We start from the raw sequence: 60,948 nt of genomic DNA, 5'->3' as shown, positions 1-60,948 counted from the left end.
CTCAGGTCTGGAGGCACCAGCCTCGCTTTCACCAGGTGCAGATCTGAAAGACGGCCATGGAGGTCTTTGTGTACAGGCCAGTCAGTTCAGAGAAAGAGCAGACAGAACAAGTGCTTCCTAAAGAAGAGACTGAGGCTCCCACAAAGGGGTGGGATCTTTTCTCTGGTCTCCACTGAGGATTCAGCACAGTGGTTGGACTCTTTGATAAGAAGGCCTTCCAGAGCAGGGACATCATGACATCCACAGAGTGCCAGGCTCGCTGCAGCACCAACCCCTACGGCAATGTGGTGGAGGCCTGTGTCATCTACAGCCACATAGCACTGAAGGTCATCAGGTTCTTCCAGCTGGAGGCGCTCTACCCGCTCTTTGCGTCCACATCATCCACCTGGTCCATGAACCCCCGAGCCATCTATGCCTCTCGCCTCTCACCCAGCACCTATCTGGTCATATTCAAAGACTGCCACAGCCAGGACAGCATGTACGTGGCCGCAGTGCGCTGCCCACCTCCTGCCCTGTGTGACACTACCTCCTGACCTGCTATAATGACTTGGTCAGGGATCCACTGTGCCAGGTGGCCAAGTGGTACCACTACACTGGCCTGGCTTCCTCCCTCAGCTCAAGCCCTGGGTGCACAACATCACCCACTGGTCCAGGCCTCTCGACCTTGTGGCACTCCTGGTGTGGAGGGATTCCAGCAAGGTCTCCTGGCCCTGGAGGCACCAGCTAATCTTGCACCAGGTGCAGGAGATCTGGAATCTGGCAATGGAGATCTTTGTGTACAGGCCAGTCAGCTCAGAGGAGTGGTAGAGGGACCTAGCACTTCCTAGAAAAGAGATCAAGGCCTAGAGAAAGGGTGGGGTCTTTTCTCCAATCTCCCCTGAGGATTCAGAGCAATGGTTGGATGGTTGGATAAGGAGGAGCTGCCTCCCCAAGCAGAGAACCCACTAGGGAATATGTCACACACTTGTCCAGTGATTTTCCCACAAACCAGGGGGTGGATGCTGTCAGTGGATGCTGTGCGGATCAGTTAGGAAATGCAGACCCAGCTACCTGCACTTCTGTGGAGCCAGAGATAGAATCCCTTTCCTACAGCACTAAATACACAAGACCAGTTCACCTAGAAGCAATCTGTCCTGCTGCTAGATCCTTTATCCGCCCTGCAGAGACAGATAGTAGACAGGACTGGGAGTCAGGACTCCTGGGTTCTCTCCCCAGCTGTGGGAGGGGAGTGGGGAAGGTTTGGGAGTCAGGATTCTTGGCTTGTCTCCCAGCTGTGGAGGGGAGTGGGGTCTAATGAGTTAGAGCAGCATACTTGTCCTGGATGCTAAGACTGATCAGCCAGCTCTTATCCAGAGATCTAGAAATGCTATACTGCCATCCCATCTCCTGTGTCAGTCTTTTGTTAAAGACAGGAAACCACCAGTCACAGCCATCAATTGAACTAAAGCCCTTTCTTTCGCACTATGAGGGATTGTCTGACAAAAGAAAGGAATCTAATTGCTATCCTCTCTGAAAGGGGCTTTTGAAAAGTTTGGGTTACGTTCAGTTCTCAGAACAAGTCAATGGCGGATTGAAACTGATGAAATTCTTTTTCCTCTGGTGCATCTGATTCAATACATTTCCAGACTTTGGCATGAATTTTCTAGTGTTTCGCCCATGAGATTGAGCTGGCTGAGGTCTCTGTCCTCAGAATACTGAACCAGGTTTGACTGCTTAGTGTTGTATAAGTGACAGGATCATGCTAACACCTGTGATCTCTGGGCCCCCTTATTCCACTGGAAATGAACACAAAAGCTTTCCCGCTGCTCATGGGGCTCCCTCGAGTTTGGCTCCCTTTGGATTCACTTCAATTCCCTTCTTAATCTGAAGCAGAAAACTTTTAAATGGCCCCACAAGGGGACTCATCAGAGGCCATGTCACAAATAGCATGTTTTTAATAAGTCCCAATTGCTGGATCCCCCAGCTACAGCCAGGATCCAAGACTCTAACGATGCCCAGCACGTCGCATCCTGAAGCCTAATGAGGCCACTTACTCTGCCAGGGACAGTTGGCACCAAACCCACACTTTCCTCTGTCACAGACAGGGGCCGAATATCTTGGCACCAGATCCTTGGCCAGCCAGACTGATACTACATATCCTTCTGCATCAGGTCATTGTCCAGTTACTCCACTACCACATACCCTACTGTACCAGGTAACTGTCCAGTTATTCCAGTATCCCAGGCCCTTCTGAAAATGGTCGTTGTCAAGTTTCTGTAGTGTGTAGAACAAGCCCATTCATCAGGTGTAAATGCAGGTATCCGAAGGTTGAAAAGATTTGTTCTATGCTATTGGACACTGATGCAATTCTTTTTTCCAGGCTCTACGTATAAACCAGGGTTAAGCTGTTATTTACCAGCCCCCTGGCCTGACCTAACTTTCCTCACAAAACTGTTAACCCTGCTCCCTGGGGCTCCGCAAACATCACCAGCTGAGTGCCAGCCCCTTGGGGATGATGCAGGGAGGAAACTCTCCCCATACTCTCCAGCTCTGACAACCATAAAGGTTTGTCTCCCTCCCCGCACACGGCCCTTAGAAGTCTGGGACGGAGACCCTGAGCTGTGTGGGAGGAGACACCTGCAGTCTTATAGACACGGGGCCCTTCCTGTCCATGCTTTGGACCTCAGCCCACCCAGACACATAGAGATACCATCCCCGTAAGCTTGGAGACACAAGGACGGCTGCAGAGGAGTCTGGCTTGCCAGCCATCCTTCTAGCCATCCACTGTACAATTCTGCATCTATCCAGTTCTCTCTTCTTCTGTCCATCTCTCTCTTTCTTTATTGTCCTTTGCCTTTCTCTGTCCTTGTACCAATTCACTTCTGACTTCCTCTCTTTCTCCACATCCATCCTTCTCTCCATCTGACTCCCCCTTTCTATTTCCCTCCACCCATGCCTAGCCTCCGTCAGCCCCCACACACCCAGTAACTCTCTCTCTCTCTCATCTCTGGCTTTTCTAATGTTCCCAGAACTGCAGTCACTGGGTTCTCAGGAGCCCCTTCCCACTGAGACAGGCTTTGGGCATCCCCACCCGGCTCCAGTTTCCAGAGCCAGAGGTGTCTGTGCTGCCCAAAGGGCAGGTGGACAGAGTTAGCTGGTTTTCTTACCCCCCTCCTCCCAAACCCCGTAGACATTCAGCCTCTCGGCCTGGGGTGCCTCATCTCCGGGATCCGCAAGCACAGAGTCGGTTTCAGTGAATGGGAGCAGGGATTGCAGCTAATACTCTGCCCTGGTATCGGAGCATCTGAACAGCCCGGAGCTGTTCAGGCAGGAGAGGTCTGGGGAGAGCAAAGTCGGAGGTGAATGGAGGTGAGTCAGGGGCGGAGGGGGTTTGAAATAGGCAGAGCGAGAGAGTGGGGAAGGGGACAGCACAATGAATGGAGACAGACAGGCAGACAGACTGACCAGGGGTTTATGATGATTAGGATGGATGGATGTTTCCTGCCACATCTCCAAAATCAGGGTTGTTACCAGCATAGGCTTATCAACAGCACAGATGCTGTAGCCCCAATCTGACGGGGAGAAAGTTGAAAATGTACAACCTGGGGGGAGAAGAGATTGAATGAGGATGTGATGAATGCTAGGTACGTGCAGTGTTTGGTATCATATTGACCACTGTCTTAGAAATGCAGAGAGACAAGGTGGGTGAGCTGATATCTTTTATTGGAGCAACTTCTGTTGGTGAGAGAGACAAGGTTTTGAGCTTACACGGAGCAGGGAAAGGTACTCGGAGTGTCACAGCTAAGTACAAAGAGGAACAGAAGCCTAAATAGTTAACACATATTTCAAGGGATCGTTCAAGGTAAAGTTGCCAGTGAACTTGTCTCCCGTCATAGAGGGGAATGGGCAGGCGGGAGAACCTGGAAGAGGAGGCTCAGTGGGTCACAGATTGTTATAATGAGCCATATATCCAGCCTCTGTGTTCAATTCGTGATTTTAGTGTCTATCAACATTATGAATTTACAACACAGACTTGATGGGGTCCACATCCTGAGCCCCTTCTTCTGGCATTCAAACAACCCCCCAAACTCACCATTCTCAGCATCGTAAGCAAGCTCCCCATAGTGCAGGACACACCAACTCAAAGTGGTACCAGACCCTGCCAGAACAACAGACAGAACCCGCAGCCATATTTCCATTTCTATGATAATCAACACTATTCACAAAACGGCTTTCAAGATCCATTACTCTAAAACACACCAGTTGCAACATGTGGTGTATCTCCTCCAGTGCACTAAGTGCCCCAACAACAAATATGTGGGTGAAACCAGACAATCACTATACTCTTGAATAAACTCAGACAAGAAAATGATAGAAGACAAAAATACCCTATTACTGATGTGTCAAAATTTGACACAAAGTGATCACTGTATTTATCACCTATCAATCCTCGTCCTCAAAGAAATCCTTCGCAAAACCTTCAAAAGACAAGCCTGGGAGCTTAAATTCATAACTTTGCTGGACACTAAAAATCATGGACTGAACAGAGACAAAATCTATATCCCACTAACCCCAGCCCCATCAGCTTATTTTCCCCCTCCTTTCCCCTCTGTGTGAACTCAAAAGCTTCTCTCTCTCACCAATGGAAGCTTGTCTGTTACCCTAGATTTGATGGATGTGTGTACCCCAGAAAGCAATCAAGGTAATTGCACCCATATTATGTACATTGAGACATCGTGAATTAATAAAATGGAACACCAGATAGTTAAGAGTTAATTGGAAAACAGGCTTTTAGAAGCAAGGTGAAAACTAGCTGGCAGTTTCTGCTAATCTGAATGGGAGGAGGGGAAAGAAAGGTCAACAGAGGAGATTGAAAACCTTGGTGGATGGAAGACCTGGAGTCTGGGCACCTCTGGTAGAAGTTTATTGAAAGTTAGGAAATGTGATGATTTTGTAAAGGTTATTGTGACCTATGTGTTTTGTAGAAGTTAGTTATAAAAGATCAGTGAATACAGTGGATTCTGGAGCAGTTCTCTGAAGCCATTTAGAGAGATGTTTTTCTTGACATCTTTTCTCCCCGGTAGGTGAGCAACTGGCCACTCACAACCTGCTGCTAATTACTCAATACCAATCCAATTTTTAAGTAAATATCTGGGATGCTCTAAATCTATTGCTTATGTCTGTGGGCTTGGCTACACTTGAAAGTTGCAGCGCTGGTGGAGGCACATCCTGCAAGGCACATCCAGTGCTGCAACTCCCTGGCTGCAGCGCTGGCTGTACACCTGGTCTGGTTGGGGTGTAGCGATTGCAGCGCTGGTGATCCAGCACTGCTCGTCAAGTGTGGACACACACCAGCGCTGTTATTGGCCTCCAGGGTATTAGCAGATATCCCAGAGTGCTTTTAACTACATTACTCTCTTTGTTTTGTTATGCAGCCTCTCTTTGTTTTGTGGCGAACTCGGAGCTCCTAGAGCTGCTTATCTAAAAAACAAACAAAGCTCCTGTTTGCTGTGAACAATCAAATGAGATAATGAGGCAGGCAGGGAGTGAGTGTTTGCTTGACAGAAACGGGGCAGAGGGGAGAGAGGGAGTCCGTTGGCTGCAGGCTGTTTGCAGTTAAGAGTTAAGGGTAAGGGATCAGGAACATTTTCTGATTTCTCAAGGCAGGAAGGTAACACACAGTGTTGGCTCCAAAAATCCACTCTCTCTCTCTCGCCCGCTCCCTGTCACAATACGCCCCACCCCACCCCACCCACCTCTTTTTGAAAAGCACGTTGCTGCCACTTGAATGCTGGGATAGCTGCCCATAATGCATTACTCCCAACAGCGCTGCAAATGCTGCAAATGTGGCCACACTGCAGCGCTGGTAGCTGTGAGTGTGGCCACACAGCAGCGCTGTTCCTACACAGCTACATGACCAGCGCTGTAACTCCCAGCGCTGCAACTCTCAAGTGTAGCCAAGCCTTGTGTGCACTTAAATCTAATAAACTACATGTTTAGATAGAGACTGCTTACTTGTATTAATATTTCATCAGACAGGAATGCTGTGTTCATATTGATTTATCCCAGACACCACCTGGAGTGAAACAGTTAAGTTGCCCCTCCTGTGGGTTCTGAAAGCCATTGGTTACAGGTCCAATAAAAGATATTACCTCATCTGCTTCATCTCTCCAATATCCTGGGACTGTCCTGACTACAACAACACTGCAGACAGACAGATGAGAGATTTCCCTGAGCTTTACATAAATGTATGTAGTGCTGCAGGTGGGTCATTCCCAAGTTATTAGAGATTCCAGCCTTTCCCTAATCCATTCACTTAACACTTACCTGTCTCCTAGGACTCAAGGCTACCACTCCGAAAATACCCACTGTCAATCACAGCAGTAGCACCTATGATCACAAATCTCCTTGCTGCAGGATATTTTTCACCCTTATTCTTTCTGGCCCCTACAGGTGATGTATGGCAAAGGGACACAGGAAGATGGAAACCAAAGCTCCTTGGGGGAATTCATCCTGCTAGGGGTGTCTGACCGGCCACGGTTGGAGCAGCTGCTCTTTGTGCTCATTTTAATCTCCTACACCATGACCTTGCTTGGAAACACCACCATCATTGTGGTCTCATGGCTAGACCCTCATCTCCAAAAACCCATGTATTTCTTCCTCAGGAACCTCTCTTTCCTGGACCTCTGCTACACCACCAGTGTTGGCCCCCAGATGCTGGTGAATTTCCGAGGCACCCACAAATCCATCTCTTGGGCTGGCTGCGTGGCCCAGCTCTACATCTCCCTCTCACTGGGTTGCACCGAGTGCCTCCTGCTGGCCATCATGGCCTATGACCGCTATGCCGCCATCTGCCAGCCACTGCGCTACATGGCCATCATGAGCCACCGCTTCTGCCTGCAGCTGGCAGCCACCGCCTGGTTGTGCGGCTTCGGCAACTCCACGCTGCAGACCATCCGGACCCTGAGGCTGCCCCGGTGTGGGCGGAACCAAATCGATAACCTCTTCTGCGAGGTGCCGGCCCTGCTCAAACTGGCATGTGTCGACACCTCTGCCAATGAGGCCGAGCTCCTCGCAGGCGCCGTGATTTACCTGCTGGTCCCACTGGGCTTCATCCTGATAACCTATGGCTACATAGGCGCCGCCGTGCTGAAGATTCGCTCAGTGAAAGGCAGGCTCAAGGCCTTCAACACCTGTGCCTCCCACCTGGCCGTAGTGTTGATCTTTTATTGCACGGGCATTTCCATGTATCTACAGCCTCCATCCACCTACTCTCAGCAGCGGGGCAAAATAGTCGCCCTCTTCTACACCATGGTGGCCCCCATGCTCAACCCCCTCATCTACACTCTGAGGAACAAGGAGGTGCACAGGGCGCTGCAGAGGGCACTGAGGAGAAACATGACCGCCCAGGGGGTCTGAGCTGGGAGACCAATGGGCACAAAACCATCTCTATCTCTCATGGCTACCGTAACCTCTTCTGTGCCCATGTGGAGCCTTCTGCTCTCTCCACAGCCCCGGCCCTCTCCACCCACACAAACCCTCTGGCCTCTCCCACTCTGCAGAACAAGTCTGACCTAATCTGCCCCACAACCCGCCTTCCCTTTTCCACCCCACACAAACCATCTCTCACCCACACAACACCCCTGCCCTCTGCTTTGCAATTCGACCAAGGACTATCTTTGGTGGACCTCCAGAAACAATCCCTGTTCTCCTGCCCAAAGAGATTATTCTTATTCCTTTCTGTTGTGGTAGCAAAGAGGCTGCAACTGAGATCAGGGTTGTGCCAAGAGCGACACAGACACTGAACAAGTTACAATTCCTTCCCCAGCTGATATCAGGGCCCCATTGTGCTGGGCATTGCACTGACACACAGCGGCAGGCAGTCCCTTCTCCAGCTGAGATCAGTGCCCCATTGTACTGGGCGCTGCACAGACACAAAGCAAGGGACAGCCCCTGCTCCAGCTGAGATCAGGGCCATCTTCTATGGGACCAGAAGATATCTCAGTTCAGTGGCTTCTCAATGAAACTAGCGCACATCTGGATAGAAGAATGGATTAAGTCAATGAAGGCAGCTCTATAGGTTTTGAGAGCACCTGAAGAAGACCATGTGGATTTTGTGGAAGAGCATCTCAAATTCCAGGCCAGATCCACAGTGAAGTTCATGGCAACAGCTAACAAGCCAGTCATAGAGAATACAATTTCAGCTGTATGCAGAAAAGTGAAATCAGACTAAAATAATTCTACGAGCTTACACAGTATCAAGGTGGGACCATTCGGGTCTACTCATATGAGTTCCAGGAGAGAATGAGCCAGGTGAAGCACTGGGACCCACAACAAGTTTGGGTCCTGGAAGCGTAGTTAGTGCTGGGGCTCCAGGATGACTCCCTCCATTGTGAAATGAAGAAGAGGTCTAAAGAAGAGTCCAGTAAGAATTTCCATGAACTCGTGCAAGCTGCCATTATATGGTCTGAATTAGAGCAAGTTCCTGTGGAAGAGATGGCCAAGCCCAACCCCCCTACACAAAGTGGAGGCCTAGGTAATGCATCTAACATGGGAAATGCTTTTCCCCAAACACAGTTAACACTGGAAAGTTTAAATGAAACTGGCCAGCAAACAGCAGGTGATGGTGCAAACAATGACTGAGGGAATGAAAGGTAAAATCTCCCTTAGTATGCCAAAGGATCCCAAAGATTCCCACTGAAGGATATCCAGGGAAGGTACATTTGCTACACTTGTGAAGGGTCAGGGCGTACTAGCTGAGAATGTCCACTGCGAAAGAGTCCAGAGCCCCAGGTACTCCAAACCAAAACGGCATCAGAAATGAGTGGCCCATCTACAGTAGAAGGCCAAGCAGTGGCAGAAGGATTCCTAGGCCTGTCTTTGGTGGAAAATCAGTCTGCATACAGCGCTGAGAGGCGCTCAGACACTGCCAGCATATCTATCAACTTGTATGAGCGAGCATTTGTAGACTAACTGCTGAAGTACTTATAGCCAAGGTGAAGATCAGTTGTTTGTTTGATACTGGCTCAGAAATCACAACTATTACTGAGCTGCATTTTCAAATATTTTTGAAAGATAAGGAGCCAATCATTCACCAAATACACAGTTTGCATATGTAACAGCAGCTGATGAAATGGCAACCCCAGAGGTGGGATGCCTTGAAACAGATATAGAGTCTATGGAGTGAATCTTTCTCTACCAGTAGGGTGGTAGGTGGCTTTGATCTTAGTCCATGTGGACCCTCCATTAAAGCTGGTTGGGAATTTTTAAACTCAAAATTCTCTTGTCAGAATATGCTGATTCATCCCACCTGGACATTTTGGTTTGGGGTGTCGGTGGGTGACAATATTTTTTGAGAAAAGTAAAAAAGCTTCAAAATTGTGGAAACCTCCCATTTGGACATTTAGTAAATGGAAATTTCCATCTTTATAGTTCAGCAGAAATTAAAACTAACTAGAGATTTTGAAATTGTCAAAAAAACCAAAACATTTCAATTGACCCTAACTAATTTATTTTTTTAATTTTTTGTTCAGTCAAATTTTCAGGATTTCAATCCTTCATGCTGATTCCAGATGGGAAATGGTTTAAAATCTAAAAACAATTTCACAAGATGTGAACAGCTTTTCCTACCCATCTTTGTTTTCCATCATTCGAGTGCCCTGCTCAAGATGGCATTAGTTTGTGAGTTATGTGAGCAGAGCAGAGAATGAATTCCTGCCCAAATATCCCTCACTTTAGCAAACTCTTGCTACATGATCTACCAGCCAACTTGGTAACTAGAGGGCCAGAGCTCTTCGAGTGTAATCGCTTATCTCCACACACCGTATTAATATTTATCATTTGTGTTAAGCTGACAGCGCCGAGGTGCCTAGTCATAGACCAGGTCCCCACTGTGCCAGGTGCTGAACAAACACAGAACAAAGAGACAATTGTTGCCCCAAAAAGTTGACAATCTAAGTATAAGAAAAGAGACAACAGATACATACAGACAGATGCGAGAGCACAAAGTAACAATGAGACAATATTGGTCATCAAGGTGAGCAGTGGTCTCGACACACGAGCAGCTGGTTCTCTGCATCATGGAAATACTTAGGAGACCAGACCCCCTTGTGCTAGGCGCTGTACAAACATTGAACAAAATGACAATCACAAGGTATCAGGCTGGATGCAGGAGGTCAGGCTGGATGGACCTTGTAGTCCTTACTGTCCTTAAAGGCTATGAATCTATTACTACAATTTTAAAGGAGTGGTGGGATTGGCTGGCCTAGGGTGGAGGGTTGGGAATGGAATATAGGGTCTTTCCCTTCTCTGGGGATGCTGACTCTAATCCAGCTCCAGCACAGATGGCTGAGGAAGGTGTTATGGGACCTTTCCTCACTGGGAGTGCCAGCTTCAATCAGGCCTTTGGGCAGGCATAGGGCTGTGTGTGGGAATGGAATATGGGGCTTTTTTATTTTTTATAACGAATAAAAGACAGGGGAGCTGACAGTAAAGAATATGAATCTGAAGTTAGGAATTGTAGAAAACTGATGAGGAAAGCAAAGGGACACAAGCAGACTTACAGACAATAAGGAAAAGGTATTTAAAATATGTTGAGGAGCAGGAAGAATCCTGACAATGGTATTGTTTCATTACAAGATGGAAATAGTAGGCTTACCAACAATAATGCAGAAAAGACAGAATTGTTCAATAAACATTTCTGCTCTGTATTTGGGGGAAAAACAGGAAATTTAGCCTCATCATATGGTGATAACATATATCTATCCATTCCCATCTACATGTACCTGCAGCCCCCATCCCTGGACAAGGGCAAAATGGTCTCTCTCTTCTATACTCAACCCCCTGATCAACATGCTGAGGAACAAAGAGGTGCACAGAGCTCTGCAGAAAGTGCTGGGGAGGAGCCCAACCACCCAGGGGGCCCAAGCTGGTGCAGTAGTTGGGCATGGAACCATCTGTGCCTCTTTTGGGTTCTGTAGCATCTTCCCTGCCCATATGGACTCTTCTACCCTCTGCCCGTTTCCACCCTTCACAACTGCCCTTGCCCTCTCCCACCTCAAAGAAAAACCTGCCCTCCCTGAGCCATACAAGTCCCCTGCCCTCTTTCAACCCATGCAACCCACCAGCTCCTGGGGCATGTCTACACCTAAAACTCTGCATCGGTGCAGCTGCGCTGCTGTAGAGCTTTCATGGGAGAAGCGCTCTACACTAATGCAAGAGAGGTCTCCATCAGCATAGTTAATCTACCTCCCTGAGAGGCAGTAGCTATGTTGACAGGAGAACCTGTCCTGCTGACACAGCACTGTCTACTCAGGGGGGTTAGGTTGATATAACTACTTTGCTCAGGGATTTGGATTTTTATACCAATATAGATCTGTAGTGTAGACCAGATGTTGGAGTTCTGAGAATGCACCAGGATGTCAGCTTTCATTAAAAAAAGTTTCTCTCTGTCCTACCCTCTATGGTTAGTTAGTACAGCTGGAAAGTTGACATCAGAATGACCTAAAGACTCAGAAAGCAGAAGGAAAAGGGGGAAAAATATCAAATTTATTATTTTTAAAAAAATTCTGTTTTAAATTCCAATCTCCTCATTTTTAAGGCCTGATACACTCTTTTGGAATGCTCTGGCCTGGCAAGACTGCACACTCCCTATCGAGAGAGGAAGACACGCATTATTTTTTTAATTGTGACCACAGTCTTCTAGGAGCTGCACCTTTCAGGAGAAGACCTAGGACTGTGAGACTTTCGTTGGCAACACTGTGGTACCCAAAATTGTGAGTCACTTTTATAAATCTTGCTCTGTGCATCTCTCTAGTGACCTGAACCTATAGTTACGACAGTCTGTTACTGAAGCACATCCAAGGGAGTTCCTCTTTTGGTTCAATCTTCACTTTACGCTCTCATGTTTCTTGGTTGAATTGGCATTTTCACTGACTTTGCTCTGTAGCTGTTGACTGCACCCCTCCAATTTGAAGGCTGAGTGACCTCTCCAGAGGTGAAATTAAGCCGGTCCAGTCTGGCATACTAGCAAAAGCTGGTACGCTGTGCCAGACTGGACTGGCTTTCCTGGCGGGTGATTTAAAGGGCCTGGAGCTCCAGCCACTGTGGGAAGCCCCGGGCCCTTTAAAGTGCCACTGCCAGAGCTCCGGCAGCGAGGCTTGGGCAGCGCTTTAAAGTGCCTGGGGCTTCCCACAATGGCCGGAGCCCCTGGCTCTTTAAATCCCCACCGGAGCCCAGCATCCGGGCTTGTGTGGGGATTTAAAAGGCCCGGGGCTCCTCCTGGAGCTGGTCTCCATCCTCCCCCTAACCCAGGGGTGGGCAAACTTTTTGGCCTGAGGGCCACATCAGGGTTACGCAACTGTATGGAGGGCCGGGTAGGGAAGGTTATGCCTCCCCAAAAAGCCTGGTCCCCACCCTCTGTCTGCCCCCTCCCACTTCCCACCCCCTGACTGTCCCCCTCTGAATCCCCAAGCCATCCAACCCCCTGCTCCCTGTCTCCTTACTGCCCCAACTCCTATCCACACCCCGGCCACCTGACAGCCCCCCGGGACTCCCATCCCCTATCCAACTGCCCTCTGCAACTCATCCCCTGACCACCCCCTCCCGGGACCTCCCCTGCTCCCTGTCCCCTGACTTCCCTCCCGACCCCTGTCCACATCCCCACCCCCGGACAAGCCCCTAGACAGGCCCCCTGGGACTCCCATTCCCAACCCTCCCTGTTCCCCATCCCCTGACTGCCCCTCAGAACCCTCCGTTCTCTTATGCACTCCCCCTCCACACCCCCTTACTAGCAGAAGGAGCTAGCAGCTGCAACACCTGGCCAGAGCCAGCTGTGCTCCCCATGCTGCCCTGCGGGAGCGGCAGGCCAGAGCACAACCCGTGCAGCGGCGTGGCTGTTGGGGAGGTGGAACAGCGGGGGAGGGGCCGGGGACTAGTGTCCCTGGCTGGGAGCTCAGAGGCCAGGCAGGACGGTCCCATGGGCTGGATGTGGCACACAGGCTGAAGTTTGCCCACGTCTGCAAACTTTGGTGGTGCCGCCTACCAGCTGTTTGATGGCATCCCCAATCAGCTGTTTGGAGGCAGCCCTGATTAGCTGATCTGGGGTGTGGCCAAACTGGTGGATTAGTTGCAGACCAAACAGTTGTGGTTTGTGGGTGCTGAATGTGGGTTTCCCATCCCCAGTGGGGGTCCACTTGAAACAGGGGTACCACTGAGCCAGTCTTTCCCACCAGCCTGGGTTCTCTGTACACTGTACTGCTGTGCAGCCTGCCAAGCCCTCCTTCAGGCTTCAGACTTCACTTTACCGGGACACATACAGGTAGGGACACACACAGCTGCAGAAATACACAGACGCTGAAATCAGCTCTGCATGGGAAGGCTCAGCTAAGGAACTGCCCAGTACTCAAGTGTCCCCCCCTCACCCCTCAGAGAGTAAACCCAAAATTATACCATCTTGCAATACACAGAGATCTGTACAGAGTAAATCCATGAAATTTGCCCCCACGCTCAATGTGGAGGAAGGTATGCAACAGCTTTTGTCCCCAAGTAATGTTTTCCACACACTGGTCTTAGACAAAACAAAAAAAGTTTATTAATTACAAAAGATAAATTTTAAGTGATTATAAGGAAAAGGAAACAGATCAAAGCAGATTACCTAGCAAATAAAACAAACACACAATCTTAGCTTAATATGCTAAAGAAATTGGATATGTGTAGCAAATTCACACCTAAATGTTGTTTAGGCAGATTGCAGAGATTCTTGAAGGCAAGCTACACTTGTTTTTAGCTTAAAACCCCACTTATTCCTTTCACAGGCTAGACAACCCTCTAGCCTGGGTGCAGCCTTACTCCCTTAGTTCAGTCTTTTTGTTTCTCCAGGTGTTTCCAGCAGTCTTCTTTCTTGGATGGGGAGTCAGTGAAGAATGAACTATGATGATGTCAGTCCCCTGCCTGAAATAGCTTTAACATATGGCGGGAACCCTTTGTCTCCCAGTTTGATTCCCACACCCGGTCAGTAGAAAAACACAAGTATTATCATGGATTGCAGTGACAGGTTACTTGGTCACATGTCCCCGTAGGGCCACCACATCCATGACTCAGGCCTGGTCTACACTACAAGTTTATCTCGAATTTAACAACGTTAAATCGCATTAACCCTGCACCCGTCCATACAACGAAGCCCTTTATATCGATATAAAGGGCTCTTAATACTGATATCTGTACTCCTCTCTGGCAAAGGGAGTAGCGCTGAAATCGGTATTGCCATTTCGGATTAGGGTTAGTGTGGCCGCAATTTGACGGTATTGGCCTCCTGGCGCTATCCCACAGTGCACCATTGCCACTGCTCTGGACAGCAATCTGAACTCGGATGGACTGGCCAGGTAGACAGGAAAAGCCCTGCAAACTTTTGAATTTCATTTCCTGTTTGCCCAGAGTGGAGTGCCGATCAGCACAGGTGACCATGCAGTCCCAGAATCAAAAAAGAGCTCCAGCATGGAGTGTACCACAGATACTGAAGCTGATCTCTGTATGGGGAGATGAATCTGTTCTATCAGAACTCAGTTCCAAAAGACGAAATGCCAAAGCATTTGAAAAAATCTCCAAGCCTATGATAGACGGAGGCCACAATAGGGACTCAACACAGTGCTGCGTGAAACGTAAGGAGTTGAGACAAGCATAACGGAAAGCCAAAGAATCAAATGGATGCTCATAGAGGGAGGGAGGGAGGGAGGGGCGACTGATGACTGCAGCTATCTCACAGTTCCCGCTCTCTCCAAAAACTATTTACATTCTTGGCTGAGCTCCCAAAGCCTGAAGGGTCAAAAACACTGTCGCGGGTGGTTCAGGGTATATGTCGTCAGCCTCCCCCATCCCCCACATGAAAGAAAAGGAGAAAAAAATCATTTCTCGCCTTTTTTCAATGTCACCGTATGTCTACTGGATGCTGCTGGCAGACGCACTGCTACAGCACTACACAGCAGCATTCCCTTCCCGATGGCAGATGGTACAATATACCTGGTGTCCGTCATCATCATCCCATGAGTGCTCCTGGCTGGCCTCGGTGAGGTCGGCTGGGGGCGCCTGGGCAAAAACGGGAATGACTCCAGTCATTTCCTTCTTTAAGCTTTGTCTACTGGAGATCAGTCCTGGCTGGAATATCATAGCAGCTGGAGGCTGCCTCCTCACCCCCTTTTATCTCTTCTTACAGAGGCAATAAAGTCAAAGTTGTTTCTTATTCATGCATTCTTGATTACTTCATCACACAAATGGGGGGATAACTGCCATGGTAGCCCAGGAGGGATGGAGTAGGAGGGAAGCAACGGGTGAGGTTGTTGCAGGGGCACCCCCTAGAATGGAATGCAGCTCATCATTTCTGCGGGATACCTGGGTCTCTGACCCGGAGCGACTGTTTGCCTCTCTGGTTCTTTAGTAGACTTGCCTGATATTCTAGGCAGGACTGACTCTCCGTTAGACAAAATTTAAAGAAGGGAATGACCTGGGGAGTCGTTTCCATTTTTGTTCATGCACCCCCAGCTGACCTCACCGAGGCCAACCAGGAGCACCCATGACAGCAGCAGATGGTACAATATGACTGGTTCTGTCATCTGCCACCACTGAGAACAGCCAAGCTCCATCCTCTTTGGAAGCCCCCTTCAGGTAGTTGAAGGCTGCTATCAAATCCCCCCTCTGGCTTCTCTTCTGCAGACTAAATAACCACAGTTCCCTCAGCCTCTCTTCGTAAGTCATGTGCCCCAGCCCCCTAATCATTTTTGTTGCCCTCCGCTGGAGTCTCTCCAATTTGTCCTGTAGAGGAAAATTTACAAAGAGCCTCAGGCTTTGATCAAATTAGTAGGCCTGAAGTATGAGCTGAGCTTGCTTCTGTGTGTAAGGGGCATGAGGAGGCCAAAGTGGGATGGAAAGTCCCCAAAACAGAACAATGGCCTTCTGTGAACAAGGGGCACAAGGAGGTGAAGTGGAAAGCCCCCAAATACAATTTGCCATAGCCAAGCTTGTTTTTCTATAACCACAGAAGAGCTAGATAAGGAATAACAAAAGGAAAAGCCAAATAAGGGAGATGATTGTTTCTTTCTGTTTTTGACCTTTATTAAATTTTGCAGCTATATTCCAAATAAGGTAATCAACAGGAAATGTATGTGTATTTTGTCTATGGTTTTAAGCTTTAAAAGGCTTGTGTGTTTCTTGAATCGGAGGGCAGCTACTGGGAGCTGTTACCCCCCTGCACTTGTAACAATAAAGGAGCCTCATACATAAGAACATAACATAAGAATGTAAGAATGGCCGTACCGGGTCAGACCAAAGGTCCATCTAGCCCAGTATCTGTCTACCGACAGTGGCCAATGCCAGGTGCCCCAAAGGCAGTGAACCTAACAGGCAATGATCAAGTGATCTCTCTCCTGCCGTCCATCTCCATCCTCTGACGAACAGAGGCTAGGGACACCATTCTTTACCCATCCTGGCTAATAGCCATTTATGGACTTAGCCACCATGAATTTATCCAGTTCCCTTTTAAACATTGTTATAGTCCTAGCCTTCACAACCTCCTCAGGTAAGGAGTTCCACAAGTTGACTGTGCGCTGCGTGAAGAAGAACACGCACTCATGGGTCAGCATGAGTGTCTGTTGTACCTGTGAGGCGATCAATATCCAACAGTTTGCTACGTTAAATAGAGTTACTCACACAATTCAGTTTCAACACAGCAATGGATCAGTTTGGATTAGAAAGTAAAAAATGCTTTTATTTCACTACAAAGAGAGAGATTTTAAGTGAGTAGAAGTATAAGGCATTAAAGGCAGAAATGGTTATAAGAGCAATAAAAATAAAGACATTTCTGTCATGTCTCGTTGCCCATCCCCTGGCATATATATCCTAGAACTGCGACCAACGGCCACAGCTGCAATTTTCCATGACAACTTGTTTGAAGTATTGCTGTAGTCAGGTTGGTCCCAGGATATGCGCAAGGCAAAGTAGGTGAGGTAATCTCTTTATTGGACTTACTTATGTTGGAGGCTTCAAAAGAAAGCTGCACAACACCTTCAAAAGATGAGCCTGAGACTTAAATTCATAAGTCTTCTTGTGACAGATTTGCCCTGGGTATCAGGTGATCAGGTTGAGGCCGCAGGATCTTAGGCGAGGAGATGGAGGATCAAGCGACTAAATTTTAAAGCTTTATTAATAAAATAATAAAATAGTAAAATAACAGCGGCGAGTGCTGGGAATGTTCCCATGTCACTCAGAGGAAGAAAGAAAGCACTAGTGCCCCAGCCCTAACCGACGTTCATACTCACACCCACGCTACCCGAGGATGGCCAAGCCTGGGTGTAAAATAAGAAGAAGACACGGAAGGATGGATGGGTTTTCTTCTACTGTGCACGGGTCATCCAGGGTGCGCTGTTGATCTCCAATTTGCTTCGGCTCTCAGGAGGGTTTTTAAGTCCTGGGTTCTTTTTCGGGCATTTCGTTCAGGGACCTGTGTTCCTCGTGCTCTTTTTACCAGTCCAAACTGGTCTTCCGTGGCTTTCTCAGCTTTCCCAAAACACACCAGCCACAGGGAAGTGAAAACGATTGTCTCCCTGCCCTCCCGCACTGGCCTTCACTGTCTCACTCATTTTTGCAGCTCCTGTGGTTCTGTTCAGCTGAATCTTCTTTTCTCATGGCTGGTTGGGGTGGAATAGGTCCCTGTCTTTCTTGGCCGGCAGCCGAGAGTCAGATGTCTGCTGTGGCTTTGGGCTGGAGTTGAGTTAACCTGTTCTCTGCTCTCTCCCTCCATCTTTGGCCTCTCGCAACATGCAAAAGAATCTTTCATTCCACTCTCACACCTTTGACCATTCCCGACATGCTTTGCAATGCCTGCACCAGCATTATCAACATACAAGGCTGATCTGCCTCCCCATGGGACCCCCTGAGTGAGGGGGTCCTTGCGGCTGTGACATTCTGGACACTCAAAAGCCTGGACTTAACTGAGACTCTGGTTTTATGACCTGTAGTGAGGCCGAGTTTCCTCGCGCCGAGCGGGAGAGGGAGGCACCATTACACTTCCCTTGGAGGGTGGATCCTAGATTTCCCTGCCCACCTCACTGGAAGCATCAGGGCATGGCTGGAAGTATAAAAGGCCAGCTCAGCAGCACATTTGGGAGAGAGCCGGTGGAGGAGAAGGATGCTCTGCCTATTTGGTAACATCCCTGAAAGGAACATTTGCCTGACTGTTCCTGAGCTTCAAATGCCGACAAGACTGGCCCAGCGTGCCTGCCGCTGTGTACCCTGACGAGCCGGAAGAGGCCTGGAAGCTAGAGGTAACAAACCGCGGGCTGGCAGGAAGTGGCCACGAGCAGCCATGGAGCAGCTGTCTGCTGAGACAAGGGTGGCTCAATCGGCATGTTGCAGCTGGATCCCCACCAACACAGGAGCAGACAATGCTGCCCCTGCCAGGGCCCTGCGCTGGGACATGGTGGAGTAGGGTGGGCCCACGTCCCCCTATGACCCCCCCCCCAGGGTGGCTGACTCCCTACACTGTTCAGAGAAGACCCAGCCCTGAAGAGGAGCCTCCCTGACCAGCTCCCTTATAGACTGTTTTTTTACTGGCTGCCTGAGCCCCACCCAGGCTGAAGCCAGCCCTGAGACTGCTTTGCTTACTGGCCACCTGAGCCTCCTCAAGCCAGGACAGCTCACCTAAGACTGTTTTTTTGCTGGCTGGCTGAGCTCTGCCAAGGCCAAAGCCAGCCCTGATAGACTCTGTTTAAGGGCTGACAGCTTGGGCCACCCAAAACCAGGCTAAAGCCTGACTAGAACTATTGATCGCATAACCCTATTGTGGGCTTGGGGCTGTCCTGCAGACTCTGGTCCTGGCCAGCGTGAGTGGCCTCCCTCTGAGCGGGAGAGGGAGGGACCATTACAGGCCCATTACAACAATTTGTAACACACCCTGCTGTCTACTTACCTTCCATTGTCTGACAACTGCAGAGGTGTTAATTTCCCACTTCATGTTTATTGCCACTTCATTTTAAATGAGCTCCTGCAACATGTTTAACCAAGGCCGGACATTGGAAGTGTGTTCCTGTTAAAGAGCCGGTGGGGAAGGGAACAGAAGGTGGAAGCTGTGAAGTTTAGCTCCAGCTCAGAAGGGTTGGGAGTGGTGGCTTTATGAAGTGGTGACTGGGACAGAAGAGGAGCCCTGGGTGTGGTAGAAGACCCCAAAGCTGAATATAAACTTTTGTGTTGCTGTGATGGACTTTCTTTTGGGACCTGGAGGATTGTTTTTAACTGTTTCTGTTATTGAATGAACCCCAGGGGCAGGGCTGCTGTTAGCCATAAGACAGACTCTGTGGATTTCTTAAGGAGTCCTGAAGAGGACAGAGAGAGGCTAGCCACCACAGACCTAACCTGGCCATGAGAGGGCTCTCGGGAGGCAGGCGGAGTGGGGGGCTGTTACAGTATCTTATTACTGCCATCGATTGCCACAGATCCACTGCTCTATGATTTAATTTTTCGGCATATTATTCTTATGGATGAGAATAAAACTGGAGTCATAGTTAGGAGACACAGTCACAGGACCTGCAGAAATAATAATAATAAAAAAAAGTCCCTGTTGGACAGAGCTTTCAATCTATGCATCAATTTTCAATGACAAATCCATTTCTTGGCATTTGGATCCTATTACTCCCACCAACTGTCACAGATCTAGTTTTCTAGGACACTTTGATTTCCTGGCATATGGAGCCTCCTTTGTCACTAAGTGCCACAAAACAACTTTTCTGCAACAATGTCATTCATGGCCTACGATCACTACATCGCCATCTGCCAGCCGCTGCACTACACAATCATCACGAGTCGCTGCCTCCATCCTGCAGACCATTCTGACCATGCAGCTGCCCCAGTGCGACCAGAACTTAGTCAACCACTTCTTCTATGAGGTGCTAGCCCTGCTCAAGCTGGCCTGTGTCGACACCTCTGTCAATGAGGCCCAGGCATTTGCTGTCAGTGGTCTCTTCCTGGTGGTGCCGCTGGGCCTCATCCAGGTCTCCTACAGCTACATTGTCACCACAGTGCTGAGGATTCGCTTAGCCCAGGGCAAGCTGAAGGCCTTCAACACCTGCGTCTCCCACCTGGCCGTGGTCTTGCTCTTCTACGGCGCGGCCATTTCCATGTATGCACAGCCTCCATCCAGCTCCTCGCAGGACCGGGGCAAGACGGTCTCCTTCTTCTATGGCGTCATCGCCACCATGCCCAACTCCCTGATTTATAGCTAAGGAGCAAGGATGTCCAGGGGCCTAAAAGGAGGGTGCTGGTGAGGCTATTGTGGAGAAAAAGGACATGAGCCAGAAAAAATGAGGGGACTGGCTGGCTTGGTTCTCTGTCGGGCAGCATTTCCCATCCAGACTCAGGTCAGGGAGACTGGCTGGCTCAGGGGGGCAGACAATGGGATATGGAGCCTTTTCCATCTAGGAGGTTTGCATTTTAATCTCTCTGATCATGTCCCCAAATGGTGTTGGGACTGGGAAACCAGAGGTCAGTCACCAGGAGTCCCAGAAGGCAGAAGAGTGTGAAAAGGTCCGGCAGATGGCTCCCACAAAGGGGTGGGGTCTTTTCTCCGATCTCCACTGAGGATTCAGTGCAATGGTTGGATTCTTTGATAAGAAGGCCTTCCAGAGCAGGGGCATAATGATGTCCACAGAGTGCCAGGCTCGCTGCAGCACCAGCCCCTTCGGGAATGTGGTGGGGGCCTGTGTCATCTACAGCCACATGGCACTGAAGGTTATCAGGTTCTTCCAGCTGGAGGCGCTCTACCCGCTCTTTGTGTCCACATCATCCATCTGGTCCAGGACCCCCGAGCCATCTATGCCTCTCGCCTCTCACCTCTCACCCAACACCTATCTGGTCATGTTTAAAGACTGCCACAGCCAGGACAGCATGTACATGGCCGCAGTGCACTGCCCACCTCCTGCCCTGTGTAACACTACCTCCTGACCTGCTATAATGACTTGGTCAGGGATCCACTGTGCCAGGTGGCCAAGTGGTACCACTACACTGGCCTGGCTTCCTTCCCCAGTTCAAGCCCTCGGTGCACAACATCACCCACTGATCCAGGCCTCTGGACCTTGTGGCACTCCTGGTGTGGAGGGATTCCAGCAAGGTCTCCTGGCCCTGGAGGCACCAGCTCATCTTCCACCAGGTGCAGGAGATCTGGAAGCTGGCCATGAAGGTCTTTGTATACAGGCCAGTCAGCTCAGAGGAGGAGGAGTAGAGGGACCTAGCACTTCCTAAAAAAGAGATCAAGGCCTAGAGAAAGGGGTGGGGTCTTTTCTCCAATCTCCCCTGAGGATTCAGAGCAATGGTTGGATGCTTGGATAAGGAGGAGCTGCCTCCCCAAGCAGAGAACCCACTAGGGAATAAGTCACACACTTGTCCAGTGATTTTCCCACAAACCAGGGGGTGGATGCTGTCAGTGGATGCTGTGCGCATCAGTCAGGAAATGCAGACCCAGCTACATGCACTTCTGTGGAGCCAGAGATAGAACCCCTTTCCTACAGCACTAAATACACAAGACCAGTTCACCTACAAGCAATCTGTCCTGCTGCTAGGTCCTGTATCCGCCCTGCAGAGACAGCTAGAAGACAAGATTGGGAGTCAGGACTCCTGGGTTCTCTCCCCAGCTGTGTCAGGGGAGTGGGGAAGGTCTGGGAGTCAGGATTCTTGGCTTTTCTCCCAGGGTAGTGCGGGTCTAATGAGTTAGAGCAGCATACTTGTCTTGGATGCTAAGACTGACCAGCCACCTCTGACCCAGACATCTAGAAAAGCTGTACTGCCATCCTATCTGCTGTGTCAGTTGTTTGTTAAAGACAAGAAACCACCAGTCACAGCTATCAACTAAATTAAAACCCTTTCTTTCCCACTATGAGGGATTGTCTGACAAAGGAAGAGAGTCTAATTGCTATCCTCTCTGAACTGGGCTTTTGAAAAGTTTGGGTTACATTCGGTTCTCAGAACAAGCCAATGGCAGATTTAAACTGATGTTTGTCTTGTGTTAAAATTCTTTTTCCGCTGGTGCATCTGATTCAATACATTTCCAGACTTTGGCATGAATTTTCTAGTGTTTTGCCCATGGGATTGAGCTGGCTGAGGTCTCTGTCCTCAAAACCCTGAACCAGGTTTGGCTGCTTAGTGTTGTATAAGTGACAGGATCATGCTAACACCTGTGATCTCTGGGCCCCCTTATTCCACTGGAAATTAACACAAAAGCTCTCCCGCTGCTCATGGGGCTCGCTCGAATTTGACTCCCTTTGGATTCACTTTGATTCCCTTCTTAATCTGAAGCAGAAAACTTTTTAATGGCCCCACAAGGGGACTCATCAGAGGCCATGTCACAAATAGCATGTTTTTAATAAGTCCCAATTGCTGGATCCCCCAGCTGCAGCCAGTAGCCAAGACTCTAACGATGCCCAGCACGTCGCATTCTGAAGCCATTGGAGGGCACTAACTCTAACAGAACAGTTGGCACCAGTCCCAGAGTTTCCTCTGTCACAGACAGGGGCTGAATATCTTGGCACCAGATCCTTGGCCAGCCAGACTGATACTACATATTCTTCTGCATCAGGTCATTGTCCAGTTACTTCAGTACCACATACCCTTCTGTACCAGGTAACTGTCCAGTTATTCCAGTACCCCATGCCCTTCTGCAAAAGGTCAGCGAACCAGCTGAGCAGCGAACAGCAGAGAGGCAAACAGAAGGAGTTTGCCTGGGAGTTCGCCTGGAGAGAGCTCTCAGAAGGAAGAGACAATGGATGCTGAGCGATCTGCCGTTGTGACCTGCACAGGATGCGCCATGTTTGTCTTCCTTCCACAGGATAGAAGCGACTTTGTCTATATAAAGTGCAAGCTGATCTCCATATTGGAGGAGAAGATTCAAGGTCTGGAGAAATGGATATCAACCCTGCGTTCCATAAAAGAAAATGAGGATTTCCTGGATAGACGTCAGGATCAGCTTCAGTGGGCACAATGTTCTGAAGATTAAGAGCAGGCTACGCAGCAGGGACAGAAGGCCAGTGAGTATAACTGGCGGCATGTGACATCCAGAAGAGGAAAGAGTACCAGAAACGTCCATGTACGAGAAACACAGATACAGGTGAGCAACCGTTTTCGTGTTCTTTCCGCAGGTACTAGTGCAGAGAGTGGAGTGGATGATACATGTGAGGGAACAGAGCAGAAGGAGACTCCACTGATTGGAAGGCATGAGATGCACCGTCCTAGGGATGGGGATTCCATGACCACCACTCCCAGGAGGAGGAGGAGGGTGGTGGTGGTCGGGGACTCTCTCCTCAGGGGGACTGAGTCATCTATCTGCCGCCCTGACCAGGAAAACCAAGAGGTGTGCTGCTTGCCAGGGGCTAGGATTCACGATGTGACGGAGAGACTGCCGAGACTCATCAAGCCCTCGGATCGCTACCCCTTCCTGCTTCTCCACTTGGGCACCGATGATACTGCCTTGAATGACCTTGAGCATATCACTGCAGGCTCTGGGAAGAAGGATAAAGGAGTTTGAGGCGCAAGTGGTGTTCTCGTCTATCCTCCCTGTGGCAGGAAAAGGCCAGGCTAGAGACCGTCGAATCGTGGAAATCAATGAATGGCTACGCAGATGGTGTCGGAGAGAAGGGTTTGGATTCTTTGACAATGGGATGGTCTTCCAAGAAGAAGGATTGCTAGGCAGAGACGGGCTCCACCTCACGAAGAGAGGGAAGAGCATCTTTGCAAGCAGGCTGGCTAACCTAGTGAGGAGGGCTTTAAACTAGGTTCACCGGGGGAAGGAGACCAAAGCCCCGAGGTAAGTGGGGCAGTGGGATACTGGGAGGAAGCACAAGCAGGAGACTGCAAGAGGGGAGGACTCCTGTCTCAGACCGAGAAAGCGGGACAATCAGTGAATTATCTTAAGTACCTATACACAAATGTAAGAAGCCTGGGGAACAAGCAGGGAGAACTAGAAGTCCTGGCACAGTAAGGGAATTATGATGTAATTGGAATAACAGAGACTTGGTGGGATAACTCACATGACTGGAGCACTGTCATGGATGAATATAAACTGTTCAGGAAGGACAGGCAGGGCAGAAAAGGTGGGGTGGTTGCGTTGTATGTAAGGGCAGGTCTACACTAAGGGTGGGGGTCGAACTAGGGTAGCAAGTTCAGCTACGTGAATAGCGTAGCTGAATTCGAAGTACCCTAGTTCGAACTACTCACCCTTCCAGACGCTGCAGAATCAAAGTCCGCGGCTCCAAGGTCGACTCCGCCACCGCCGTTTGCAGTGGTGGAGTACCGGAGTCGACCGTGGCGCTTCTGGAGTTCGAACTATCGCGTCCAGATTAGACGCGATAGTTTGAACTCCGAGAAGTCGAACTCACCGCGTCGACCCGGCTGGTAAGTGTAGACTAGCCCTAAGAGAGCAGTATGACTGCTCAGAGCTCCGGTATGAAACTGCAGAAAAACCTGAGAGTCTCTGGATTAAATTTAGAAGTATGAACAACAAGGGTAATGTCATGGTGGGAGTCCGCTACAGACCACCAGACCAGGGGGATGAGGTGGACGAGGCTTTCTTCCAGCAACTAACAGAAGTTGCTAGATCACAAGCCCTGGTTCTCATGGGTGACTTTAATCACCCCGATATCTGCTGGGAGAGCAATACAGCAGTGCACAGGCAATCCAGGAAGTTTCTGGAAAGTGTAGGGGACAATTTCCTGGTTCAAGTGCTGGAGGAACCAACTAGGGGAAAAGCTCTTCTTGACCTGTTGCTCACAAACAGGGAAGAAATAGTAGAGGAAGCAACAGTGGATGGGAACCTGGGAGGCAGTGACCATGAGATGGTCGAGTTCAGGATCCTGACACAAGGAAGAAAGGAGAGCAGTAGAACAGAGACCCTGAACTTCAGAAAAGCACTCTCTCTCACTCATGTTAATGTCTTTTAGACTCTTCCCATAGAATCATAGAAGATGAGTGTTGGAAGGAAGCTCGGAAGGTCATCTAGTCCAACCCCCTGCTCAAAGCAGGACGAAAACCCATCTCATCATTCCATTTGTACTCCCATCACCCCATGGTCATCACTACACTGTGTGGGACTGCCAGTAAATTGGGCAGAATGCAATTGCCAGAGTCACTTTTTTATACTGTTTTTCCATCAATCCCACAGCCCCTCCCCAGCTCATCCCAGCTTTTTGGAAACAATAGCCAACGACAGAGCAAGTTTAACTAACTCCTGTCAAATGTGCAACTGAGGAGTCTGTTTCCTTTCAACTTATCTCCACGCTTTTTCTTCATCTTTCTGGCCACAGGCCATTTTTGAAAGAATGGCCAAACAGCCTTGCTCTCTGACAACCATCACCAACTGTATCTTCCTCCCTGTCTTCTTTCTCACTCAGATTTCTCTCCCCCCACTTCTTCCTTCCAAGTCTCACATGCATGGATGTACTTATTCAGAGGTATAAAAGCCTCAGTAGGTGCCCATGTTCCTGTCAGGGAGTCCAAAGTATTTGTAACATTCTTAGCCCTTTTGGGTGATTCTGATAGAGTTAGAGGAGGGGAGGAGAGAGGTGGGAGATCAGGAATGAAGATGAAAGTGAGGATGGGGGGAAAGTTGAAAATGTACAACCTGGGGGGCGAAGAGATTGAATGAGGATGTGATGAATGCTAGATACGTACAGTGTTGGTATCATATTGACCACTGTCTTAGAAATGCAGAGAGACAAGGTGGGTGAGCAACTTCTGTTAGTGAGAGAGACAAGGTAATGAGCTTACATGGAGCAGGGAAAGGTACTCCGAGTGTCACAGCTAAGTAGAAAGAGGAACAGAAGCCTAAATAATTAACACATTTTCAAGGGATCTTTCAAGTTAAAGTTGCCAGTGAACTTGTCTCCCGTCATAGAGGGGAATGGGCAGGGGGGGAGAACCTGGAAGAGGAGGCTCAGTGGGTCAAAGATTGTTATAATAAGCCATATATCCAGCCTCTCTGTTCAATTTGTGATTTAGTGTCTAGCAACATTATGAATTTACAACACAGACTTGATGGGGTCCACATCCTGAGCCCCTTCTTCTGGCGTTCAAACAACCCCCCAAGCTCACCATGCTCAGCATCATAAGCAAGCTCCCCACAGAGCAGGACACACCAACTCAAAGTGGTACCAGACCTTGCCAGAACAACAGACACAAAACCGGTAGCCATATTTCCATTTCTATGATGACCAACACCATCCACAACACGGTTTTCAAGATCCATTACTTTTAAGCACACCAATCACAACATGTGGTGTATCTCCTCCATTGCACTAAGTGCCCCAACAACAAATTTTTGGGTGAAACCAGACAATCACTATACTCTTGAATGAACTCACACAAGAAAATATAGACAAAAATACCCTATGACTGGTGGGTGAAAACTTGACACAAAGTGATCACTGTATTTATGACCTATCAATCGTCATCCTCAAAGAAAACCTGCACAAAACCTTCAAAAGACCAGACTGGGAGCTTAAATTCATAACTTTGCTGGACACAGAGACAAAATCTATATCCCACTAACCCCACCCCCATCTGCTTATTTTTCCCCCTCCTTTCCCTCTATGACTGGAAGCATGTTGCAGACCATTTCACCGTGAATGGTCCATTGAAATATGTTTTAAGTACTTATACTGAAAAATCTGCTTAACTTTGCATTTAGCTGTGACACTCTGAGTCCATTTCCCAGACCTGCAGAAATGCTCTGTGTGAGCTCAAAAGCTTCTCTCTCTCACCAATGGAAGCTTCTCTGTTACCCTAGATTTGATGGATGTGTGTACACCATAATATAATCAAGGTAATTACAACCATATTCTGTGCATTGAGGCATCGTGAATTAATAAAATGGAACACCAGATAGTTAAGAGTTAATTGGAAAACAGCTTTTAAAGGTAAGGTGAAAACTAGCTGGGAGTTTCTGCTAATCAGAAATTGAGCACTTCTTCTGCGAGGTGCCGGCACTCCTCAAACTGGCATGTGTCGACACCTCTGCCAATGAGGCCGAACTCCTCGCCAGCTCAGTGATTTTCCTTCTAGTTCCACTGGGCTTCATCCTGATAACCTACGGCTACATTGGCGCCGCCGTGCTGAAGATTCGTTCAGCAAAAGGCAGGCTGAAGGCCTTCAACACCTGTGCCTCCCACCTGGCCGTGGTGTCGATCTTTTATGATACGGCCATTTCCACGTATCTACAGCCTCCATCCAGGTACTCCCAGCACCGGGACAAGATAGTAGCCCTCTTCTACACCATGGTGACCCCCATGCTCAACCCCCTCATCTACACGCTGAGGAACAAAGAGGTGCACAGGGCGCTGCAGAGGGCACTGAGGAGAAACATGACTGCCCAGGGGGTCTGACCTGGGAGAGCAGATGCACAAAACCATCTCTATCTCTCATGGCTACCGTAATGTCTTCTGTGCCCATGTGGAGAATTCTGCTCTCTCCACAGCCCCGGCTCTCTCCACCCACACAAACCCTCTGGCCTCTCCCACTCTGCAGAACAAGCCTGCCTTAATCTGCCCCTCAACCTGCCTTCACTTTCCCACTCCACACAAACCATCTCTCACTCACACAACACCCCTGCCCTCTTCTTTGCAATTCGACCAAGGACTATCTTTGGTGGACCTCCAGAAACAATCCCTGTTCTCCTGCCCAAAGAGATTATTCTTATTCCTTTCTGTTGTGGTAGCAAAGAGGCTGCAACTGAGATCAGGGCTGTGCCAAGCGCGGCACAGACACTGAACAGGTTACAGTTGCTTCCCCAGCTGATATCAGGGCCCCATTGTGCCGGGCACTGCACTGACACACAGCGGTAGGCAGGCCTTTCTCTAACTGAGATCAGGGCCCCATTGTGCTGGGCGCTGCACAGACACAAAGCAAGGGACAGCCCCTGCTCCAGCTGAGATCAGGGCCATCTTCTATGGGAACAGAAGATATCTGAGTTCAGTGGCTTCTCAATGAAACTAGCGCACATCTGGATAGAAGAATGGATTAAGTCAGTGAAGGCAGCTCTATAGGTTTTGAGAGTACCTGAAGAAGTCATAGAGAATACAATTTCAGCTGTATGCAGAAAAGTGAAGTCAGACTCAAAGAATTCTACGAGCTTACACAGTATCAAGGTGGGACCATTCGGGTCTACTCATATGAGATCCAGGAGAGAATGAGCCAGGTGAAACGCTGGGACCCACAACAAGTTTGGGACATGAATATGGTCCTGGAAGCGTAGTTAGCGCTGGGGCCCGGGGATGAGTCCCTCCATTGTGAAATGAAGAAGAGGTCTAAAGAAGAGTCCATCAAGAATGTCCATGAACTCGTGCAAGCTGCCACTACATGGTCTGAATTAGAGCAAGTTCCTGGGGAAGAGATGGCCAAGCCCAACCCCCCTACACAAAGTGGAGGCCTAGGTAATGCATCTAACATGGGAAAGGCTTTTTCCCAAACACAGTTAACACTGGAAAATTTAAATGAAACTAGCCAACAAACAGGAGGTGATGGTGGAAACAATGACTGAAGGAATGAAAGGTAAAATCTCCTTTAGTATGCCAAAGGATCCCAAAGATTCCCACTGAAGGATATCCTGGGCAGGTACATTTGCTACACTTGTGAAGGGTCAGGGCGTACTAGCTGAGAATGTCCACTGCGAAAGTGTCCAGAGCCCCAGGTACTCAAAACCAAAGCAGCATCAGGAATGAGTGGCCCATCTACAGTAGAAGGCCAAGCAGTGGCAGAAGGATTCCTAGGCCTGTCTTTGGTGGAAAATCAGTCTGCATACAGTGCTGAGAGGAGCTCAGATAGTGCCAGCATATCTATCGACTTGTGTGAGTGAGCATTTGTAGACTAACTGCTGAAGTACTTATAGCCAAGGTGAAGATCAGTTGTTTGTTTGATACTGGCTCAGAAATCACAACTATTACTGAGCTGCATTTTCAAATATTTTTGAAAGATAAGGAGACAATCATTCACCAAATACACAGTTTGCATATGTAACAGCAGCTGATGAAATGGCAACCCCAGAGGTGGGATGCCTTGAAACAGATATAGAGTCTATGGAGTGAGTCTTTCTCTACCAGTGGGGTGGTAGGTGACTTTGATCTTGGTCCATAAACACCCTCCATTACAGCTGGTTGGGAATTTTTTAACTCAAAATTCTCTTGCCAGAATATACGATTCATCCAACCTGAACATTTTGGGGTGGAGTGTTGGTGGGTGACAACATTTTTTGAGAAAAGTAAAAAAGTTTCAAAATTGTGGAAACCTCCCATTTGGACATTTAGTAAATGGAAATTTCCATCTTTATGGTTCAACACAAATTAAAGCTAACTAGAGATTTGTAAAAAATCAAAACATTTTGAAATTGTCAAAACAAAACTAAACATTTCAACTGACCCAATTTTTTTTTTTTTTTTAATTTTTGGTTCAGGCAAGTTTTCAAGATTTCAACCCTTCATGCTGAATCCAGATGGGAAATGGTTTAAAATCTCAAAACAATTTCACAAGATGTGAACAGCCTTTCCTACCCAGCTCTGTTTTCCATCATTTGAGTGCCCTGCTCAAGATGTCATTAGTCCTTGAGTTATGTGAGCAGAGCAGACAATGAATTCCTGCCCAAATATCCCTCACTTTAGTAAACTCTTGCTACATCATCTACCGGCCAACTTGGTTACTAGAGGGCCAGAGCTCTGCGAGTGTAATCACTTATCTCCACAGACAGTATTAGTATCTATTATTTGTATTAAGCTGACAGCGCCGAGGTGCCCAGTCTTAGACCATGTCCCCACTGTGCCAGTTGCTGAACAAACACAGAACAAAGAGACAGTCGCTGCCCCAAGGAGCTGGCGATCTAAGTATAAGTCAAGAGAAAACAGATAGATACAGACAGATGCGGGAGCACAAAGTAACAATGAGACGGTATTGGTCAGCAAGGTGAGCAGTGGTCTCAACACACCAGCAGCTGGTTCTCTGCATCGTGAAAATACTTAGGAGACCAGGCCCACTTGTGCTAGGCACTGTACAATCACCGAACAAAATGACAATCACAAGGTATCAGGCTGGATGCAGGAGGTCAGGCAGGATGGACCTTGTAGTCTTTTCAGTCCTTAAAGGCTATGAATCTATTACTACAATTTTAAAGGGTGGGTGTGGGGGGAGATTGGCTGGCCTAGGGTGGAGGGTTGAGGATGGAATATAGGGTCTTTCACTTCTCTAGGGATGTTGACTCTAATCCAGCTCCAGCACAGATGGACTGGGAATGTGTTATGAGACCTGTCCTTACTGGCAGTGCCGGCTCCACCCAGGCTCTTGGGCAGGCACAGGGCTGTGTGTGGGAATGGAATATGGGACTTTTTTATTTTTTATAACAAATAAAAGACAGGGCGAGCTGAATATAAATCTGAAGTTAGAAATTGTAGAACATTGATGAGGAAAGCAAAGGGACACAAGCAGACTTAAAGACCATAAGAAAAAGGTATTTAAAATATGTTGGGGATCAGGAAGAATCCTGAAAATGGTATTGGTTCATTAGTAGATGGAAATGGTAGGCTTATCAATAATAATGCAGAAAAGACAGAGTTGTTCAATAAATGTTTCTGCTCTGTATCTGGGGAAAAAAACAGGTGATATAACCTCTTCATATGGTGATAACATACATTTATTCATTTCCATCTATGTGTACCTGCAGCTCTCATCCCAGGACCAGGGCAAAATGGTCTCTCTCTTCTACACCCTGGTTACCCCCATACTCAACCCCCTGATCAACATGCTGAGGAACAAGGAGGTGCACAGGGCTCTGCAGAAAGTGCTGGGATAGAGCCCGACTACCCAGGAGGCCCAAGCTGGTGCTGTAGTTGGGCATGGAACCATCTGTGCCTCTTGAGTTGTGTAGCATCTTCCCTGCTCATATGGACTCTTCTACCCTCTGCCCGTTTCCACCCTTCACAACTGCCCTTGCCCTCTTCCACCTCAAAGAAAAACCTGCCCTCCCCGAGCCATACAAGTCCCCTGCCCTCTTTCAACCCATGCAACCCACCATGTCTACACCTAAAACTCTGCATCGGTGCAGCATAGTTAATCTACCTCCCTGAGAGGCAGTAGCTATGTTGGCAGGAGAACCTGTCCTGCTGACATTACGCGGTCCACTCAGGGGGGTTAGGTTGATATAACTACTTTGCTCAGGGGGTTGGATTTTTATACCAATATAGGTCTGTAGTGTAGACCAGATCTTGGAGTTCTGAGATTGCACCAGGATATCAGTTTTCATTAAAAAAAAATTCTCTCCGTCTCACCCCTTATGGTTGGTTAGTACAGCTGGAAAGTTGACACCAGAATGACGGAAAGACTCAGAAAGCAGAAGGAAAAGGGTGAAAATTAAATTTATTATTTAAAACAAACCTTCTGATTTTAAGCCAATCTCCTGATTTTTAGGGCCTGACACACCCTTCTGGAATGCTCTGGGCTCTGGCAAGACTGCACATTCCCTATCGAGGGAGGAAGACACGATAGCCTTTCCTCCACTCATGTCTCTGCTCCTCTGGTGGGTTGGAAACTCCATTTACTGGACCAGATGTCATGTGTTTGACTGGGGCCCAACAGCCTAGTTGTTGATTTTGAAACACTTTGGCTATGGGATTTCTCCAAGGTTAATGGAAAGAGGACTGTTGATTTCAGGGGGCATCAGACTGGCTCCCAAAGGGCATGTGACAATGGCTAAGGTTTGGGAAAGCGACAGATGATTTTGGATGATGAAAATGAGATACCGTAAAGGCATCAGATTTGCAGAAGGCAAGTGCCCAGGGCTTCCTCAAGAGCAAGCATTTAAAAATCATGAGGCATGCTCCAAAAATCATGAGATCATCTTTAGAAACATGAGATTTCATTAAATTATAACTGTTGGGTTCTTTTTCTTTGCCTTCAAATTTCTAATATTTAGATCGCCCTTGGGTGACATTACGTGGTTTTGCTCCATCTCAATGGGGGCTAGAAATGTTTCTTTTTTACATTATTTTTTAATTGTAATCACATTCTTCTACAAGCTGCAACTTTCAGGAGAAGACCTAGAGGTCCCTGCCCTCTATCCACCCCTCCTACTTCCTGCCCCCTGTCCCCCTCAGAATCTCCAATCCATCCAACCCCCCGGTCCCTGTCCCCTGACTGCCCTCCTGACTCCTAACCACTGCCCTCCTGACTCCTATCCACATCCCCGCCTTCTGACTGGCCCCCCGACAGGCCTGCTGGGACTCCCACTTCCAACCCTCCCTGTTCCCCATCCCCTTACCAGCAGAAGGAGCTCACAGCCGTAACACCCGACCAGAGCCAGATGTGCTCCCCATGCCGCCCAGGGGGAGCATTGGGCCAGAGTGCGGCCCACACGGCGGCGTGGCTGCGGGGGAGGGGGAACAGTGGGAGGTGTGTCAGGGACTAGTGTCCCCAGTTGGGAGCTCAGGGGCCCGTATGTGGCACAGAGGCCGTAGTTTGCTTAATATACTAAAGAAACTGGATATGTGTAGCAAATTCACACCTAACTGTTGTTTAGGCAGATTGCAGAGATTCTTGAAGGCAAGCTACACTTGTTTTTAGCTTCAAACCCCACTTATTCCTTTCACAGGCTAGACAACCCTCTAGCCTGGGTTCAGCCTTACTCCCTTAGTTCAGTCTTTTTATTTCTCCAGGTGTTTCCAGCAGTCTTCTTTCTTGGGCAGGGAGTCAGTGAAGAATGAACTATGATGATGTCACTCCCCTGCCATAAATAGCTTTAACATACGGCGCGAACCCTTTGTATCCCAGTTTGATTCCCACACCTGGTCAGTGGAAAAACAAGAGCATTATCATGGACTCCAGTGCCAGGTTACTTGGTCACATGTCCCTGTAGGGCCACTACATCCATGAGGCTGTTTTCAGCATCCCCAGAAAGGCTTCCTAGTGGGAGATTAGCATCTTCTCAAACCTATTGTTCTCTCTAATGACCCTTCCCCCAGCCACCCATCTAGACTTTTGCCCTTCTGTCTACTAAGCGTTCCCCATGTGGAAACACACTTGTAATAGATGCATAGAGAATATTCCTGACTTCAGATACCAAAATGATACATGCTTACAAGAAGGATAATCATATTCAGTAAATCGTAACCTTTCCAAAGATATCTCACATGCCTTATCCTGCACAAAATACATCATAGTTGTATTCATGTATTCATATCATAATAATATTACTATGAAGAATATGGAGAGTAATGCAACACCGAGCTCCCACTATTTTTATCCATGGCTGTTCCCCAACCCCAGAGTACCCATGGAGTCAGAGTGAGGAAATGGGTGAGGTAATATATTTTATTGGACCAACTTCTATTGGTGAGAGACACAAGCTGTTGATCTACATGGAGCAGTTGGTCCATTAACAGATAAATAGATAGATGATATATAAATAGATAGATAGATAGATAGATAGACAGATAGATAGATCGATAGATAGAATCTGGGGGTTCATAGAATCATAGAATATTAGGGTTGGAGGAGACCTCAGGAGGTCATCTAGTCCAACTCCCTGCTCAAAGCAGGACCAACCCCAACTAAATCACCACAGACAGAGCTTTGTCAAGCTGGGCCTTAAAAACTTCTAAGGATGGAGATTCCACCACCTCCCTAGGTAACCCATTCCAGTACTTTGCCACCCTTCTAGTGAAATAGTGTTTCCTAATATCCATCCTAGACCTCCCCCACTGCAACTTTAGACCAATTCTTCTTGTTCTGTCATCTGCTACCACTGAGAACAGCCAAGCTCCATCCTCTTTGGAACCCCCTGGGGCAGGAGGTAGTTGAAGGCTGCTATCAAATCCCCCCTCAGGCTTCTCTTCTGCAGACTAAATAACCACAGTTCCCTCAGCCTCTCTTCGTAAGTCATGTGCCTCAGACCCCTAATCATTTTTGTTGCCCTCTGCTGGACTCTCTCCAATTTGTCCTGTAGAGGAAAATTTACAAAGAGCCTCAGGCTTTGATCAAGTTAGTAGGCCAGAAGTATGAGCTGAGCTTGCTTCTGTGTGTAAGGGGCATGAGGAGGCAAAAGTGGGATGGAAAGTCCCCAAAACAGAACAATGGCCTTCTGTGTACAAGGGGCACGAGGAGGCAAAGTGAAAAGTCCCCAAACACAATTTGCCATAGCCAAGCTTGTTTTTCTATAATCACAACGGAAGCGTTAGAAAAGTCAAAACACAGAAGAGCTAGATAGGGAACAACAATAACAGGAAAAGCCAAATAGGGGAAATGATCGTTTCTTTTTGCTTTTGACCTTTATTAAATTTTGCAATTATATTCCAAATAAGGTAATCAACAGGAAAAGTGTGTGTAATTTGTCTGTTGTTTTAAGCTTTAAAAGGCTTGTGTGTTTCTGGAATCAGGGGGCAGCTACAGGGAGCTGTTACCCCTCTGCGCTTGTAACAATAAGGGAGACTCTGCCTTATCTGATCCAAACTCAACGTGTGGTTGATTTTCCACAACAATCCAGATCCCTTCTGTAGTGGTGGACCAAAACTGGATGCAATACTCCAGGTGTGGCCTCACCAGTGCTGAAAAGAGGGTAATAATAACTCGATCTGCTGGCAATGCTTCTACTAATACAGCCTGATATGCCATTTGAACTTCTTGGCAACAAGGGTACAATGCTGACTCATATCCAGCCTGTAGCTGTTCATGGGATTCTTCCTTCTGTGGCAAAGTTCCTCCTCTCCTCTAGTTCCTCCTCCTCTTGCCCTACTGGCGAAGTGGGGAATAAACCATCGGTAGTAGCCTACCACACCTAGGAATGCACGGACCTGCTTCTTTCAGGTCGGCCAGGGCCAGTTTTGAATCACTTCTAGTTTATTAGTTTGGGGCTTCACTATACCCCTTCCTACAATATATCCCAGATACCTAGCCTCTGCTAGTCCTATGGCACACTTAGCAGGATTAGCGATGAGGCCAGCCCGCCTTAAGGTGCGTAGCACTGCCTCAACCTTCTCCAAGTGGGTTCCCCAGTCTGGCGTATGGATGATGACATCATCTAGGTATGCAGCTGCATAACTAGTATGGGGGCACAGCAGCTTATCCATGAGGCGCTGGAATGTGGCTGGGGCCCCATGTCCCAAAAGGGAGAATAGTGTACTGGAATAGCCCGTCTGGAGTGGAGAACGCTGTCTTTTCTTTAGCTTCTTTGGTCAGGGGAATCTGCCAATACTCTTTTGTCAGATCCAGTGTAGTCAAGAAACGGGCACTACCCAGTCGGTCAACCAGTTCGTCGATGTGTGGTATAGGGTATGCATCAAATTGGGATACTTCATTCAGTCGGCGAAAGTCATTACAGAATCTTGTGGTACCATCAGGTTTGGGCACTAGAACAAATGGACTGCACCACTGACTGTAGGATTCTTCAATAACGGATAATTCTAACATTTTCTTTACTTCAGCCTTGATTTCTTCTCTTTTGGCTGCTGGGATTCGGTAGGGTCTCAGTGTTATTTTGGCTCCAGGGATCGTGTGGATATGGTGATAGGTCTCAGTTGTCCACCCCGGTTTTGTAGAGAAAACATCTCGATTACAATTAATCATATCGGTTGCCTCGAACTTTTGGATTGGCGTCAAGTCGGGTGATATCTTTACTTGCTCATGTATGTTATCCTCCTGGGGAAGAGTCTCCTGGGTGACTAAGCATGCCTCTCGATCATGCCAAGGTTTTAGAAGATTGATGTGGTAAATTTGCTCCGGTTTTCTGCGGCCTGGCTGCCGTACCTTATAGTTTACCTCTCCCATGGCTTCAATTACTTCATAGGGTCCCTGCCACTGGGCCAACAGCTTGCTTTCTGCTGTGGGCACAAGGACCATTACTCAATCCCCTGGTTGGAACCGTCGAAGCTTTGCTTGGTAGTTATAATGGGTCCGTTGGGTCTCCTGTGCTTTTTCCAAGTGTTCTCGTACAATGGGTGTAACCTGGGCTATCCAATCCCTCATCTGTAGTACATGCTCAACTATGTTCCTTCGGGGATTTGGCTCCTCTTCCCAGGCTTCTCTGGCTATATCCAATATGCCTCGGGGGTGGCACCCATATAGTAGTTCGAATAGAGAGAAACCTGTGGAGGCTTGTGGAACTTCCCGGATGGCAAACATGAGGTAAGGCAATAGGGTATCCCAGTCTTTCCCATCCCGGCTCACCACTTTCCTGATCATGGCCTTGAGGGTCCTATTGAACCTTTCCACAAGGCCGTCTGTTTGTGGGTGGTATACAGAGGTCCGTAGGGCTTGTACATGGAGCAATGAACAGAGATCTTTCATCAATTTAGACACGAAAGGTGTCCCTTGATCAGTCAGCATCTCCTTGGGAAGCCCAACCCGGGAAAAGATCTGTACTAACTCCTTAGCTATTGTCTTGGAAGCTGTGTTGCGTAGGGGGACAGCTTCCGGGTATCGGGTTGCATAGTCTAGTACAACCAGCACATGTTGGTGGCCCCGAGCTGTCTTCTCTAGGGGCCCAATCAGATCCATGGCTATGCGTTCAAATGGTACCTCTATTATTGGAAGAGGTATCAAAGGGGCCCGTAAGTGTGGGCAAGAGCTATGTAGCTGACACTCTGGACAAGAGGTGCAGTATCGCCTGACATCTTCATGTATTCCTGGCCAGAAGAACCTCCGCAGGATCCTGGTCTGGGTTTTCTCTACCCCTAAGTGTCCTCCAAACAAGTGACTGTGGGCGAGGCTCAATATGGCTTTTTGATGTTTTCGAGGCACCAGAAGTTGATGTATCTCCTGCTCCTGCATTTGCACCACACGGTACAGGAGATCTTTCTTCACTATATAGTAGGGTACTGGACCTCTTACCTTCCCTTCCACTGCTATCCCATCTATCTCAGCCACCTCTTTCCTGACGTTATCATATCTGGGGTCCTCTGCCTGGTCCCGTCCGAACGTCTCTCTCCCAGGACTAACCTGCCTGAGCTCCCAGGGGCCGGCTTCTGCTTCTTCCAATGGCCTGTCGCCCTCATGGCTGGGGCCAGCCTCCGGCTCACCTTCCGTGTTGGTAGTTTCTCTGTTGGCTGCTCGTGCCCGTCTGCCTACTAGCGCAGTCTTCTGGCCCTGGGTCAGGATCTGGGTTCCCAAAGCCTTCGCAGCCTTCCTTACTATTTTTGTCTTCCGGGCCTTTTGGGGGGCTGAGAATAGATCCTGAGAAAACTCAGAAAACATGGGGGGTTGACATTCCCCCAATGATGAGTCGCTGTCAACAGGGTCTCCACTTCCCTGCAGCCTCTCAGGGGGAAGTAAATTATCAAACCCTGGATAGTGTCTTCCAATAACTACAGGATATGGGAGTTTAGGTACAACGCCCACTGTCACCTCAATAGGGTTCCCCTGAACCTCTATCTCCATTGGGATGGTGGGGTATTGGCTCATGGCCCCATGCACACATGTCACTGCTACACGTTTGGCTTGCAGCAGCTGGCTACTTTTTACCAGCTTACCTGATATAAGGGTGCTAGCACTTCCTGAGTCCACCAGTGCTGTAGTCTCTGTTCCATTTATCTTCACTGGCCTGGTATAGTTATGTGGGGCTAACGCAATGCCCACAAAGTGGATAAGGGAGCATGGGACCTCCCAATCCCCCAAGTTGCATTGCATAGGCTCTTTGGTGCTGGGACACTGTGCTGCTATGTGTCCCCACTCCCCACATGCATAACATCTATAACTATTTCTAGTCAGTCCCATCCTGTGGGCTAGGGGGTTTAGTCCCAGGGTTCCCTCCACTCAGGCCAATCCCTTCCTTCTGGAGTCTCTGTTGGTTTTCAGCCCCCCTCTTCCTCCACCTAGGACTCCCCAGGGGTTTGGCTGTCCCTCCTTCCAGGGTTGGGGTTGGGTGTTTGCTACGGAAGGGGCTTTCCTTGTGTAGTTGGGTCAATTCCCTGGCTGTCATGCGTCTTTCTACCAGCGTGATCATCTCATCATAGGTGCACGGATCGTTCTGGTCTACCCATTTGCGGAGATCTGGTGGTAGTGCCCTTGTGTACCGGTCGATGACCAGAACCTCTAGTATCTCTTCCGGACTCGGGGATTCTGTTTGCAACCACTTTCGTGCAAGATGGACGAGGTCATATAATTGGGATCGTGGGATTTTGTCTTCCTGGTACCTCCACTCATGATACCGCTGGGCCTGTACTGCGGATGTTACGTCAGATCTGGCCAAGATCTCTGCCTTCAGCTGGGAGTAGTCTGCTGCAGCTTCTTCAGGCAGATCATGGTAGGCCTTCTGGGCCTCCCCACACAGGAATGGGGCAAGGATGCTAGACCACTGATCTCAAGGCCAGGCCTCCCGTAGGGCTGTCCTCTCAAAGGCCAGAAGGTATGCCTCTACATCATCTTCCCTCGTCATTTTCTGCAGCCAATGGTTAGCCCGTATGAGCCGTGTCCCATCATGCCCATGGTTCAGCTCTGCAAGGGTCTTTACCTGGCTTACCGGTTCTTGCAACATAGCTCAGTCTTGAACAGCTTGGTCCATCAACAGGCGATTAGTTTCTTGCTGCAGCCGCACTGCTTCTTGCTGGGCAGCTGCCTGAACACGGGTAGCCTCCTGCTGGGCTGCCGTGGCTTGTATCAGTGCCCATACTACATCATCCATTGTGGTAACAAATTGTAAACCCCCTTCCCTTTTTTTTGTGTGTGTATTTTTAAATCACCCTCCTTCTTCTGCCGCGCTGTGCACACCAAAGATCCCACTCCTGACACCAGTTGTGGCAAAGTTCCTCCTCTCCTCTAGTAGGTCCTGCGCTTATTGGCGGATTTCTTCCCCTCAGTGGTTTTCCCCTTGGATGAAACCCATAGTCTGGATCAACTACTCCTATGTCTGATTAGGAATAGCGGGGCTAGGGGGGAACCCGGGCCCGCCTTCTACTCCGGGTTCCAGCCCAGGGCCCTGTGAATTACAGCAGTCTCTATAGTGCTACTTGTAACCGCTGCTTGACCGCTACAGCTCCCTGGGCTACTTCCCCATAGCCTCCTTCAAACACCTTCTTTATCCTCACCACAGGATCCTCCTGGTGTCTGATGCTGCTTGATTGTATGGTGTTTTCCTCAATCCTCCAGTAGTACCCCCTCTCAGTTCTTAGTTCCTTGTGTCTCTTGCTCCCAGCTCCTCATGCACACTTCTTTCCTCTGGCTCCTCCTCCCTAGACTGGAGTGAGCTCCCCTTTTTATACCAGGTGCCTTGATTAGCCTGTCCTGATTGGCTGCAGGTGCTCCAATCAATGTAGCTTTCTCCAGTGCCTTCTAGAAAGTTCTTAATTGGCCCCAGGTGCCTTGATTAGCCTGGAGCAACTGCCATTTTGGTTCCCATGGTACTAGGGATTTGCTTAGCCTGGAGCTAACATACCTGCTCCTCAGTACTTTCCTGTAGCCATCCGGCCTTGCTCCATCACACTTCCTAAGTGCAGGACTCTGCACTTGTCCTTGTTGAACAACATCAGATTTCTTTTGGCCCAATCCTCCAATTTGCCTAGGTCACTCTGGACCCTATCCCTACCCTCCAGTGTATCTACCTCTCCGACAAGCTTAGTGCCAGAGTGCAATTTATCCCATCATCCAGAGGATGCAGGGACTGGCAGCCCGAGTCCCATGACCATGACTTCCTGGCAGAACATAAACTTCTGTTGGATCCGTGTACTAAAACCAATATAACTGCACACCAAAAGGACTTTGCAAAACATTCAGGCAATACTTTCCAGCTATGGCGGGTGATAAGGACTGGATTCGCAACCCCTTTGATGATAACACTTTCTCAATGCCAAATATTGAGCACTGAGGAAAAAGAGAAAATGATTGAGATCTCCTTTGATTAAGAACTGAAAAGGAGTTTCAGAAGTCTCTCATCAATCAACTTTTGGCTGAGTTCAAGAAACGAGTACTCCCTCCTGGCCAAAAAAGCTACTATAGTTTTGTCACCATTTTCAACAACATACTTATGCGAGAAAGCCTTTTCCTCTTATGCACATCGGAAAACGAAATACAGAAGAATAAGTTTAAGCTTTGTTGTAGTTGTGTTTTGTTTGCCTGGACTGCTCAAGACCCGAATGCTTGTGGAAGGAACTCTTCACTTGAGCTGGCGTCTTAAATACCTTCATGCTGTTTCACGTCTGGTATTCCTTGATGAAATATGTAGGAGGTTTTATTGAAGTGATATGAGCTAGAAATGTGAAATCTTGGAAGAGTGTTGCCATTTTCATAATGTAATAAAATTAATAAAGTAATGATAAATAATAATAAGGGTTCAAAAGATTTGATATTTTCACGAAAGGGGTTTGCGCATTGTTAAAGTTTGGGAACCACTGATTTAGACAGACAGGTAGTCACTTAGTTTATTTTTAAGTCTAGAAAGTGGCCATGTATTTGCCTACCACAGACACCTAAATGGAACCGAATGCTAGAATATAGATATGTCTCAGCCAGTCTCCTTGACCTGGGGCTGGATTAGAGCCAGAGTCCCCAGAGGGAAAAAGGCCCCATATCCCATTGCTAAATCACAGCTGACCTCATGGCTTTGAAAATGTCTGAGCATGAGGAAATTCAGCACCCATGACTGATGGTTTAATGCCTGATTTACACTGGAGGTGAGGGAGGGAAAGATCAGTGGCACTGAACAGCATGAACATGTTTTTTGTAGAGGTGTCATTCCATTAAGTGTGCATGAATCACAGGCTGACAGAGGTTAGTAAGAAATTTCCCAGCTGTCCACTGAGAGTGTGTTGATGCTTCCTTTGACTCTGGGCCACTGTTGGAGATGGGGGCTAGATGTACATGGGTGGGATCCAGCCTGGGGACTGGTATGTTCCTGTTAGATGTTTTGTGCTGTGCCCCTCCCCAGCATGCGGAACGCACCCTGAGGTTGTGTTCCTCTTGACACACTTTGATTCACTTCTTGGTTTGGCACAGAAAAAAATGTCAGTGGCCTGTCTGTCCCTGCTGTGAGCTCATCAAGATTGTTCACAAACAGCAAACGTCTTTAATAAGACTCAGATTTTTCCAGACATGAGTGGAAGCCGATGTACTAACAATGCCTGGTGTGCTGCATCCTGACGCCTAATAAAGAGTCCTGGGGAAACAACGCCCTGCGTCTGGGCCTTAACTTCTCTGGGGGCCCGTGGCACCAGGCTGCTCCGAGACCTTTGTCTGTTGCAAGCAGGGGCTGGGTCTGTCTGCACGGAGCTACCATGGAACTCATTGAGGTGACACAGTGGAGAGTCCAGGGCTCAGCAGCCAAGGGCTGGGACAGGAAAGAGAGATGCCTGACTGAGATCACAGAAATGAGCCATTGGGGCAAGTGTCCTGCCCTCTGCCTGTGCCAGACACATCACTGGCCAGTTACTCCAGAACCCCATACCCCTCTGCCCTAGATCACTGGTTAGTTCCCCATGCACCCGTGCCCAAATCTCTGACCAGTTAAAAACAATGAGGAGTCTGATGGCACCTTAAAGACTAAAGATTTATTTGAGCATAAGCTTTTGTGGGTAAAAAACCCACATCTTCAGATGCCTGGAGTGAAAATTGCAGATACAGGCCTAAATATATATTGGCATGTGAAGGGAAAGAAGTTACAAGTGGAGAGCCAAATTGAAGGCCAATTCAGTCAGGGTGGATGTGGTCCACTCCCAATAATTGATGAGGAGATGTCAATACCAAGAGAGCGAAAATTGCTTTTGTAGTGAGCCAGCCACTCCCAGTCTCTATTCAAGCCCAAATTAATGGTGTTAAGTTTGCAAATGGATTGCAGCTCTGCAGTTTCTCTTTGCAGTCTGTTTCTGAAGTTTTTTTTATTGAAAAATGGCTACTTTTATATCTGTTATTGAATGTCCAGGGAGATTGAAGTGTTCTCCCACTGGCTTTTGTATGTTATCATTCCTTATGTCTGATTTGTGTTCATTTATCCTTTTACATAGAGACTGTCCAGTTCAAGGCCTCCCAGAGAATTCAGGGGGTCTGGGGCAAAGAAATTTTGGGGGCCCCTGCTATAAAAAAATTGCAATACTATATTTTTCTGGGGGCCCTTGCAGGGGCCCAGGGCAAATTGCTCCACTTGCTCCCCACCCTCCTCCCACGGACGCCCTGGGAAAAATAAACCTTCCACATCTCAGCTCAAACCCAGTTTTGAGAAAACTTCTTTACAAGGTATTACTGGTTCTCAGCATCAGCTAGTACTAAAAGGCACTAAATCTTATTAAAAGGGCTGGACAAATATTTTCAATCAAAACTATTTCTGGATCGAAAACTAGGGTTTTTTTAAAAGCAGAAAAAAACATAGACAATGTCTGCTTTCCTTCAAAATTTGTTATGGTTTTTTTAATTGAAAAGCTGAAATTAGTCTGCCAAAACCTGAAAGTGGTTTGAGGTTTTAGAAGTGTTTGGCCAAATATTTTCATTTTGCTGTGTTTGATTGTTTGAAGAAACAATAAAAATTCTGCTTAAAAAATCCAAAACTTTTGAACCACCTCAGCTTGTAACCAAATGTCTGAGCCCGTCCAGGAAGAGATTTTTCCAGGTTTCTGATACTCTGCTGGCTTCCTTGACTCATATCAGTCTCCATAACTTTGACAAACAGAGGCTAGGGACACCATTCCTTACCCATCCTGGCTAATAGCCATTAATGGACTTAATCTCCATGCATTTATCTCTTTCCTAGAGACTGGCTCCATGGGGTCCCTCACAAACTGAAGATGGTTACTGTGGGTTTGTCTTTAGTATAGCTTATGTACATAGTCCACGAACTGAGCATTTGAGCTTGTTCCAGAATCTGAGATGAGCCTATGTTGTCAAAACTGAAATGCTCAAAATAGCACATGCATGTGAATGGACACAGGGTGCTAAAATTAAATTAATCCAGGGGTTCTCAAAATAGAGTTCAGGACCCCTTTGGGGGGTCACAAGGTTATTACTGGGGGTTGTGAGCTGTCAGCCCCTACCTCAAACGCTGCTTTGCTGCCAACATTTATAATAGTGTTAAATATATAAAAAAGTGTTTTCAGTTTATAAGGGGGGGGGTCACACTCAGAGGTTTGCTATGTGAAAGGGTCACCAGGACAAAAGTTTGAGAACCACTGAATTAACCCCCCTGAAGCCTCAGGGAATGCAGGGGAGTGGGGGTTTCCCTTGGTAGGGTTGGGAAGGATATTGGCTCATGTGATTCCTTCCCCCAGTAGCTAATTTTAAATGAAGCTACCCTCCCCTGACATGAATCTCCCTATGGCACTGAAATTACATGTAGACTATAATTTGGCATTTGAGAAGTGAAAGGGATGGTAGCCCTAACGGAAAAGCTAACAGCTTGGCTCTTCTGCAAGCCTCAAACTGCTGAATGAGCTTTAGGGTAGGGAAGGCTGTGTCTCCTAAACAGCCTGGCGCTGCCCCCTATCCGACCCCCATCCACTTCCTGCCCCCCCAGAGCCCACCCCCACATCCCTGACCCATCCTGCTCCTTGTCCCCTCACCATCACCCAGAGACCCCACCATCTCACCCACCCCCAGGACCCCACCCCTGCTCCCTGTCCCCTAACCACTCCCCGCTGAGTCCTGACAGACCCCAGAATGCCCATGATCCAACCCCCCTGTTCCCTGTCCCCTGACTGCCCTCCCAACCTTTGCCCCCTCCCTGTCCCCAGGACTCCCTGCTGCTTAGTCAAACCCCTCCTGCACCAGCCTCTTACCCCCAGCTCCCTCCTCAACCAGAGCCTCAGTGCGTCGCTGAACAGCTGCAGCGTGTCTCCAGCATGGCCTGAGCTCCATCCCACTCCGAGCCGCGTGGTGAGGGGGCGGGGCTGTGAGCTCCATGCCGAGCGAAGGGAGCTGAGCTCAGCACTCATCACGCGGCTCTGAGCGGGGCGGGGCTCAGGGGCCCCGCCGGAGCGAGGCTGCTGTGGTGTCCGGGGACGCTGTTTGATGCGCTGAGGCTCCAGGATTGGGCGGAGGCGGGGGTAAGGGGCTGGGGCAGGAGCCTCAGCTGTTCTCATGGGGCCCCTGCAGAGCCCGGGGCCCAGGGCAAATTGCCCCACTTGCGCCCCCTCTGGGCAGCCCTGGTTCAATTTGGCTAATGTACATGGCAGAGAGGCATTGCTGGCACATGATGGCATCTAGCACATTAGTGGATGTGCTGGTGAATGAGCCCCTGATGGTGTGGCTGGTGTGGTTGGGTCCTATGAGTACATATTGGGTTGCTAGAGTAGATATGGGGCAGAGATGACAACAGGGTTTGTTACAGGAATTGGTCCCTGGGTTAGTGTTTCTGTGATGTGGTGTATAGTTGTTGGTGAATATTTGCTTCAGGATGGGGGCCTGTCGGTAAGCAAGGACTGGCCTGTCTCTCTCCTGAGGCCTGTGAGAGTCGGGGGATCATTTTCCAGGATAGGTTGTAGGTCAATGATGATGTGCTACAGAGGTTTGAGCTGGGGGCTGTATGGGATGGGCAGTGGTGATCTGTTATTTTCCTTTTTGGGCCTGTCCTGTAGTAGGTGCAGGAGTCTAGTGGCCAATTTGGCATGTGGGGGACCCTGGGTCTCCGCAAACCTCTCCAGCCGAGTGCCAGCTTCTTGGGGAGGCTTCAGGGAGGCACGGCCCTTCCACCCAGCTCTAAAATCCATAAAGGTGCTGCCTGCTTCTCCCCCGACACACACACCCATGTCCCTATGCAATCAGGGACAACTATCATGATCTGCACAAGGAGGAGCCTCCTACAGTCACAGAGACACGGGGCCCTTCTCAGCTGTGCTTCAGAACTGGGGAAGCCCAGGTACAGTGCGATACTATTCTCAGGAGACCAGAGACCCTAGGGCTGGGGTAGGATGGGGAGCAGGGACACAGGCTGGGGATCTTACCTCCTTCCATCCATTCTTCCAGCCGTCCACTGTACTTCTATCCAGCTCTCTGTGTCTCTCACCCACTCGCTATCTGTCTGTTCATCCATCTCTCTTTCTCTGCCTCTATATTCTTCGATCCATCTACCTTTTCCCCCGCTCCATCCTGCGATCCGTCCATGTCTCTGATCTTATATTGCCTCTTTATTGTTCTTTTTAATCCATCCTTCTCTCTGCCTTTCTGTCTCTCATAACAATTTACCTCTTTCTCCCTCTCTTTCTTATCAATCCACTCTCTCTATATATCCATCTCTCTCTCTCTCTCTCTCCCCTTGCCATCTCTGGGATTTCTTTCATTCTATCACTGTGGATTCTGGGCTTCTAGGAGACCCTGCCAGTTGAGAGAGGCTCAGGGTATCCCTCCCAGCCTGGGGCAACCTGCTCCCCACGAACTTCACTCACACACTGAGTGGGTTTGGTCCTTGGGATGAGGGGTATTCTGTGACCATGTGACACTGGCTCTGAACATCCCATTTGCTCCATTCTCCTCCTTTTGCAACCTGCCCCAGGGCCTCAGAAGAGTGTGGGGCAGCACCTACAGCCTCAGGACTTCCAGAGCCAGATGCAGATGGTGCTGCCCCACAGCAGGGGGCAAATTTAGCTGGTCTCCCTGACCCCGGAGACTCTTAGACATTCAGCTTCACAGTTTGGGGCTCCTTCATCCCAGGCACTGGGGCTCAGCTCAGGGGAGCTCCAGACTCTACCCTGGTGTCCAAGCATGTGGGAGTCAAGCAGCAGGGATCTGGGGAGAGCAGAGCTTGAGGTGAACGGACGTGTTATTACTGGGGAGGGTCCAGGAGCTGGGGAGCATGTAGGATGGTTAGCTTTGTAAGCTCTGTCCTATGGGTTTGACAAAACTACCCTACCTCCCAGGGGTGATGTGAGGATAAACCCATTAGATATTGTTAGGTGCTCAGATATTGTGGTGCTGAGGACCAGACAACTACCATAGATTGGTAGATTTGGTTACGGTTGGAATCTGTCTTATTTGGGGCCCCTAATCACAAATATATGCAGGGATAACTTTGGTTAGGGTTGTAAAGTGCTGTGTAAACCTCTTGTCCCTTGAGAGGCCCTGATCCTGCAAAGATTTATGCATGTGCTTAGCTTAAGCCCACAGGCAGGCCCACTGCCATCAATTGGATGTGGTTTGGGTAAAGGAGATCATAGAATCATAGACATGTAGGCAGCTGTCATAAACAGATAGTTAAGGGTTAAGGTCTCTTTTACCTGTAAAGGGTTAACAAGCTCAGTAACCTGACGAACATCTGACCAGAGGACCAATCAAGGGACAAGATAATTTCAAATCTCTGTGGAGGGAAGTCTTTGTCTGTGTCTTTGTTTGGGTTTTTGTTCTCTCTTTGGATCTAAGAGAGGCCAGACATATCTCCAAGTTCTCCAAGTTTTCCTGAAGTATTTCCTACTTCCCAGTATAGTGAGTATTAGAAAAGAGGATTAGTTTTATATTTAATTTCTGCAATTGCAATTGTGTGTTGGCTGGAGAAATATCTTTATTTCTGTTTGCTGTTACTTTGATTATTCTGAGAAAGGAGGTGGGGAAGTGTCTCCAGTTTTATAGTTAGACCCTGTAATTTTTTCCATCCTGGTGTTACAGAGATAGTGTTCTTTCTTTCTTTCTTTCTTTCTTTCTTTCTTTCTTTCTTTCTTTCTTTCTTTCTTTCTTTCTTTCTTTCTTTTAATAAAATCTTTTCTTTTTTAGAACCTAATTGATTTCTTCCTTGTTTGGAATCTCAGGGGAAGGGAGCGGGGAGAGGGAATCCCTCTTTGTTTGATTCAAGGAGTTTGAATCAAGGTATCTCTCCCAACGACTAGGGGAGGGGGGAAGAAGGTGGGGGGAATGGATTATTTCCCTTTGTGTTAAGATTCAAGGAGTTTGGATCTGTGTTCTCCAGGGAAAGTTTGGGGGAACAGGGAGTGTGCCAAACACTAAAAACCTGGCTGGTGGCAGCTTTACCAGATCTAAACTAGGATTTTAGTTTAGAGGAGTCCATGCAGGTCCCCATCTTGTGGACGCTAAAGTTCAAAGCGGGGAATAAACCTATGACAGCAGCATAGATCCAATTTATAAAGGGATTTACTTGGCTATAGATGCAGATGGATGCTCGGGGCCTAACTCCTATTGGAATCAGTGGGAGTTAGAAAATCCTTTGGAATATTCTACTTGGTGCCTATCTCATATTTAGCCCTATCTGAGCCCATAATCCTCCTGAAAATCAGTGGAATTTGGGTGCATCATTCCTTAAAGTTCTGTTGAAAACCCTAGTTCTGACTGCTGGCAGGATCAGGGTCTAAATTATTATTAGTGGTAGAGGGATTATCTTATTCCCTCCCTGCATGTTTAGACTATGATCCCTGTCAGTTGCACAGAGAAGTACATACAATAATAGATTCATGTTTACAGTGGCAGTAGATCATAGAACCATAGACATGTAGGACTAGAGGGTACTGCCAGAAGTGATATGGTCCATACCTCCATATCGAGACAGGAATAAAATTATCTAGACCATACCTGACCAGGTTTTGTCCTATCTGTTCCTAAACCACTCCGAGGAAGGTATGGCATTCCGTGGTGCAATGCAGACTAGTGAGGGGTTGTGTCACCCCTGCACTGCAACCTTGGCTGCCTCACAATGTTTTCCTGTTGTAGATTCCAACATGGGTCGCTCATGGGTCAGCATGCGGGTCACACCTTGAGTGTCTATGTGTAGCCATAGCCTGGTCCAGAAACTTTTACCCCAGCAACTTGTCTGCAAACATCAGCCACACGCTGGCTTCTACCAGCCTGGGTTACTGTTTGTGGGGTGACCCCCACACATTCCTAGTCCAGAATACCCCCCACCTCCAAGATGTGTGTTCTGCACTGCCCAGCCCTCTCCTGGACAATTCAGATATTTTAGGTCTGTTGTCCCTGTGAGGGGATCAATATCCAACAGTTTGCTACGTTAAATTGAGTTACTCACTGTTGGGATTTTGTGGTTCCCAGTGAGCCTGATGCTGGGTAGAATCAAAGGACTTCAATGTGATGCGATTCAATGCAATGCGATTCAATGCAATTCAACAAGGCTTTATTCAATATGTGCACAAGGAAACCCCTGGTACAAAAAAACAGGCAGAGTCCCTCCAGCAAGGAACCCCGCCTCTTGCTATTTTATAGCACATGGCACTTATATAACAAGTTACATAACAACTTACATAACATGAACCTCTAACCAATCAGAGTTAAACTTTCCATATATGGGTTTGTTTATAACATGTCATAGTGCTCCAGTCCACATGCTGAGCTCACCCCCCCTTCCCATGGCCTTCTCTAGAATGTTCCTAGGCTGGTGAGCCATAGCATGTGTTGGAAAATCATAGTGCTAATGAAGCCTTTTTGTATTAGGCCTTAGTGAACCAAAGTTATGCTATGCTTGTCCAAACTGTGTTGGAAAGCTTACAGAACTCATTAGACTGAAGGCCGTGTATTTACCTATGTCAGCTATTTTGCTTATCAGTTTTATTTGGCTCCCCAAGTATATGTTGGCTCCCCAGTATATGCAGCTGTGTTCCCATGAATGTTTCCAAAGTATATAGCACAAAGGGTCGATGGGTGTATCTTGTTTCCCCTTCAGAATGACAAATGTTTCCTCAACAGCTGTATGTATCTTGTAGCCCCCACAAAATGATATATGTATCCTGCATATCCAATTATCCCCTAATAGATACATGTACAGGGTCTATAGGTCAACCAAATGACGTAGACAAACGTAGGCTAAGTTGTTTGTTACCGGCTATAAAGGTAGGCCGCTTGGCCATGAAAGGTGTGTCTCTCTCGGGCACTAGCCAGGACGAGAACACCCGCTCAGCTGATCGATCAATAAAGCTAATGGTACTCATCTTCCTGGTCTTCCGTGCCTCCTTGGTGTAATTAGGTAAGCTCCGGGGGGAAAACGAGCCCTTTTGGCTAACAAATGGCGACTCCGCCGGGACTTCTCTCCCTGTTGGGGGCGCTGACCGGCGGCCGAGGACGGCTCAGGAGAGTGGCCACCTTGAGCTATTGGTTTGCTCAAGCTCCGGGTCGCCGCAATCGGCCGGGACGGCTACGCCCCCTCCACAGAGAACTCCAGCCGACACGGAAGCAAGACAGTACCAGAAGAGGGGAGTCCACCTGCCGGACGCGGCCACTCCGGGCGCGGTAAGTGCGTTTACCTCCTGGGTTTGAGGATTAACGCCCCCGAAGAGTGAGGGTTGGGACCTTGGGCCCCTAATGGTAAAGGAACCCACAAATAGGAAGGTGTGTGTGGGTAAAAGCTTTCTGGTTAAGGTACCTAGGTTCAGACACGGCTAATGAATAATTCCATTAACTCCACGAGTCCGTGGGCCGTGCTGAACAATTACTGGGACTTAGAGCAGCCCCAGGGCTGGCTTTTCTTTTTGGTAGGGGTACTTTTGTTTCTTGTTCTATTGGTATGCTTGAAGCCAAAACTGTAACCGGGTCTAGGAGCGTGTGAACCCATCTTCTCTCCCCCCGCCTTCTTTTCCGTGTGGGCTACTGACAGTCTGATCATCTCACTGGACGCAATCAGAGCAAGCCGACGCCCTCTCCTAGAGACTAGCCGACGCTCTTTGCTGAAGGGAGGTGTAGAAGAGTCGTGGTCATCCTCGTTAGTCTCTCCTGTGTGAGTGCCCTGTAGGGAGAGATCCTTAGTTTATGAGCTGCTAGCGCGGACAGGGCACCCTCTCTGTGTGTGTGAGTAGAAAATGGGTAAGGGACAGTCTAAACATTCCACCTCACCCCCTAAGGGTACCCCAGCATATTATATGTACGTACATTATGGTTCTAAAACCTGCAGGTATTTAGAGAATTGGAATCTTTATACGCGTGAAGATCCATCTAAACAATGCCCATTAAAAGGTACCTTTAATCTAGATAAGATCATATATCTCAGAGGAGCTTTTAATCACCAAAGAAAAGCCTCTGACACAGTGTGAGCAATTTGTCTAGGAATGGGTTAATTTGAAATTCAGCTTGGCAGAGAGATGAAGAAAAAGTTGTTTTATGCTCAAGGTCAAAAATCAGCATAAACTATGTTAAGTACAAAGAAAAACTGCTTTCAGCCCCAGCTGGCTGTGGAAAAATAGAGACAGGCAAACCAAAGGCAGTACAAGTTACAGAACTGAGATTACATTTGCAAAGCTTAACTGTTTGGTGAGATCCAACAGTCTGACTTTGTGATGGATGCCGGTGCTGGTGTGGCTTGGTGACACTGGAGAAGCCACAGGTAGCTGACCTGGACTGGAATCTCTGAAAGAGACACCGCAGGAGATTCCAGGATGTAAAAGAACAGCCTTCCCAAGAGCGGAAGCATGTTGGAAATTCTGAACAAGCTGTATACAGGATAATCTCCCGTCCACCTATTCCCTTTTCTGAATGTTATATACAGATGTGGCCAGTCTGGATATGTGTAAGTATGGGGCATTCATATTTTTTATGAGTGATGTGGAAGCGTTCCCAACACTCTCCATTGTTGTTTTATTATTTGTAATGAAGCTTTAAAATTTGGTTATATGGTGTGTTTTCTCTATCCTCCCCCACCGTCCTGCAGTGTCAGTTTGATCACCTGACATGAGGCATAAATTGGTAACAGAAATTTGTCACAGTTTGGTGAGCAATAGAGAATGGGGGAGCCCTGCAGAATTTACACCATCTATTTGTTTTACCCTTGTTATTTTATGTTTGTTCTGTTTGGTATTGTTGGTGTTATATGTTGAGGATTGCATAATTAAAGGTGTGCCCATTCTCAGTGCAGTAAGTCTGAGAACTGGAGAAGGGTTTAGCATTCCTCTCTCCACCCTGGTTGACCAGGAAGGGTGGCAGGTGAAAGGATCTACCCCCAGTCGTAGCAGGACTGGGCAATAGAGTAGTTGGAGAAAAGGAAAAAAAATGTGTATTTGGTAATTAGAATTGAGCAATTAAGAGCATAGATCATGAACCAGGCAGCAACTCAAACCTGCGCCCAGGGCAAGTTGCAGGCCTTGAGACAGGACTTCCAGTTAGAAAAGGAAGCCCTGGCTAAGCAAGTACCAGTCCTTCAGGGACTTGTTAAAATTTAACCATTTGTGCTCAGCATACGCCGTAACAGCAGTGTGTTTGCTACAAGAGGCAATTAAATAGTTAAACGCCAGTGGGCCATGCGTTTTGCTCAGGTGGCGAGCCTCACACGGGAGGACTCGGGTAGTCTTGTGAATAAAATGTTTTTGGGAAAAGACCAGAAGGGTGGGGGCAGAAGCCCATGAAAGAAACGGTTCAGCGCAAAAAAAAAAAAAAAAAGGATCGGGCCCAGGCAACAGACAGAGAGCTTGGAGAACAGGTTGGAAACTTTTGAGGGTCTAGTGGAAGGAAGAAGTAAGTGAGTGTAAGCATGGGGATTTCAAATACTCAGAAGGATATTTGGAATGGTGATTTGAATTGGTAAGTGGCTGTTGGGAGCCAAGCAAGTGATATAAGGAAAGAGCAAGTGATTTGAAGGAGAGTGAAGAGTTAACTCTATAGATGCTGGAGGGAATAGTAGTTGAACTTTGTAAAAATGCTAAAGAGAAAAGTTCTTGGTGTGTTTTTTTTGTAAATGTTTGTAAATAAATTCAGGCAAAGAAATTATTAGATTGCAATCATTTGGCTATGAACAATTTTGTTGAATTAGCTAAAGAATGTATACAGTGCTGTGTAAATGAAAATTTATTAGGTTCTAAGGCACTATAAGTGGTGATGGTTTCTTTCAGTGTTTAAAAGCAGGAGTTAAAAGTAAAAAGCAAGCCAGAAAGCATCTGTATTGATGCAAATTATCTAACTGATAAGGTAGAGGCCACTGAAATCTGGGCTGTCTATGAAACACATACAAGAAAATATGGGGTAATTCCCCTGTTTTGCCTGAAATCAACAAGGGTATTTGTATATTTTAAGCAATGATTGACTGCCCAGAAGGGGTAGACCTTTGTTTTTGTCTTTCAGATAATCAAAGAAAACTAATGCCAGCTAAACAGCATACAACATACCATGATTTACTGGCAGAGTAAAAATTATGTTTTGTGTTCTATGTTCTGTCTTGTGGTCTTTGTCTCGTGGTCAGAATTGTTGTGTTTAATATTTTCATGGGATGGTCTGGTTTGAAATAAAGCAGAAGGCTTGAATTGAAATGCAGATATTTGTTTTGTTCAACTTAAAATACAAAGTGTTTGGATACATCAGAAAAATGTGATATACTAAAGTCTTATGTATTTTCTTAAGTAAAAGAAAAAAACTGCATTGGCCAAATTGCATACTAACAGTCTTTGGAAGCAAGGACATAAAAAGTTAACCCACTCCCCATATTGTACATGGGATCCTTCTGGCTACCTCAGATTTCTAGCCAGAGGGCTGGGGATGGTGGGAAGCTATTGGACTAGAGTTTGTATTGAATGAACTCATCAAAGTGGGTGTGCTTGTCCTGGCTTGTTGTTCCAAAGCTCTGTAATAAGGTTATTTTAGTAGAAGGGTATATGTGGCATACATTAAATAATAAGACTAATGTACTGTATAACAGCAATGTGTATGTGTTCATTGTTAACAAAAGGTGTATAAGTAAAAAGTAAAAGTTTCCTTTGTAGGTTAAAAAAAAAGAAGCCAAAAAGGGGAAAAGGAAAAAGAACGAGTTAACTGAGAAAAACTTTAATTAGCAAGCTCAGTCCAAAAAAAAAAAAAAAAAAAAAAACACTGACTTCGTTCAAGGACACTTGGCTAACAACCAGAAAAGGGGGGCTTGAATATGCCCAACCAGCTGTAAAATCTGCAAAGACACTAATGCAATGTGTTAGGTTTCCTTTTTACACAGGTAAAGACGCACTACCGAAGACCCTAGCAGCCCTGCCACTCCATGGAACCTGGAGACCGGATCAATGTACAGGTCCACCAACGAAAGATTGCTTTGGCTCCACGCTGGAAAGGCCCTTATTGAGTCCTGCTGATTACCAACACCGCTGTGAAGTGCCAAAGACTGATTGCCTGGACCCAGGATTCTCACTGCAAAAAGACCCCTCCACCTCAGAAGAATTTTCCTACTGATGATTAGCCTATTTCTTTTTCTAGTTCTATTGTGCTTCTGGACAGCAGGGAAAAAGGACAAGGTGACGTGCTGGTTGAACCTCTCCCTTGTCCACGCACAAATTTACTGTGCCTTTGAATTTTTCTAAAAGAAGCAAAACCATTACAGGGTGGTGTATTCCTAATCCCTCCCCTGTAGAATGCTGAACTACAACTGTTTGGGGAAAGAAGAAAAAAACACTCATTTCACTAACATTGCCAAAGTCCAGGAATTCCTGACCAGAAAGGACATTGAGAACTGACCCTGGTGAAGAAACCTGAGGAATTATACACTGGCAGAAAAAAACTTGTGGGACCCATGTTTGGGAATGTGGTATTAATTGGATTTTGGGGTTTATTCTACAGGCTGCGCCCTGTGTTTTGGATAAATCCTTCAGTATGTATTGCCCTCCCTAATTGGATTTTAAATGACATTGCCTTTATCCAGTTTTCAGATCACTTTTACATACCCAGATTGCTCACAAGGGGCTGCCATTAGATTAGCACAACAAAGAGCCTGGGTTATTTCCTCTGGAAAAAGAAGAAATTGGGCAGATCCCTGTGGCCTGGGGCCAATAGTGTAGCAGCCATTTGGAATATTCTTAAAGGCCAAGAACATAATAAGAAATTGGGCCGACTAGAAAGGGCCACTAGCCTTATTTCTGAAGTTCAGCTAACCCAAGTATAGGCTGAAGTTGGTGAGTTACATGTCATTTCCACCCTTAGTTCTATAACCCAGAAGTTACTGACAGAGATGGTATTGAATATCACTGAGGCTGGGAAGGCATTGCAGTGGGATCTGGTATGTTTAAAATTTCAGGATTTCCTTCTTGACCAGCTGATGGCCATTTGAAGTGATCTTGAGCACCAGACTTGACCCACTGCCCTTACAGACATATCAGGAGTACCATCTGATCTGTGGTCATGAAGACATACTTGGACACTTTCTGGGTGGAAGTGTGTACATTTACAGTGCTCCTTCCAAGCATTTGGACCGGTTAGGGGGGTGTGGCTCCCACATACCGAATCCTGCTGGGTCCATGGGAAGGATGCATGTGGGACTTAATACCCCCTCGTTATTAACCCCAGCTCCCTAGAGCTTAATTGCTTTTTTTGTTGGCCTCAAAGTGTGAGAAAACTCAGCCAAAAGGTTTGGTGAGTATTCTCAAAGGGGGGAGTTGTTGGAAAATCATAGTGCTAATGAAGCCTTTTTGTATTAGGCCTGAGTGAACCAAAGTTATGCTATGCTTGCCCAAACCGTGTTGGAAAGCTTACAGAACTCATTAGACTGAAGGCCGTGTATTTACCTATGTCAGCTATTTTGCTTATCAGTTTTATTTGGCTCCCCAAGTATATGTTGGCTCCCCAGTATATGCAGCTGTGTTCCCATGAATGTTTCCAAAGTATATAGCACAAAGGGTCGATGGGTGTATCTTGTTTCCCCTTCAGAATGACAAATGTATCCTCAACAGCTGTATGTATCTTGTAGCCCCCACAAAATGATATATGTATCCTGCATATCCAATTATCCCCTAATAGATACATGTACAGGGTCTATAGGTCAACCAAATGACGTAGACAAACGTAGGCTAAGTTGTTTGTTACCGGCTATAAAGGTAGGCCGCTTGGCCATGAAAGGTGTGTCTCTCTCGGGCACTAGCCGGGACGAGAACACCCGCTCAGCTGATCGATCAATAAAGCTAATGGTACTCATCTTCCTGGTCTTCCGTGCCTCCTTGGTGTAATTAGGTAAGCTCCGGGGGGAAAACGAGCCCTTTTGGCTAACACATGCTTCCTTATGCATAAGTACCCTGCAAACAACATTTTTTCCAAAATGAACGCAAGCATACCCTTCAGCTCCCCCATTTGGTTTTGGGGCTAATAACAATTCTTAGACCCCACTAACAACACTTTCTTGTATTTATTAGGAGCAATAATTAACTTTATCAGCAATTAACTAAGAATTGCAAAAGGCGGATATACTGACCACTGGATTAACAGTTTTCTGTTCCCTGAGTGACCAGCGCAGGGGCTGTTCCAGGCTAATGAGAACACCTGACTCTAATTAACCTGCAAAGAGTCAGGTGAGACCATTAAGTTAATGTGACCACTAACACACAGGCCCTGCTGATTCTATAAAAAGGGATCACTCCAGTCAGGCAGGAAGAGAGCCAGGGAGCCAGAGGAGAGGAAGTGCGGCTGAAGGGCTGATTAATGAAGACACCCCCAAACCATCGTTATCGGAGCCCTAAGGAAAGGGTGAAGAAGGGAGAAGCAGGAGAGCTGTGGGGAAGTGGCCCAGGGAAATGTAGCAACTCTGGCAGTGAAAGGTTGGCTGCCAACTGCTGATACCATTAGGGTCCTTGGGCCAGAACCCGGAGTAGAGGGTGGGCCTGGGTTCCTCCCAACCCACCACTACAGGAACATCTCCTGGGAGGGAAAGTCAGGCTCCTGTCAGGACAAGAGGCTAAACTGTTCTGAAATAAGCCCCAGGGACAACAGAGACTGTGGGAGTTCTCTCACCAACCTCCTTGCAGACCTATGATGAAAAGAGCTCAGTAGACTGTAACCCTGGCCCTAGAGAGAGAAGGGCTACGTGGAGGGTCACAGTGAGCCACTGAGGCTAGCATAAACTGCTTGGAAGCGCAGGACCCACGGGAGCAAGGTCAGAGCTTTGCCACACTACACACATTTTTTGGTGACAGTATTGACAAGTGAGTTATTGGTTTTCAAAGCTCTCTCCAATAGCTGAGCCATTGCAGCCTTTTAAGTGTAGACTTGCCCTTAGAAAGTTTTCTTAATAGCTAAGCTGAATCTCTGTTAGTACAGGCTAAGGCCATTACTTCTTGTCCCACCCTGGATGGACATAGAGAACCATTGATCACCATCCTCTTTATAACAACTTTTCACATATTTGAACACTGTTTCCTGGTCCCCCTTCAGCCTTTTGTCCTCTACACTAAACATGCCCAGTTCTTTCAGCCTTTCCTCATAGGTCATGTTTTCTAAACCTTTCATCGTTTTTGTTGCTGTCCTTTGTACTCTCTCCAGTTTGTCCACATCTTCCTTAATGCACAACCTACATTTAGACAACCTACACCCATTAAATTCTTTCAATCTTTCCATGTAATTAACTCTTTTCAGACATACATTATACACGGACAGGTCAATAGATTTCTGTTTATCAGCCAGTTTTTCAAAGTGATCTAAAATGGACACAAATTGGTATAATTACCCTGTTATTTGCCGTCCCACATCAGGGGCAGAGTACAGTTAGAAGGGCAAATTTGGGGTTCGGTCATGAGGATCCTGACATACATCCTCCTGCAAAAAAATAACCACTTCAGAATTGCCAGTGATAATTTGATGTTTGATAATTAATTGACAACTCCAATAAACTGAAAGGCAACAAAGGTAACACAGATACATGGAAATACTTTTTAACATGACCCAAAATTAATCTTTGTTACTCATACTCCATGACATTACCAGGGAAAGATTAGCCATTTATTCTAGACTTCGGTTCCTCATCAAAGTTGGTCTAGAGCTCCTTGGTAAATAAGAAGTTAACTTAATGCCATACAATGTTTCTATGACTGCTACAAAAATCACTAAGAAGATGCATGACAGTTCATAAGAGTTATTCAAAAAATTGTAAATTAATTTGTAAATTATTTTAAGGGTCAGAGTTCAGGTTACAATTTGAGTTAAAAGCATTTTTCTTTCAAGTTTCTGGAAAGGGCATTGCATGTTGAAATAACCTTATCATATACACTATCAAGAATTCAAATGTTTAAAGAATATATGTTCCCATGATTCAGGGTACAAGTCAGTCTCTAAGTGTCCGCACTGAGGAAGAAATTTGTGTTATAGGTAGGTTGTCTCATTGCCTGTCCCCTGGCATACATATCGTAGACCTGCCACCAGCTGCCACAGCTGCATTTTTCCATGACAACTTGTTTGAAGTCTTCTTGTAGTCAGGTTGGTCCCAGGATATGAGCAAGGCAAAGTAGGTGAGGTAATCTCTTCTATTGGACCAACTTACGTTGGAGGCTTCAAAAGAAAACTGCACAACACCTTCAAAAGATGAGCCTGAGAACTTAAATTCATAAGTTGTTATGTGATATATTTATGTTACCAATCTGCCCGGGGTGTCATGTGCAGAGGTGGCTCCAGGCTCCAGCACGCCAAGCACGTGCTTGGGGCAGCATGCTGCGGGGAGCGCTCTGCCGGCTGCGGGGAGGGTGGCAGGCAGGGTGCCTTCGGGGGCATGCCTCCGGAGGGTCCGCTGGTCCCGCGGCTCTGGTGGACCCTGCGGGAGGTCCACCGGAGCCACGGGACTGGTGACCGGCAGAGCGCCCCCTGCGGCACGATGCCGTGCTTGGGGCGGCGAAATGTCTAGAGCCGCACCTTGTCATGTGATCAGGCTGAGGCCGCAGGATATTAGGGGAGGAGATGGAGGAGCACACCAAGTGACTACACTTTAAAGCTTTATTAAGAAAATAATAAAATAACAGTGGCGAGTGCTGGGAATGCTCCCATGTCACTCAGAGGAAGAAAGAAAGCATTAGTGCCCTGGCCCTAACCCACTTTCATACTCACACCCACGCTACCCAAGGCTGGCCAAACCTTGGTGTAATGAAAGAAGGAGAGGGGGAAGGGTGTATGGGAGTTCTTCTCCTGTGCACGGGTCATCCAGGGTGCGCTGTTGATCTCCAGCTTGCTTCAGCTCTCATGAGGGTTTTTAAGTGCTGGGTTCTTTTGGGGGCATTTTGTTCAGGGACCTCTGTTCCTGGTGCTCTTTGTACCAGTCCAAACCAGCCTTCCGTGGCTTTCCCAAAATACACCAGCCTCGGGGAAGTGAAAATGGTTGTCCCCTCTCCCCCACCACTGGCCTTCACTGTCTCGCTCATTTTTGCAGCCCCTGCGGTTCTGTTCAGATGCATCCTCCTTTCTCACGGCTGGTCGGGGTGCAGTAGGTCCCCATCTTTCTTGGCCAGCAACCAAGAATCAGATATGTGCTGTGGCTTGGGCTGGAGTCAGTGTCTTATCTTCAGACTAAAGTAGATGAAGTGTTGAGTTAACCCATTCTCTGCTCTCTCCCTCCCTCTTTGGCTTCTCGTAACGTGTAAAAGAATCTTTCACTCCACACTCACACCTTTAACCCTTCCTGACATGCTTTGCAATGCCTGCACCAGCACTAGCAACATACAAGTCCGATCTGCCTCCCCGTGGAACCCCTCAATGAGGGGGTCCTTGGGGCTGTGACATTCTGGACACTCAAAAGTCCCTGGACTTAACAGAGACTCTGGTTTTATGACCCGTAGTGAGGCTGAGTTACCTCGCACCAAGCGGGAGAGGGAGGCACCATTACGCTTCACTTGGATGGTGGATCCAAGATTTCCCTGCCCACCTCACTGGAAGCATCGGGGCATGGCCGGAAGTATAAAAGGCCAGCTCTGCAGCACAGTTTGGAGAGAGCTGGTGGAGGAGAAGGATGCTCTGCCTATTCGGCCACATCCCCAAGTGGAAAGTTCGCCTGACTCTTCCTGATCCTCAGACGCCGACGAGGACTGGCAATGCCTGCACCTTCTCTAGCCAGCTCTTCTGCCAGCATCCCGACATCTTCCACCTGATGGAGCTGGCCAAGCATATCTGCCACCTCCTGCCTGGAGGCAGCCCGGAGCTGCTGCAGGGGCCCGCCTGGGACCTGCTCCATTCCCTCTTCCGGTGGGAGGTGGCCGCGCTACAGTACTTCATGCTGCAGCCCCACTGGGTGTCATAGGTCTTCCAGCACGCTGACATTGTAAGGCTTGCGGGGTGGTAGGCCTGCTCCCAGGCCTAGATGCACCAGCCTCCCTTCCACCAAGTGCAGATTTGCATGACGGCCATGGAGGTCTTTGTGTATAGGCCAGTCAGCTCAGAGGAAGAGCAGAGGGAACAAGTGCTTCGTAAAGAAGAGATTGAGGCTCCCACAAAGGGGTGGGGGATTTTCTCCGATCTCCACTGAGGATTCGGCATGGAGGTTGGACTCTTTGATAAGAAAGCCTTCCAGAGCAGGGACATCATGAGGTCCAGAGAGTGCCAGGCTCGCTGTGGCACCAGCCCCCTTGGGAATGTGGTGGAGGCCTTTGTCATCTACAGCCACATGGCACTGAAAGTCATCAGGTTCTTCCAGCTGGAGGTGCTCTACCAGCTCTTTGCATCCACATCATCCATCTGGTCCAGGACCCCAAGCAACCTACGCCTCTCGTATCTAACCTCTTACCCAACGCCTATCTGGTCATGTTCAAAGTCAACCACAGCCAGGATAGAATGTACGTGGCCACAGTGCACTGCCCACCTCCTGCCCTGTGTGACACTACCTCCTGACCTGCTATAATGACTTGGTCAGGGATCCACTGTGCCAGGTGGCCAAGTGGTACCGCTACACTGGCCTGGCTTCCTCCCCCAGCTCAAGCCCTGGGTGCCCAACATCCCCCACTGATCCAGGGCTCTGGACCTTGTGGCACTCCTGGTGTGAAGGGATTCCAGCAAGGTCTCCTGGCCCTGGAGGAATCAACTCATCTTCCACCAGGTGCAGGAGATCTGTAGGCTGGCCATGGAGGTCTTTGTGTACAGGCCATTCAGCTCAGAGGAGTGGTAGAGGCAGGGGTGGCTCCATACCCCAGAACGCCAAGCGCATGCTTAGGGTGGCATGCCACAGGGGGCACTTGCCGGTCGCCGGAAGGGAGGCAGGTGGCTCCGGTGGACCTCCCACAGGTGTGCCTGCAGAGGGTCTGCTGGTCCCATGCGGCTTCGGTGGAGCCGCGGGACCAGCGGACCCTCCGCAGGCACGCCTGTGGGAGGTCCACCAGAGCCTCGGGACTGGCAACAAGCAGAGCGCCCCCTGCGGCATGCCGCCCTGCTTGGGGCGGCGAAATGTCTAGAACCGCCCCTGGGTAGAGGGACCTAGCACTTCCTAGAAAAGAACTCAAAGTCTAGACAAAGGGGTGGGGTCTTATCTCCAATCTCCCCTGAGGATTCAGAGTAATGGTTGGATGCTTGGATAAGGAGGAGCTGCCTCCCCAAGCAGAGAACCCACCAGGGAATAAGTCACACACTTGTCCAGTGATTTTCCCACAAACCAGGGGGTGGATGCTGTCAGTGGATGCTGTGCGGATCAGTCAGGAAATGCAGACCCAGCTGCATGCACTTGTGTGGAGCCAGTGATAGAACCCCTTTCCTATAGCACTAAATACACAAGACCAGTTCATCTACAAGCAATCTATCCTGCTGCTAGATCCTTTATCCGCCCTGCAGAGACAGATAGTAGACAGGACTGGGAGTCAGGACTCCTTGGTTCTCTCCCCAGCTGTGTTAGGGGAGTGGGGAAGGTCTGGGAGTCAGGATTCTTGGCTTTTCTCCCAGCTGTGGGAGGGTAGTGCGGGTCTAATGAGTTAGAGCAGCATAGTTGTCCTGGATGCTAAGACTGACCAGCTACCTCTTACCCAGAGATCTAGAAAAGCTGTACTACCATCCTAACTCCTGTGTCAGTCTTTTGTTAAAGACAAGAAACCACCAGTCACAGCCATCAACTAAACTAAAACCCTTTCTTTCCCACTATGAGGGATTGTCTGACAAAAGAAGAGAGTCTAATTGTTATCCTCTCTGAAAGGGGCTTTTGAAAAGTTTGGGTTACGTTCGGTTCTCAGAACAAGCCAATGGCAGATTCAAACTGATGTATGTCTTGTGTTGAAATTCTTTTTCCTCTGGTGCATCTGATTCAATACATTTCCAGACTTTGGCATAAATTTTCTAGTGTTTTGACCGTGGGATTGAGCCAGCTGAGGTCTCTGTCCTCAAAACCCTGAACCAGGTTTGACTGCTTAATGTTGTATAAGTGACAGGATCATGCTAATACCTGTGATC

The 60,948-nt window shown here is 48.0% G+C and overlaps 2 protein-coding genes and 1 pseudogene across 2 annotated transcripts; all 3 read left to right on the top strand.

The window, feature by feature from the left end:
• Window positions 1-233: 233 nt before the first annotated feature.
• LOC120383098 (olfactory receptor 2G3-like) lies at window positions 234-7,398 on the top strand. The gene is made up of 2 exons (XM_039500725.1): window positions 234-491; window positions 6,433-7,398. The coding sequence occupies exons 1-2, from the start codon at window positions 234-236 to the stop codon at window positions 7,396-7,398; spliced, it is 1,224 nt and encodes a 407-aa protein (XP_039356659.1).
• Window positions 7,399-19,756: 12,358 nt separating this feature from the next.
• Window positions 19,757-20,243, top strand: LOC120384024 (annotated as a pseudogene).
• A 367-nt stretch (window positions 20,244-20,610) lies between these two features.
• Window positions 20,611-27,383, top strand: LOC120383097 (olfactory receptor 2B2-like). The gene is made up of 3 exons (XM_039500724.1): window positions 20,611-20,944; window positions 23,148-23,153; window positions 26,956-27,383. Exons 1-3 carry the CDS (start codon window positions 20,611-20,613, stop codon window positions 27,381-27,383), a joined length of 768 nt encoding a protein of 255 aa, XP_039356658.1.
• The last annotated feature ends 33,565 nt before the right edge of the window (window positions 27,384-60,948 follow it).

This window comes from Mauremys reevesii, linkage group 15 (assembly GCF_016161935.1).
Source record: "Mauremys reevesii isolate NIE-2019 linkage group 15, ASM1616193v1, whole genome shotgun sequence".
Classification (NCBI taxonomy): domain Eukaryota; kingdom Metazoa; phylum Chordata; order Testudines; family Geoemydidae; genus Mauremys; species Mauremys reevesii.
Note: the sequence above shows the minus strand (reverse complement) of the source record. Positions and strands in the feature narration are given on the sequence as shown.

Excerpts from the sequence above, each read along its gene's own strand:
- LOC120383097 (XM_039500724.1), top strand. The coding sequence starts at position 20,611 with ATGGTTGGATTCTTTGATAAGAAGGCCTTCCAGAGCAGGGGCATAATG.
- LOC120383098 (XM_039500725.1), top strand. The coding sequence starts at position 234 with ATGACATCCACAGAGTGCCAGGCTCGCTGCAGCACCAACCCCTACGGC. Across the intron at positions 492-6,432 it reads ACAGCATGTACGTGGCCGCA|GTGATGTATGGCAAAGGGAC; the intron begins GTGCGCTGCCCA and ends TGGCCCCTACAG.